Here is a 72,089-nt window from a genome sequence, read left to right as displayed (position 1 = left end):
TGGAGCTGCCCTTCCTGCACAGCACCTCATGGCAGTGTCTGGGTCCATCTTTGGCAGTGATGTCATTGTTCCCATTTCTAGCAGTTAATGAAACACCCACATTGTAGAGGTTAATTGGCTGCTACAACTCTCCCAGCTAAAGAAAGGCAGATGCAGGTTAGCAGTGTGGGTTGCTGGGGACTTCTCTTCCTCTGCCCTTGCCCTCCCCACCCCAATGTCCTCTCCTCTGGGGGAGCCATTTGTTATCCACTCAAAAGTATTGTGATTAGTTTCTAACCTTAAAGCTGGAAACACTCTGGTGGAAAGAGGGAAAACAGAAGAAAAACGCTCAGGGGGAGCTGGCAGAGGATCCTGTCTTCTAGCAGGTTTTTACATGATCTTGAACAAGTCTTTGATCGTGACTGAGAGCTTTGGTTACTGCTGTAATACAAGTGATAACAATATGCATTAACTGGCTTATGCTGTAACCATGTATGCGTTTCTGTGCTGGAAAAAGAGGGACATTAGATGTTTAGTAAGTATCCCTGGAAGCTTTTGTCAAGACATTTTTTCTATAGCCAACCTATTCCTCAAAGCAAAGTGACAAATATATAACTGTATATAAATGTAGTATAATTAAAACAAGCTGTATTTTTTTCACCCTTACAGTATGAAGATATATATCAGGGCCTATGAATAAAACTATTAAGCTCGACTCAGAGTGATTCTGAGTCCTAAAATCCATGTTAAGGTTTGTTTTCACCGCTGTAATATATTAATATTTCTCCTATTCCCTCAGTTCTTCCTGAGAGGTGGTTTTGGTTGGGTTTTTTTTAAACTTAATATTCAGGAAGTCCAGACTCAGCACTTAACCAGAACTTAAAAATCCAAAGTTCAGTCAGCATGGACTTTGCATCCAGCAAAGGCTTCTACTACAATGTCAATATAACTGTTCTTAATTCACCCAACAAAGCAGTCTTTCATTCCATCAGGCATTTTCTTCCTGGATCATTTCACTATAACACATACAGTATCCCATCCCATCTGGTCATCAGAGCTGACAAAATGGCTCTGAGGGCGGTGATCAGAGGACACAGAAAGAGGTGCAAAGTGCTCCATTATGTTTTGATGACACATTTAGTTACAAAATGTACATCATTTACAGGTCACCTTGTTCTGACCATCATTACACACGCTGTTCAATTCCTGATGCAGATGTGCATCAGTGTTACACAGCGAGGTAAGCACCTGTAAATCCCACTTGTTTTTACAAAATGCTAATACCGGGAAAGGATGGATACTTGGGAAAGGATGGATTAAAAAAAAGCTCCATATAAAGGTGTTTAAAATGGGAATCTGAATGAGGATACAAAATCCATCTGATACATAATCATCGTCATCAACAACAACAAAACCTACAGGTCAGGAAATAAAGACATATCAGTAAAAATAAACGCACCTTGCTTCAGTGCTGTATCCAACAGATATCTGAAAGCACCATGTCCTTCATCTTCACACTCATGCTCTGATGCATGGTCTGAACAGTGACTCCTATGCCTTTGTATCCTTAGATCAGCATATCTGACTCTCAAACACACCATTTTTCTGGAATTTACTCTGCCTTAGCCTGGTGAGATTTTGTATTAGACCGTAAATTGGAGTAAGTTGAGGAATATGTATAAACAATTCACCTCAAGTGAGCTTGCAGAACAACTGCAAACAGCTGAGCCCTTCTCCCTGCCTAATCCCTCTGCCAGGAGCAGGCAAGCCCACACCTTGTGTGGCTCAACAGCACTGCCTTGTGCTGTGCAGACAAGCCAGCTCTGTGCAAGGAGCTCCAGGAGGGGCTGGGAAACAGCACGAGGAGTTTGTGCGCCTTTGCTGCATTTGCCATCTCCAACCCCCGTTTCAGCTTCTGGGAGTACCTTCTTGTGCTGTAGCAGCTTTGGGTTTCCACCTTTCTTCTATTGCCCTTACAGCCATATTTATTATGAAATTATTGTCACAATAAATCCACTTTCTGACTTCTGGGACAAGATGTAAGTACCAGATAAGGTGGGAGTGTGCACATCTATTACTCAAGAAATTTCTTTGCAATACAGGAGGCACCATTCCTAGTGGCTGGCATGGAATCAAAAGTAGAGTCAAACCAATAATACTTGAGACAATTCCTATATTTCTTGGAAACTGGTGTCTAGTTGGGAGGAGCTTGTATGGCCAGAGGCAAAGTCAAAGTTATTAACCTCTGTCTGTTACTCAGGAAACATCCTCTCCTGAAGGTGTTATCACAATGTTATATTATATAAGATGGAAAAAAACATATGATTATATAGTGGAATTTATTTTTCGTGAGCATTGCATTGACAATTAGTATATTCATGACACTTTTAGAGAATTAATGCCCAAAACATAGCCAACCCAGAGGCAAAATTATTGCTTCAAGTTTAACTTGTTCCGTAATAATATGCTTCCCATTGAGGAAGCATAATGATGCCACAGACACAGGCCAGAATATACTGAGGAACAGTTTGCAGAAACACTAAAAAGTTTTAGGTTCTTTGGGCAGCAACATCATTAAGTCTGTGTGATCACATCGATGTGTCTCTTCAGCAGCTGCAAGCATGATATGCTCTGCCTTCTTCCCACCATTCACCCATGTAACTGCTCTTGGATGAATGGTGGAGAGTGTGCAACTTGTTAACAGACTGTCCTGATTTGCTGCCCTTGGGGACTTCCTCTGGCTCCTTGCCTTATGCCTTCTCATCCAGATTTAATACACAGGCTCCCTTCAGTAAACAAATACATAAAATTCAGATAAATTGTTAGGCCCTTGATTTAGGTGGTTTTTAATTTTTCCTTCTAGAAATCTAGTTTTGGACAACCAGGTTTGAAAATATCAGCCTTAGCTTTAACCTGCATCTCCAATGGCTCAATTTTTGACACAAAGGTGATTTTTTTCCTCCAGAAAGTACACAGACGTAACGAAGAAATAATTCTGACCCCTTAAAAAGTCTTTCTGTCTCTGAAAATAATTTCGCTCGAAAGTTTCCTGACAAGATAATAATTTCTATGAGTTAATAAAGAATGGAAGACATGTTTCACCACCGCTATATGGACAGAGCCAAGCTACTTAAATTCCCTTAGTTTTCTAGTTTATGTCACAGTGCATACTCTTTGATACATAATACCTTTAATAACTTGCTTGATAAACAAGAGAACAGTGCTTTCGTTTTTATTGGGTACATTGATTTTTTTCCCTCCAGATTACCAACCACAAACCTAATCTGATATTTTTTTTCCTACTATCTGGTGAAAGTTAATTGTTGCAATTATTAATCAATCAGTTTGCTGCCCATGGTGAGAGACTGCAAACAGCAAGTAAGAAGGGAAATACTGAATCCTGTTAGGTCAAACTGAACTTTGAATACCTACAATACCCGGGGCGATGTCTGTGGATCCCGTGGGTCATGCAAGGTATGGTGCTGCATGAAACACAGGTTAAGGCTTTATGCAGAAAATATTTGCTCTGTGAGGCAGGGTGTCAGGCCAGGTGACTGTAACAGCCCTTGGCCTCAAAGGCTGTGACCACAAGTGAATGAAGCAGGGGTATGGTGCCTGTTGCCCTGCACTTGGCACAGCACTGGCAGGCAATGCAGGAGGAACAAGGAATTCAGGCTAATTTTTCACTCCCTGGTTTGTGGAGCTTCCAGTTCCACAGCCACTGTGTATGATTTATTAGATTTAAAGCACCCAGGCTTTCTCCTCCACCAGCTGCAGCTGCTCCTCTCCCTGCACTGACTCACCCGTGCCGGGGATCCCTCGAGTGCCTGAGTCACCCCCTCCGCAGCTCCTTCACATGGGAACAGAGGGGAATCCAGCCCCTTGGAGTTTCCTTGGATTCAGACATGCACTTGGGCAGGACACAGTCCTCAGTATCTGGGAGAGCTTTGGGGAATCTCACCATGCCTTGTAGCCGGGGGTCATGGATGCCATGGAGCAACATCCACTGTGGTAGAAGCAAGTTGTGGTCCCCATGCAATATTGAATGGGAGGAGACCTTGGTGCCTCAGCAAAGGACTGTACTGTTCAGCTTGCTCATGGTATGGCCAGCGGAATTGCCTGTTTGGCATTTGGTTTGAGAGGGCCACCAGACAGTGGCCCCAGCGGGAAAGGACAGATGCTGGGTCCGCGTGCTGGGGAATGAGTGGATGCCAGGGCACCACCTCCTTGGCTAAAACTGGGTGTCTGCTGCTCCCCTCTGATGTGGTTTGTACTTTACCAGAAATGCTGCAGCTGCTGGGCCTAAAGCAGTTGTTTGGGAAAGAAGGAAATTTAACCCAGACCATGAGGATTTGCAATAGCTTCTCTCCATTTTTGCCTATTCTTAAGCATTGTTGAGTACCTCGGATCCATTCTGGAAACCATTGGTGGTTCAGAGGCATGCAGGAATCTCCTGCATTTTGGGTGAATAACCTGTGATCCAGACCAGGGGCATCTACATGCCATTCCAACACACCATACTGATGGCAGTAGGCAAACTACCTCATGCTTATATGTGAAAATTTCATCTGTGTTTTGATGGTGGTCGCTGTGCAGGTGGTTTTCTGATACTTGGTATCAGGCTTCCCAGTTTGGATACAGCTGTAAAGGAGGTCTAGGTGTTTGGAAAGCTAGAATGAAGAGACAATTTGGGATATGTTACGTAAATAGAAACAATTGGAATGGAAAATATCTTGAGTCACTAAATTCAATATCATAGTAATATAATCTGATTTGGGTTAAAATCTAAGGCCTAGAAATATTAAAGCTCCTCTCAGGACCTGGACTGCTGATAGTGAGATGAAGAGCACTCAGCAAAAATGAAACAGAGGAGAAACACTAGGTAAGAATAGCGATGAGCTTTATGAATAGCAATAAACCACATCTAGACCCACAATGATTCAGACATGTTCACTGAATTCACATGCCTCATCTGGGAAATGTTACTCTTTTCTCCAGCTCGAGCCATCTGACGGAAGCACATGTAAACTATACATTTCCTTTGAAGAAAAACGTGGTTCTTGCACAAAGGTCAGAGTATGGTGCTGTGAACTATCATGCAACAGGGAGAGACTCTGCCTGCCCAGACTACTTTTGCCAAGAGATTATAGGTTCATAGTAACAGCCAGTGCCTTTACAGTTTTCCCGGAGCTTAGTGAGGCAAGGCTAGAGCCGCATTAAAAATTAATGGAAAGAGCAGTCGTAACTTGTAGGCAAACACAATGAATGAGCAATAATGGGCTGGCCAAGTCTTTGAGGACATAAATCTTTCCATCTGAGGCAGCCGAAGGACTTTGTAATGTATGATTAGTGCCTGTGTTTTGGTTGGATTGGAATGCAGCCTAGGATGTTGTGGGTTCATGTCCATTTGCTTCAGGTGGTAAAAACCAGAATGAGCAGGATCCTATGCAGCTCAGGAGCTGCTCTATAACCTTGGACAAAACAAAACAACTCCCAGGGCTCCTATGCCAGAGAGGAGAAACAAAGAGAGATACGGATTATGGTTGCAATTTGGGATTAAAGTGGAATGTCACTTTTAAACATATTTTTGATGCAAGATTCCCCAATTCTTGTGCTTTCTCTCTCTCACACACACACAATTGGTTTGTCATGGGCATTGCTGTAATTTCAGCAGCAGCTGAAGCCGTCCCACCAGCCAGCTCAGGTCCAGCCCAGCTGTGATCCACGTGGGAGGTCAGAGGCTCAGGAAAGCAGAACTGGTTTAAATCCAGTTTGCTTGCCATGGCCTGAGGACAACTCTGAACAACAGTAGCAGTCATGTTAATAAGATCATTGCTAAGACCTGAAGTAGTGTATGAGAAAACGGTGAAGGTTGTTCTCCAAGGAGAATTGTACCAGTTCTTCTTCCCTTTCTCCTTTATTGACAAAGTGTTTGGCATATGACTTATCACAATTGCCAAAGAGGAATGATAGAGAGTTTACTTACCCTTCCAAGACACACAGTCGGTTTGTTTCATTTTTATAGTCCTTAAAGATCTGGAAAACTCTCTACATAAACATGGACAGATTGAGGCCATTTACTCATCAGTGTTCCTGGGACTATATTTTTTAATGAAGTAAAATATTGTCTACTCTCAATAGTGACTTCTAATCAGCTGAAAGAAGGCTGTAAATGTTCAGAATGTACATAAACTTATAAAATTAATATTCTGATCAATAATGGCTGGCTGACGCTTGACAGGTCATAGCTGTCTTCAGAGACAAATGTACTAGCATGTATTTTTTCTAGATTATTTATTGCTCTTTCCAGAAATTACCGTAACTAATCAGTGGGAAAATACTCTCTCTGCATACATATGTCACCCATTAAAACCACAGTCAGAAGATCTGGTAGGAAGTCAGTAGGGAGCCAGAGTGATAGCAAGAGTGGTGAAGCCCATTTTTACTAGAAGTTTCTTTCTTACTTACTTTCCCTGATTGCTCCTGGGCATTAGATAATTTGGGGTGCCAAAACCGTATGTGTTCTGGCTCATTTTGAGACTGCAGATGTTTCTTTGCCCAAAGCTTGTCTCAAGTCAACCTGGTAAGATCTGCAGTGCATGGGTTTCATAGCCTGCAGCACAGAAAAAGCTGGTATCACCCTTGACTGCCTATCAGTCACCCTTGATCTTCCTATCTTTAAGGAGAATATGCCTATTTACACCTGGATCAACTGGATTGACCTTCAGCACGAATCCAAACTGAGGCTCAAATTCATATGTCACACAGTTTAGACACAGGACTAGTGGGAATCTTTATTTCTTTGGGGGAAATTGAAATGTTTGAAGACAACATAATCAACTGCTTTACCCCAATCTAAAACAGGAAAATATTTTCCCATCAGCTTCCACCAGAAACACTGCATGTTTTTCACATGCAAGAGGAAAGGTACAATTGTGGAGAGATGGGAATTTTATTTCCTCAAAAGCAAGATGTCATAAGGCAAAAAGCTCTTTATTCAATCATACTGTCGGTGATCTGTCTGCCTCATCTGCCACCCTCAAATCTCAACACCTCTCCCCACAAGTAAGTATCTTTGTCAAGACTTTGTTGTTCAGTTCTTCTGAAAGAAAAAGACATCATACGTGTCCTAAAGTCTGCTAATGCTGAAAATCTGTCCCATCCTACTTTACAGTTGCACAAGCAACAAGAACTGTATATCATTACTGGAGTTTGATATCGACTATACAGCGCTCAGACAATGGTAGAAACCAGCCACATTTTCTTCTGAGCATCAATGGCCTGACCTCTGTCACTGGCCTTTACAATTCAGTTATTTTTAGGGCTGTTTTTTCCTCTTTGGCTAGGAGCTAATACAGTCTCTCCTGTGATCTCTGAATCTCTTCCAGAAAGTGTCCTAACCCCATGTTAGGAAGCACCTACTTTCCCTGGAGCCATGGGCTAAGGTCTCAGCACAGCCGACTCATGTTTTCTGTCCCTGGTTTGACCTCCATGTGGTCTGAGAGGGCTTGGGGCTTGACAGCAAAGGGGGACTCAGACTTACCCCATGGACTGTCCCTGAGCATGTCATTCCCTGTGCCTCTTGCACTGTGCTGCTGGCACACCCTGGTCAGCACAGTGTGGGGCTGTGAGCTTACCTTCCCCTATCCCACCTCTCCATCACTTCGCTCCAGGAGGTGATAAGGGAGCAGAGAGCCCTGGGTACTTCCTGGGCGTGGGGAGATTTGTTGGGCTTGGTCTTTTCATGCCGGTGCTGGAGGGGAGATTCTTGTCTTCTTTGGAGTACAGAGTAGCTGCAGGCACAAACCAACCACTTGTGTGGGGAAGAGTGGGGGATGATCTTTCACACAGGCCTTTCAGATGGGGTGTCCTCTCGCTGTGCAAACACGTTAGAAATCAATTGTGAGTAGGGGTTTTCCCTGTGCCCTAACAGGAACATTTCCCCCACTCCTTCCAGCTTTGCATGCCTGCTGACATTCTGCCTTTTATCCTCCAGGTAGCTGGATCCCAGTGATGCACTCTGAGATGAGAGACTCCCTGAGATACTGAGACTGATGCCAAAACTCACTGCTTTTAGGGAGTCAGTGCAGGTCCAGGCTGCTGTGTGTGACAGCAGAGTGAGCTAACGGTGCTGAAAAGGTGGGGTAGTGAACACTGAGTTCTTGCAGCCTTCCTGGGCAAAAAAATTTTGCAAAAAGAGAAATTTGAAGTCATTATCCTCACTGGCGTCCTCCTGTTTCTTTCTTTATAAGGTACCTGTCAAAAATTATTTCTGATAGGCTGCTGTAACGTGCCAAATTTCTTCATATCTGATGCTTTAAGTTTAACTATATTTATCTTGTTTATGAAAGCTGACAAGTGATACAACCATAATAATGCCAGCAGAAATTGCACAACAATTTTACTTGGGTTCTTTTCAAGTCAGTGGAACTGTTAAACGAGATTAGTGCAGTAGAAGGGTTTATGGCAGCCGTGAGAAACCAGATAGACACATATCGCAGAGAACCAGCGATAGACTAAGAGGATCACATACAGGGACATTGTGCCAAGGAGGGCTTGGCAGCATAACACAAGTGCATCTTTTAGCTCTGTGGAGCTCTGTCTTACTGTATTTCTGATATGGTTCTCCACTCATCCCAACAGCTGTCTCTTCCTTTCCTTCTCCAGCCCTTCACATATCTTTCAGTGCCTTATTCTGATACTGGTCATGCTTGTAGCTTGATGAGGTTTGTTAGGAGTAGTGGGGAACTGGAAACAATGGTGCCTATTATTCTCCTTGCAACCCTTAGCATAGCCCAAGAAAATCTGTGTGTTGGTGGCTACTGCTTTCTTTTGTTAGCTCTGTTTTCTCTGTTTAAAGAAGGTGCCTTAGTAAGACTGTAACTCACCACTGAAGTAGTTATCTTTGTAGAGAAAGAAACCTATGTTTTCCCTTACATATGTTGTGTAGTTATGTATGTTATGTTACAACATGTTTTATATATATATATACATATATATGTGTTGTTATATATGCAAGTCCATGCTGACCCTCATCAGGGACAAAGCCTGGAAGCTCCTGAAACGAAGAGTACCTTATGTGTACTTTGAATCTTAGCAAGAGACTGCTGCCTAAGTTCCCATTCCCTCTGGAACAGACATAACTAGCAGCAGCTCACATAAGGACTCATTGAGATGCTGCTCTGAGGTTCCAGCTGGGATGCAGTCCTTTTCTCCCTGACTGAGTAGAAGCCCAGCTCATGCTCAGCTCATTTCCTAAAACCTACTTCCTACATGCCATGAAAAGCTATTCACATTTCAGCCCCAGTGACAGGCAAAGGGCGAAGCTGGAAGCGCGTCCAGCTACCAGGTGGAGCAGGCAGATAATTTAGCTCCAGCAGAGATACAGACCAATAGACACAATGAAGATGTAGGGAAGGGAGGAGCAGCTGGGCAGGAGACAGGCCTGTGAGCCTTCCAGCTCTCTGGGACATTGTTTGAATTTGTTCCAGCCATTCAAAATGATCTTTCATTTCTTGGCAGAAGCTCATGAAGTTTCTAAGCTAAGCAAAGAGAGCACAAGTCTTCATTGTGCATGGATAGAGACAGACACTGGTCATTTGATTATTGTTGTTGAGAACATAAATGAGTGCAATGTTGCAAATGCCACTGGAGGAAGTGAGAGGCTCCCTCATGAAGAGCCCTTGGATGTTATTTGTATCCAGAAGCATCCTGAGATGAAATCATAATTCTCTGGCTGAGTGACCATCCCCATGCTCTGACGTGTTTCTTTTTAACTGCACTCAGGAGGCTATTGCTGAAAGCAAAGCATTTATTTATCTCCCTACTAATATATTTTCCTTCTGTACAATCAAGTTTTCCTCACGGATACAGATGCTTTGCACTGATGCTTATAGACTTTCCTTTGAAGACCTTAGGAAAGGTCTGTACTGACACCTAATAAGTTGCTTTCCGTGCCCCAAATAGCTAAAATCTGAACAGGAGAAGGATTATTCTCCAGACTTTACAGATGGTGAACAGAGGCACAGATAAACTGCACAACTTCCTTGTGGTTATTCTGGAAATCTGTAACAGAGCCAGGCCTTGAACCGAAATTTCTGGTCTCCCTGTGCCAGACTGCAACCACAGTCTGGCCTTTCTCTCTGAAGGTACATATTTGTAGAGTTTTAAGGTCAGAGGAATGATCACCTTATCTAGTCAGACCTTCTCTGTGTCAAGTCCAAAAAATTCTTCGATCAAAGCATATTTTACAGAAGAGAATACAGTTGTGATTTGAAGACACCAGGACACAGGGAATAATTTTACAACTTCCCTCTGTATTGTTCCAATGGTTAATCATCTTTGCTTCTGACTTATTTTTCATATGAATGAGTCTGGCTTTAATTTGGTCCTGGGAATCCTCTTTTCTGCTAGATTAAAGCAACCTTCTCTATCTGTGTTTTCTTCCTCTCCTTTTCACAGACAATTTTTTCTTGTGTCTAGAAAGCAGTCCGGTTGACAAGTTACTTGCTGCTGAATCCTGGGGACATATTTCTTCCACCTTGTGCCTGTCTTTGGTATTTTCCCTTCTCTTTTACGAAGCAATAATTCAAAAGCTTTAAAAAAACTGAGAAGGGGCGAATGAAGGAATTCAGTAAGCCATACTCTTTACTTCCAAGTGCAGTGAGGAGCAGGTAACCAAAGGAAGAGAACTGACAGCACTGTTGCCAAATTCTGCTCTCATTCATATTTCTAGTGACAATATATTAAGTGGAACTACCAGATGAATACCTGCTACCAGATACTGATTATGTGGGATTCCCATACTAGTTTGACAAGACAGTTTTGCAATGAGGCTTCTCATTCTGGGGCACAGAATATGCTGCGGACTATTTCTGGTAAGTAGAAAGTCCCAGAACTTCAGATCTTGTCCTTTCCCCATTTACTGCAGACCATATACCACTGATATTGTACGACAGTGTTTTCTTGTGAGCATTGGAATGATATGAGCATAGAGTTGGGAAAATGCTTGGGAAGATCCATGAAGGTGATAAGATGTAGGAATTGAATTGTAAGCCATATTGTTGTTTATGAAGCACATGTGTAAGTGACTAGGGCATTAAAAGGATCAATCTTCCCACAGGGATTTTATCTGTGTTGAGGAGATAGTCTGTGGTTTGTGTCTGTAGAGTTTAAGACCTCTTACTCTGTCCAGAAAATAGATATATAGCTCCCTAGAAAATCCTCTGCTTTACCAGTGACTCAGAGCCCTTTATTCTGTGTGTGGGTAATAGACCACTAACATATGTAAAGTGTGAAAGCAGGACATAATGGTGAGAAATGAGTCAGTACTTATTGTTCAAAATAAAGACGTCGTCAAAGCTTCAGAGAAAAGTCCAGAAGCATCAGAAGATGTAGAACCTTAATTAGGCAAAGAGCAAAAAGGTGGAAGAAGCAGAAGCTGATGAGGATCAATGTTTAACCTGTGTCAAGAAGCAAAAGGGCAAGTGACTGACAGCTGCCCACCCAGCAAAGGGAACTGGGGGAAAGCACTGCAACAGCACGTGGTAAATGCTATTAATGTTTAGCCTTCTGGAAAGTTAGACCAAATCTATTACTGCATGTTTTGGCAATAAGTAGCGATTTTATGATTGTAAGCTGTATAGTTCTATTAAGCCCAATGAAAGGTACTCAAATAAAAGTGACAGAAAAATTTGAGGGTTCTTAATAGCCCCAGTGAAGTGAAATAGGGTAAATGCCCCTACTTTCTTCAGCCAGTCCTCAAGAGACATTTTTCATAAGGCTCATGTTTTCCACCTCGTTAAAGGAGCAGAAATACCAGTTATCAGTAGTCTTTGCTAACAGCACATTTCCAGCTTGCACATCCCATCCCATGAGCACAACTTTTCCCAGCCTCCATCGGCTCACTGACCCCAACAATTCAGCTCCAGTTTGTTGAGTGTGTGATTCAGCCCAACATATATCAGCTGGGATCAAACCAAAGGACAGTGTAGCAGCTGTCCGGGTACAAAGTCCACAGAGAGAATAGAACGAAGTGTAGAGGTGAAATTTCCTTGTTTTCACTCATTTCCTTGATTTAGCATCTCAATTGTTCATGGTAGAGTCTGTTATTTTCGCTGTCAACAGCCATTAGAGTTCAAGGTGACACGAGTGGTGAGTCTACAACTTTGTTCCGGGCATGAGAACGAGAAAAGCTTATTTTTGCAGCTACTCAGGACTTCAGTGTGCTTTGTTTTCATCCTGCTGCAGTTTCTGATCTCTTTGCTGTTCGTGGGTTGTGGCAAAGGCCTGTATTCACAGCAGTTTTGAGCCTGGGACAAAGTTCAGACGGCAGGGCAGGTTTCTCAGAAGCTTCATAAACTGTGTTACAGATGCCAGTGCAAAAAGTGAATTCCAGAGAAATCCGTCTGGAAAGCAAAACTTGTTTCCTAAGGGCAGCAGAACAAGTATTGGCTGTAGCTGTGTGGCTTTTCATACCTTTGTGATTTCAAATTGAAAGTATCAGTACTTTATGAAACACAATCTATTAAAATTCTCAAATCAGAGCTTCTCCATTGTATATGACTGCTACAAAACTTGTCACTGCTCAGTCTATGTTCTTCTTAAATGCCAAATTCACTTCTTTCAGGCTTAGGTTAGGTTTTTCTTCTTTCCATGCTGTGTACTTATATAGAAAGGACATTTAGAATTCAGGCTTCCCAAATGGTACATGGCATGTATGTAAAGCAACAAAACATAAAATCCTCCACAGAGCATGTGTTGCTGGAAAACCATTCCACACATTAGGAGACATTATTAATGGGTAGGTTTTTTCCCCTTTTCTTTCCAAGAATGTTTTTAATCTAAATCAAACTTGGGTAAATACCAGATAAAGGAATGACACTTGAAAAATAATAGGAAACTATGGAAGCGTCCATAGGTCCAGAATGATCCCAAAGCCTTAGTATATTGTATTCTCTGCTAATGTTATAACCAACATGATTTTTATTGGCTGAAAATAGGGAAATAATGTTAGGAAAGTCACTATACTGACTTCAGAAAACACAAAACAAAATTTAAAGGATAGAGCAAACAATTCCCCTTCAAAGTGCATTTCTAATCCAATTTCTGCCTCTGTGGTTATCTTGTTGTTAGACAGATGAGACCTATCATCTGCAAAAATTTTATATTCTTCAAGGGAGAAGCAGTTCTCTCCTGATCTGTGATTTTCAGACAGCAGGTGGAAAATATGGCAGATGCTTGCTGTCCTGTATAGGAAAATCAGAGCTGGAACTGAGGAGGTGTTTCCAGTGTGTAGGACAGTACACAGGAGGTAAAGGCACTGGAGACAGGCTTAGATTTGACACAATGCTTTGTATGCTTCAAAACGGACAAAGACATAAGGCCAGGAGCTAGGCTTGTACAAACCCCGAATTCCATTTTGAAAAATTGATGTAAAAAAATACACAAGGAATGAGTAAAGTCATTCAGTGAAAGTTATGAGTAGATTTTGCCTACTTGGTGCAATTGGCTTCTTAAAATTACCTCTGGTTTTAGGTGTCTCACTATTGTGGGTTTATTTTCTTGGTTTGAAATTCATCAGCCAAAAGCAGAGGGGCTCTGTAGGATTTCGGGGTAACAAAAGATTGCAACACGCTCTGGAGCAGCAGCTGTAGCTGCTGTTGGTAACAGGATTTTAAGGTCCAATAATCTACATTTCTGTAACAAGTTGTGATCTTATATGTATTTTAGGGTGTCTTTCAAGAGTTCAGAAGTCTTTTGTAAATGGGTTTCACTGCTTCTTTTGAGGAGAAATAAAAGGAACACTTATTCCCATGACTTCACAAATTACAAATAGATTTAAATGGTAGCACTGGGCCAAGCTCAGGACCTGACATCTAAGATGCAATTGAGACTTTTGTTGATACTGACAGAGGGTCTGTCTGCTGGGATTTCTTTTATGTGACACCAATTCCTTTATCCATAAAAGAATAGCAAGGAAGGAAGGGAATGCTTCACTGTAACTTACACAGGAGAAAATAGAAAAAAGAGTACCATTCCAGTACAGGGGTGAATGAAATGAATGTACTCTTTAAATTTACCTCTTTGTGGAATTCACAGCAGCATCAGCTCCCTCGGATGGGGAGGAAATCTAAACTATCATAATGCCACCTTCTGTCATGGCTTCACTTTCCATTAAGACAGTGCTGCCTTACTGGGTAAAAGGAGATCAGAATTCACCCTCTATTAATCAAAACCATTTTAGAACGTGACCCAATATCTGCACAGGTGATACCAACAGTAATAGCCTGTGCTACTTAGGCGTCTTCTCTTATTAATTGTGGCAGGTTTGCTGGAGAGCACAGAATCATATCACAGAATCCTCTGGGTAACAAAGCCTTGCAGCTCTGTCTGAAGCAGGAGAGATGAGGAGGTTACAGGAGGACACAGTGAAGCCAAAGGAGGTCACTGGATGAGTCATTCGCACTCAGGTATTCGCAGCTACCATTTCCTGGTTCCCATCACCAGACAACACTTGTCTTAGCACATTATTCCCAGGTCTCTAAGATCTTATTTTAAAAGCCAGAGTGCAGACTTTGGATGACTAGCAATCGTGCTCTCTGAGACAAAGATTCACACAACCCAGTGAACTCCTGCAGGACATTCTCCTCCTGCATCACCTTTCCTTGATATCCACATCAGTCTGACACGGCATGATGTTAAATGAGATCAGGATAACAACAGCCATGGGAGGTCAAGAAATTCGTAGGATATATAATCAAATATGTCCCTCCAACAGGTAGATTCTCGCTTTATGAGATTGTGGGAGTTAACTTTCATTTAGGAGAAATAAGTATTCAGTCAACTGAGGCCCTTCTCTTTTACATACAGATAGGCTCCTCTGTTCATCTGCATTCTATAAAGGCTTGTTATTCTTCTGTGTTTATCAGATCTGCGATATCGAGGAGAACAGAAAACGTGTGTGATATCTGCCAGCTGGATTCCATCTGTCTTTTCTCTGCGGAGATGGAGTTTCAAAGGCTACATCCTATCTACTGTCACACCCTCTCCCGACATGAGAAGCTAAGTGTAAAGTTTGGCCAAACTGATGGAAAAACAGTATCTCTTTTGTACATCACAACTATTTCCCTACCTACACAAAAGTGGCATTCTTCTTGTTCTGGCATGCAGGATGTATTGTTGCACTGTAACACAACATTTCTATTAAATAAAAGGAACCTGGCCAAAATTATTTCAAAGAAAGTTGGTGGTGTTTGGTTTTGGTTTTTTTTAATTGGACTCTGTGCATCTATGTGTGTGTTGGTTTGTGTACTGGAGCAAGGTCAAGGGAATTGTTACTGGAAAGTACAAGTGCTGTTTGATTACAGCGGAGGATATGGCCTCATTGCATTTCTGGGAGGGGAAAAAACACCTACCTGAATAAAATCCCAATTTTGTTGTTCTTGAACTGATTGCGGCTTTGCCATTCACTTCACCACAAGCCCTGAGGGACTGAGAAATTTAAGTTTCTCAGGATAACACCCAGGATGGAGCAGCATTATTGCAAATCAGCAAGACTCGGTGATGTTTTCTTGCTGTAATGTCTAGAACTCTCTGTTCTTTGGGTTGGGCAGCTGCAGCATTTCTGGTAAACTGGAAAACCACATCAGAGAGGAGAATGAGAAACCCCAGGTTTAGCCAAGGAGCTGGGAGATGTTGGTCCATCCATTCATTTCCCAGCAAGCAGCACAGAGCAGCCATCCTTTCCCATCATAGCCACTCCACTCCTGAAGCCACAGAGCACTGAGACCTGTGAAAGGCTGGGGCTGGTGCCCAACAGTCCTTCAGGAGCCTCCTTTCTCCCTGGTGCGAGGCAGATCTTTGTGCCTTGCAGAACAGGGAGAGAGCAGGAAGAGCCAACACAGACATCTGGCTTCAGACCTCCCCAGTAACTCATCTTTCACCACCCTGGACGATTTTCCATGTATCTTTGCAAACCTGCCGGTTATCTTATACATTTTAAGTGTGTATTCTTTTATGTACTTCATGGTTGAAGGTACTTGTTTCACAGATCAGAGGCACAGAAAGGGTACTCTGACTTTGGCCAGCACATCCATCTTATTTTAGTGGAAGCATGATTTCTTTGGGTTATTTTCAGGGGCACATACTTTCTTTGATGAATAACCAGGTAATATCAGGTGCTTGCCCAGACATATCATCCAACAGACAGACTAGTGGACCACATACAAGCAAAAAGGCCTTTGATATCTGTACATTAGTTATACATCTGTGGGTATTGCTTACTCTACCCGGTCCATGGTCACAGGATACATCTACCCAGAAAGTGTAATGAATTAAGACTGCCAGCAACTTGCACTGACTTCTCCACTGAACAACCTATGATAATTTGAGTTCCTATTGAAATACTAGGTCTGGTTGCTGGTACGAGTACACACACGCAGATGTATTCTTTATTTTGAAAGTACAGATAAGTGAAAATGAGCTTTGATGGGTACTAGTTGTGAATTCCTACGCATACATGATTTTTGTTTACTCACAGGCACTCTCATAAGAATACATAAGCTTGATTTTCACAGTCTGTCCTCCATAGTTAGGGTGGGACTGAACTTATTTCAGTCATGTACAAATAAACACCCGAGAGAGGTGTTTGGCCTCCCCACAGGGCCAGAAGAGAACTATAGCAGTACCATCACTCCATCCTGTTACCCATCTCTGAGGTATCCACCTCTGTAAACTACTTGGTAAGATGAGATGTCTTTCAGATAATGGGTGCTGAGCTAATTAACTGGCTAAGGTCAAGCTAACACCTGTAAGTGACTGATGGTATAACCGGAGAATTGGTTAAGCTTTCTCAAAGTGCTCCTCTTGTTTCTTCCCTCAAACCTCACTATAGTACAATGATCTGAATCGTAGAACCATAGAATCATAGAAAGGTTTTGGTTGGAAGGGACCTTAGAGACCATCTAGTTCCAGCCCTATGCCATGGGCAGGGATGCCACCCCCTAGACTGAGTTGTTTGGGGCTCCATCAAACCTGGACTTGAATCCACCTTCAGAGGTGCTGGGAACCTAGAAAACTCAGGTAAAGTCCCATGAAAGCATAAGGTGTTGATTCATGTATTTATGGTGGAGGATCAAAAAATGACCTCTTCTGAGAAGGGGTTATGTGCTGGAAGTACATGAGGTCAAGGCAGAGAGTTTGGGAAGGATTCCCACGGGACCTAGTCTCAGAGGCATAAAAATGCAAACAATCCTTGAAATAAAGTATGAGTCAAACAAGGATGAAAATCAAGCTGAGGAGCCCAGATAGCTCATGAGTAGTTTAAGCACATGCCAGGCCCAGAGGCAACTCCTAAGTTGCCAGCACCATTGCCTGCAAATTTTGCAATGGATCCTACATTTCAGGGTAGCTAGAACCCTACCTTGGATTTAGATCCTGTGAGAATTGCTGCAGAAGGAGAATAGGTTACAGCAGCCTGAGGCACAGAAATGGCACCCAGTCTCTATCAGAATTTGTTCTTAAGCAGATAAGTCCTGGCTTGCCAGCCCTAGAGCATGGTACACAATCTTTTGTGATCAGGTAGAGTGCAGGCATTAGCAAGGCAAGCTCCTCTACAACCCCCACATCCTGCCTTAGGGCAGCACTTCTCAGCATGATGAGTTTAGTCTTCCAGCCTGTTCCAGCTCTGGTGCTTCTTCTCTCTGCTCGACAAAGACTCTGCTTCTGGTTGTCATGTATGTGAGCTATTCCAACACACTTGCCCCCAAAAGCTCCTCACCTGACAATGGCTTTGTGATACACAAATACCTCTCCTTTCTGTTTTTGATAACCAGAATGATGTTTCAGTAGCAATGGTTACCAAATAAACCTTTGAACATCAATCAAAAAACCTTCAGCCATTACAGACCTGGACTGAATCTTTCGTGGTGAAATAACTGAAGGCTGCAGATCTCAGCAGGTGGGAATTGCTGAAATTTAACCCACACAGGGCACAAAGTATCTTCAAATTAATCTCAACATTATGGCACTTAAATCTACAAGGGGATTTGGTGTCCATAAATGTTAATATCTTAAATACGGTGTTTGCGGGTTTTTTAGCATACATACCTTCAAAAAATAACCCTAAAAGGCTGACTGTGGCCACACAAGGAATTTGCAGTAGGACCCTGAGTGAAGGCCTGTTCTTACAAGGCTTGTGACAAGATTTAATCATAGGATTAACCAACCTGTCTCGATCCTTTTGTATTTCAGATCAAGACCATTCTCAAACCCTGACACAGCAACTTTCATAATGCAGCCTGGAGCTCAGCTGAATCCTTAGTTTTATCTCTAATATAAATAATAATGATTTAAATTTCTTGTCTAGCCACTTGAAATAATAAAAAGTTGATGGACTAAAGGCCTAGGGAAAGAAAATGTGTTACGTATTCTGTTGTTTTCATCAAACCACTTTTATAAACAGTCATAAAATATACAATAAACAATTGCCTTTACATCCAGAGCCAAATGTTGCATCTTGTAACTCAAACACCCAGGTAATACAAACAGGCTCTTACAAATTCATGATGCTCTCATTTGACATGAAGGACACTTTACCCTCTGTTCATGTGGCATTTTCAAGCCCCTGGGGTAGCATATGTGTTGTCCTCAACACCCTACTTCAATTTTGCATAAATTTGGGTTCAAACATATTGAGAAAAGGTCATATCTGTTTTACACATCCCTGTCACCTGCTTCTGGCTCTTAGACCATGATAAGTGGCAGTTACTGTAATGAGTGCCACTATTCAACACATCCCAGGAGAGGGTGTCCCCACAAAGACACTGTATAATGTTAGTGATAGAACAAGCCCCTCTGCTTAAAAACATGAAGAAACAACATTTTCAGTGATATTTGGCCCTATTTGGAATAAATTCATGCAAAGAACTGATAACAGCCATCTTTCTCTTGCTTTTTGAACATTGCAGGAGTTAACATTTACAGAGGGTTTTTTGTTTTCCATTTCTCGTTTCCTTACTGCTTTCATTTAATGACACAGATCCAGTGTAGATCCATGTGAAGTCACGTCCATAAAGGCACTGAGTACAATGGTCCATTCACATTGGCCATTTCTCTGGTATTCTCATGCTGTAAATTGGTAAGCCCTCTCTAAATGGCCTGCAGACAGAAAGGATGCTGAGCCAGGTCCCAGAGTTAGGTTACACTCTTCGTGTAAAGACAATAAGGGCAAATGCGAAGAAATCAGCCGTGAAGGAAAAATACCTGCGTGTTAAAAGGAAGGTGTGACCAGCATATGCAAGCACCTGGCTGCTTGTCTAACCTTAGGAGATTGGGTCATCCTGCCTTTCCCAACAAGACACAACCCTATCCCTCTGGGAGGGCCCAGGATCCTCGACCCCTTTGCTATTGCATTCCTACTCACAGCCTTTCCTCCCTGGTTCTTGTGAGTGACCCTTCTCTTCAAGAAATATGAAAACAAATCTACCAGAGAGTCTGGCTTAGTAGTGTGGTTGTTATCATCAGTTAATGCCTCTCTAGTAACATTTTCATTACTGGTCCTAACCTGCAAAAGCTGAACTGAACCAGGAGCAACACGTCCACCTGCCTCTTGCTGTGCTGGCACTTGCCTCAGAATCTTTCCAGTCTTAAACCATTAGAGTCCTCTTCTTCTAGACAGCAATAATGGAAAGGAATATTAGCAGGGTTTGGACTGGAGTGTAATTCAGGATAAAGATGCAATGCTGGAGCAGCAAGGCAGGCAGCCAAGTGCTCTTTCATAACTGGGTGGGTACGGCAATATATGTGGGAAGAATGGCATGCCTCAGATGTACTGCAGCACAGAGCACATCCAGCACAATGTTGGCTCAGCTCTCGCTGGCACCATCCTGTTGCTGCTGTTGTTTGAGGCTTTTGGGTTGGAGGCAGCCTGGGCAAATGTCTTGCACTCCCCAGCCCCAAAGACTGGAGGAACTCTGCGTGCAGATATGCTCAGCTTGGTTGGTTGCACGCTGGGGTTGTTGGTTGGTTGCCCTTTGAGGTGAAAGTCCAAGCAGGTGGCCACAATGGCTCCTGGCCACAGTCCTTGCTTCCTTCCTGCCCACAAATATCTTCCATGACAAAAGCTTTCCATGTGCTGCAAGCCAGGATAGGAGAGGAAGAGGGAGAAGGTGTTTGGAGAGACACAGAGATGTTTGTGAGTCCCCTCTCCGTGGCCCCGGTTGTGACTTCACCTCCCATTCAACTGTGAATTGCACACTTAGAAAGTGCCATGTAAGGGTGGTGGAACTTGAACAGCAGCAAGAACAAAATTACTGGGAAAAAACCTGCCTGTATAAGATCAGTGGAAAACTAGAGGGCTGTGGCATTTGTATGAAGAAGTGATTTTATAGACAGCACAGGGCACAATCATCCCTGATAGACTTAGGATTTATATTCATTTTTCCATTAATTTCTTACTCCTGTAAGGAAGAACTTGTACACATTGCACCTTGATCCTTTGAGTAAACCCTCATCAGGAGAAGTGACTTTAGTTTTTGCACATCCACCTCAGAGTGAGCTTTGAAGGCATGATTTCAGAAGGTCCAATTCTCTCTTGCAATTCCATTAAGTTAGATGGATCAAACAGGTGTGAAGTTAATGTAAGGAGGAAAAATGTTCTTAAACAGCCAGAAGGAACCATTATGACTGTTTAGTGTGGCTTTCTTCATGAGCTATAGAATTTTACCTGGCAATTTGTGAGGCCAGGAAACACTTTGGTAATTAAGATCAGACTGTTCCCAAGCCTCTCAGCACTGGGTGCCAAATGAGCGATAGGCACACCTCTTCCATAAACCTTTGCCCCAGCAATAGAGACAATAAAACAAGAATAATGCCATCCTGTGACAGAAAGTACATCCTTTCACCACTGTACAGCCCTGTTTGTGACACAAGTGGAAAGCTGGAAGGCAGCTTTGAATATAACCCTAACATCTAAAGGTTGCTCCAGCTCAAAGAAGCCATAAGCACGCCTCAGGGCTACTCAGAGGGTAGCTGTGAGTGCATGGGGAGTGCATGCATTAGGGAAAATGCTGTTTTCACCCAGCCAAAGCAGCTTTTCTACAGAGACTAAGACTCTGTGGCTTAATCTGGGATTCAATTCATTCATTCTTAACCATCTAGCCAGAAGCAGTTGCCCAGTCTGCCTATAGTCCATGGGGAAAGGCAGGTAGCAGCTTAGACGTTTCTCTTGGGATTGGATGATTTGCCATCTGGAGGTGTCTGTCCTTACTGGCCACAGTAGGACCATATATGACTAGGTTAGGTTGAAGGGCAAATATTTAGGTGAATAAAGGCCAGTGAAATAATTTCCAGCCTAAGGTCGTACCAGTATAACTTCATGCCAGGATCCATCAGGGTGCTGCATGATTTTTGACAAGGTTTCAAGCAAGCTAGAAGGTGACACAAAACTTCATCCCAAAATGGGGCCCTTAATGTCACAGATTTTCCTCACAACCTTGGGAAAGTTACTTTATTGTGATTTTTAGGAAGACATCAAATAGGCTCACAATCAGATAGGCTCAACTTCAGCCACCTTGCAGTACAGTTACCATCAGTGAGCTGAAGAGTACTCACACACTCCTCAAGGGTGCAATGATCCCCCTGCTCTTAACAGGACCTGTCTCTGTCATTTCCAGAGGAGTAATATTGTGTTTTCACTTGAGAAGACAGGTTATGGAAGTCCTTGGTTCAATTCCCAGTTCTGCTTGAAGTGGCTCAGATCTCCCACTGTTGGAGACCTGTAGGCACAGTTGCTTTTCAGACCCACCATGCCTCCCACTGACCTTGTGCTTGTGTCTAACAAGGGACCACAAAATTCATGTGGCTGGAGAGAACCTGTAGCAGAGGGGTTGGGGTATCACTAGAGGAAGAGGATAAAGAACATGTGTCCAAGGGGCCACCTACATATTTTTCATTTAAGTCCTGGGAGCAGGGGTGAGAGGGATCCTCACAGTGTACCAGACAGATCCTCTTGGAGCTAAAACCTCACTATCTTGATTAACAGCAGGGAATGAAAGCTGGATTTCTGGCAGACCCATCTGGAACACCCATCACAAACCCCATAGTTTCATTCCCCAGACTAATGTTGCTGAAGAAGGTCCTGCTGGCTGTTGCTGAGGAGGCCTCCACAAGCTGCATCAGAGGGGTCTGCATCAGAAAACTCAGTTATCTTACAGCTTGGCTCAGCACCTTTATGCGGGATTTTACTGGCTCCTTTCCTACACAAACAGTGTTTTAATGAGTATTTGGCTTTTGTGATATTTATTTAGAAAGAAAGATTTCCTCTGTCCTTAAACTATTTAAACCTGACTTCCCATTCAGACAACTAGTCTGATATAGAGCAGTGCATGGACTTTCATCCAATGCCAAAGAACTGAGCACAAAACAAGGAATCTCTGAGCTGCAGAGCGGGGCAGTGTGGGGACAGGGAAATCTGCTTGGACCCTTGAGCTCACACAGGCTAAGGCAGTTTTACTCTGCAGAGTCTGCCTACAAAACTCCACCATACAGCATCTGTATTTCATCTTTAATGAGGGAGTCCTGGCATTTCAGTTCTGATTTCTTTATGCTTGGTTTCTACAAGTAAAACAATGTCTCTTTGCTCACACTGTTTGAAATACATGAAAAAAATGTTCAGTGGGAAATGGAACTAAACTTGCAGAATTAACCTCACATGTGCTGTAACTCTGTATGCTGTGGGAAGAGCAGTCTGAATCAAACAGCAGCAATAAGTCTTGGGTTATGGCATGAGAAAGACATTGAAGTTGATTCAGATAAAAGATGCTATTGATTATTTCCCTTTTTTATTATTATTCTCACCAAAAATATTGATGTTTTGTGTATGTTTTATGTATGGCAAAAGAAGTTAACCTCCTCCTTTGCAATCCAAGTTGATTTGACACTTGAGGAGGGGTCATCTGGCACTTTTTTCACTTTCATTCTCCCCTGATTATAAATTAAAGATAATGCTTCTTCCCTCTCGCCTCTTTTCCTTGAAAGTCCCATGCACTCCTCTTTTACCAACTCTGACTTTTTTTGCCATTTGGTGGCTTGCTGTGTTGTCAGTAATGTTCCAGTCCACATAAATTTAAACAGGTCTAACAATACTGGAGAGTGCCTGTAGCTGCTTTCGAATGCTTTTTTCCCCTCTCTAAGGGCCCCATTGCTGTGATTACCTTCTGCCTGGTCACTGAGTACAAGCCAAGAGCTCAGCAGTGTGGGAGTGTGACAGTCTTGAGACATTTCCACAGCACCCAGGGGCAGTAAATTAAGGTTGACATGACCCACCAAGCACATGGCAGCTCCATTGTCGGAGCTCGTCTAACAGGAGAGATTGAATTTCAAACTATGTTTGATATTCAATCTCTCCCAAGCACAGGCTGACTTGGCTGGGTAAAAAAGATATTCGAGGATCAGCAGTGAGGGCCTTGGCATGGGAAGGTGTTAAATACTCTCTGCCCTCATTTAAAGCATTACCTTTCAGCCAATTCCACCATATTCCTGATCTTGCTCCCACCCCCCCTCGCTGCAGACTGCATGCTCACTGTCTCTCCCCTCAGGATACCCCCAACACCATCACCCCATCTCTGGTCTCCTGTGTCCCCCCACCTTCTCCAATGTCCCAGTATTGTCTTACTTGCTGCTGAGCCAGGAGAAGCACATGCTGCTCTGCTGGCCACCCCAGACTGACCAGCTGGCCAGAAGATGGATCCTGCTTGAAAGCAGTGAGAGGTCACCTTTGACTTGAGCCCTACATCTAAAATAAATAAGTTGTTCAAACCCTTCACTGATGACTCAGGAAAAGTTCTTTGCAATAGGGAGGCTGTCTTCTTTTAAGCTGGTAAAATGCAGTGCTCGAAACACTACATGCAAATTATTTTGAAACTGAAATGGAAAACTGGACTGAAACAGTCCAGTCAGGAAGCAGACAGATGGAAAATCAGAGAATCAGAGAATCATTTAGGTTGGGAAAGACATCTAAGATCGTCTAGTCAAGCCATAGAATTATAGAATCATTTAGGAAAATGAACATATGTATATATTAATTTTCCATTGCAGTCTCCTTGCAGCCTTCATGAAGGCTACTACCTCTTACATCTCCTCCAAGTCCCGTGAAATCTAGAGCTTGATTAATGGGCTGCCCTAATTACATTTGATTAGTAGTGTCTTGATTAGTAGTTTGCACTGGATATTGCTAGTGATTACTCTGGGGATGTGAGGAACGGGGAGACCTACAATGCATCAGATGGGTAAATGAAGAGTTTCTAGTTTCACTGCAATTGCTATGCCCTGGAAAGCCAGACACCAAATCAACATTTTATAGATATCTGCTTGTGCCTGAAGATATGTCCTTGGATTCCTTCACAGTCTTTGTCACACATCTAGTTGATGCAATTCAGGAAAACTTGTTAGCACAAAATATTCAGAGAGTTTAAATAGCTCAATCTGAAATAGCCCAATTTTGCTCATAGGGTTTTAAAGAAAAAAAAAAGGGCTTTTGAATCAATTTCCATAACTTTTCTAATAGGACACTGCATTTCTCCCAGTTACCTGATATTGTGATTTTTCATTTCTATAATACTAGAGTACTTTTCCCTCCCCTAGAAAGACCATCAATCTTGATATGAAGACAACATGAGATGAAGAAATGGCTGTTTCCCTTACCACCTTTTGTTTCAAATGTTAACTATCTCCACTGTTAAAACTCACATTACATTGTCAGCTTGAAAAGGTTTGGCTTTAGCACTATAATGTTCTTCACAAGCTGAAAGGACACTTCAGGAGCTGGTACTTTCTTCATGTGGAGGTAAGTAGATGTTGTAACAAATTCAACTACTTTGCTTCCTTTGGGCTGTCTCAACATGGAAGTCTATAAGTCCCAAATGTTTTGCCTGTGAAGGCATTTTCTTTAATCCTCAAATCATTGTAATGGTATTTCTGCCAAAGATAGACACTGAAACTGAGTAGAGTTTTTCATTGTTTGAGTTGAATTACCTCCATACTGAACTCACAGTGTTTTCTGGTCCCTACTAACCCCTTGGATAAACCATGACAGCAGAATTCAGTCTGATGAGTTTTCCACAATGGCCTCTGGATAATTCTGAATTAATTTTTGCTCTCTTCTTCCATGTATCTGCTGCATTTGGCTGCATTACAATACATATTATCACAACATTTCTGCTTCTGGTTGACCATGCAGTTCTCATTCCTGGCTACACTACCAACTTCAGAGTTTTCCCCAAATTTTATCATCAATTTTTTTTTCCAGTTTCACCCATAAAAAATTCTGACAAATACTCATATGGTTCCTATTGCTTTGTCTCACTTCCAGAAACATCCCTGTTCAATAATCATTAACAACAGCTTTTGGGGAGCTGTCAGCATGAAATGATTCTTCTACTCTATGAAGTGCACTGACTACTGCATTCCCATAACTTCCAATGATCCCAGTGGAAGCTGGAATCCTCAGCCTGGTCCTCCAGACAATGTCAAAGAAATATATTAACAATTCTGTTGGATATTAAAAACACATTGCCCAACTCTGTGATCTGATTGTAAAGACTGATTGGCTAAGCACGAACAAAAACTAAGAATTTCAGGATTTTTAACATACTTTTCCCAGCAATTTTTGTTTATTTGTCAATACCCATTTCAAATATTTTTTAAATCCCTGAAAAATGTCATAGTGCATGCCATAACAGGGAGACCAGTACAATTCCACCAACTAATCTGTTCTGCATAGTCCTCCCTTTCTGTAAAGATTGCATTAATAATGGGTTACATGAAAGTAACTGTGCCATTGTACTCCTTTAGACTGTCTGGGTTGTTTTTTCACTCCCTGTGTGAGGGTTCTCCTCTGGAAAAACTGACAACATTAGCACCCATGCTGTCAGACTCTTATGAAGTCCCAAAAAAGCCTTACTGAGGAAGTAGTTCCGGGAATGTTCTACTTCAACACAGCTTTTAGGACCCATTTTTCCTCGGGTACCAAAAGCAGCCTCTGGACTGTTACTATTTACCCCAGGCCACTTGGTGCAGCGCTGAGGAAACGAGATTGCAGATGTTCCACAGTTCTTCACAATCTGAGACCCTCTGTCTGCTCAGGGAGCAAACCAGACTCATAGAAGGATAAATTTAGTTGTATACAGGGCTGTGACTAAAATAACTGCACGTATGTATAATGAGAGACAAAGATGTTCATGTGCATGTACACACATAGGTTGATTTCTTTCCTTCAGGTACTTTGTCAACTAATTAATTACCAAATAAAGGCTGGGCTATTTAGTGATTATTTTTTTTTTTCACATTTGCAAGCCCTAATCTAGTCTGAGTCTCCCCAGGGGTCCTGCACAAATACTGGATTAGTCATATTTGCTCAGGCAGCAGGTACTCTTGTAGTGCTCTATGCACAAGGGAACAGAAACATCATGCTGAACTGAAGGGAGCAGTGAGGTTCTCAACAGCATCCACACCAGGAAGCCCAGCAAGAGCATATGATAAGTCGCATTTGCTTCCAGTTGGCAGAAGAAAGTACTTGCCATATCTTCAGCTGACAAAAATCTGTGCAGATTCTTTGACTTCTAATCAATTGACTTCAAACGAATTACATTGATCCGGGTGATGTGATCTCTTACAAAGAGAAGTAAAAATGATCACACATCTGTATGCCACACCATTTCGAAACTTTGCCAGCAACTGCATAATAGTGAAGCACTCCAGAGTGCCACTGAGAAGAGAACAGTGGCAGCAGTGAGCTAGTAGACCACCCACCAGTGAAATACAGGCCACTGAGACCCATTTTTTGCCTCTAGGTTTTCACTACATCGTAGAATAGTTGGGGTTGGAAGGAACATTTGTAGATCATCTTAGTTCAACCTCTCTACAAGGAGCCTGGACATCTCCAGCTAAATCAGGTTGCTGAGCCCCTACCAGCCTGACCTTGAATGTTTCCATGGGTGGGACATCTACCACCTCTCTGGGGAACCTGTTCCCATGTTTCACCACCCTGATTGTAAAAAACTTCTTCCTTATGTGTAATCTAATTGACCCTCTTTTAGTTCAAAACCATTACCCCTTGCATGTAACTGTTTCTCAGTGGCCATTTGGTCACTTTCTCCACTTTCAAGCAGGGCTTTGTCTATAGTGCAAGATGCAACTCTGAGCAAAGATGGGCCAACTAAGATTATATAATTACTCACTTTCCAACTACACTCCAGCCCAGAGATAGCCTAAACCTCCTATGACGGCTGAAGATCAGACAGATGAAGGCTGCTTTTAGTTTCACAGATTAACAGGTTCACAGTAAGACCCTTTGTAAAATCAGTGCTGATTTCAAACAAACAACAACAAACAATAATACTACCATTACCTGTACCAGTAATAACAATCGGAAAATGTCTGATAGTAAATGTATGAGGAAGCTTTTGGCTATGTGACTTGATTAATTTGTCTTTTCTGAACAGTATCAAAGATACTATGGGAAAGTTGGACTAAAAAGATTGAAAACCAAGCACATGATAAGGAGGGCATGTAGCTGATCAGCAGAGACTAGCTTTACTTCTCCTCTGTAAGTTAATAAATGAGAAATAAATCCCATGTAACTCAGAAAGAGAAGAAAAAAGAAAGCAAGAAGAGTAAAAAAAAGAGAAACTCTTGAGCTAAGAAACCTGGGTCAAGAAATCCAACACGGCAAGAACAAAAAGTGCTTGGATCTGTGTTTTTGTTCAAGGCAAAGGTGATGTGCCAGGTCTAGACTGGGACTAAATTCAGATACAAGTTATAAGCAGTGCCAATATTCAGGAATGCTGGAATTGGTGTTCTGCTGACATTTCATTCACAGCAGTGTGTATCAAAGTGAGTGCACTGATGGAAACTGGTAAACCCGATGCAGTTTTTTAAGTCACAGAAATGCACAGCAAAGTAAGTACCCACACAGCAAAGTAAGTACCCCCACAGCATGCTGATGAAAATTAGTAGAGCTAATGCAGTTCATATGATGAGTCTGACTAAAAGAAACATTACTGGCACAACAGGGTGTCAGCTGGGGCTTTTAATTCCTAACTGGACTCATTCAGATGGGCAGCTTCGTCTGTCTGGGCTCACTACAGGTGTTTTTCCACTTCTGGCTGCTGTATTTCCCCAAGAGGACAAGGGCCAGACCTCCACCAGCCTCCCTGGGCGCAAGGTCAGTTCTGGGGGCACGTGGCCATGCAGGGGAAAACTTTCATACAGCCAAGCAGCATCCTGGCCTCCAGCTCTTGAAAAAGTTTCCACTGTCTGCCAAGGCCTTCAAACTGCCCAAACACTTCGGAAATTACAGCATCTCATTTTGCTGCCAATTGGGAAATTTGTTTCACTGCCCTGACTGTCAGAAAACAGAACACACCTTCAGTGGGGGAAGAATAGTTTGTCTCATTATTATCGAAGTGCAGTGACAGAGCCAGGCACTGAGCAAAGCTTTGTGGTGTTTCACTTAGGACTCCCCATGAGGGCCCTATATCCAAAGGCAGCACAGACACACTTCTACATTTTTGTCTAGGTTGAACACCTACACTTGTACCAACTATAGAGCTTGTGTCTCCCACAGCTCACATTTCTCTTGGATTAGTATTCTCCCATCAGTGCTATTAATGCAGTTGCATTGGGAGATCCAGTTGCTTTGTGGCCTGGAAGGCCCTTAAACATCCCCAAATTAAAGCCCTCTATGCAATAAAATAGTTGGTCCCTAAGGATTTTCTTGGAAATGTGCTGTGAATGAGCAAACAGAAAATAAATTAATGGTATGTTGATCCTCTTGGCTCTAAGATCACCTTTTGTTTGGTTTACTAAGACCTAATATGCACTAATGGGAAGTTAAACCAGCTTTAAAAAGTCTTTGTCACATGATGTCTCTTAATATACGCAGTTAATATGTCCAAGGCACGTGTCTCTGCAAACTCTGGAGGCCCCAGCAAATGTCCTAGAAAGGGGATGAACCATTTTAGAGATGCTTAAGACACAGTTTCCTCCCCCTCCAGGCTAGAAAAACCTGGGGTTAGGATTCCATTCCAAGGGAGTATACTAACTTAAAACCATAGGTGCCACATGCTGGTCCCCTGGGCAGAACAGGAGACCAGCATAGGTATTTTAAACAAATTAATCAAACCTCCCCTCCCAGGACAGGCAGTGGCTGTATGGAGAGAAGCATAATATGTGTAGTTTAATAAGTGAGGTAAGAAGACAAGAAGAACCAGCTTTCTAGCCTGGATTTATCTGGCCTTGGTTTGGGTGTAGGAAATACATAGATGTCATCCTGGCTGTGCTCATAAAAAGCAGTAGTCTGAGCAAAGCAAAGCTTTCTTCTCCCTCCAGATATTAGTTCAGCTCACCGAGATCTGAGTCATAGATTTGTCCCTACCTCCATTTATTATGAAAAGAGCTGATGGCAAATTCATTCCTAATTCACACATGTTAGCAAGGTGTCTGTGTTTATATGGGCATATATGTGAGGTGAAGCTATATTTGGATTTTAGCCATGAAGCAGCTAGGGACAGACCCTCTTATGTGGTCAGCCACACTCATCTAGTATGTAACTGTTGTTCTTGTTCTGAATAAACATCCAGCAATGATGAAAGTCCTCATCACACCAAGGTGCTGTTTTCAAAGGGAATTGCAAAATTTTTTTCCTAACAGAGTCTCTAAACATACAGCCTTAACCTTCCTCTCGCTGAAATCAATTACAGAACTTACAGGTTACTTTCTTTAAGGCTACTGGAGGCCCATAAATTGCTATGCATGGCAGAGAGCTCCTTGAACACTGGCTCAGTTCAGTGATTTCTCTTCCTTGGTTCACCCCCACCTCAAGGCCTGCTAAGCTCAGAGTTTTTAACAAGCTGACACCTCTGAATGAACATGCCTGCTTACCTTGCCAGGCTGCTATTCCCTATCTTTTGGTCTTGTGAAGTTAATTTAAGAAATGTAAAGAAAACAGCGGAGAGGGTCAAGTCCCTGAGGGCAACAATAGGTATTAATGACCCTGCCCAGCTCCCCCTGAGACCCCCAAACACACCCTTTGCCCATAGCCTGGGACCCCATTTCGGCTCAACCCAGGGCCAGCAGCACCAGCTTCACTTGGTGATAGTCCTGTGTCCAGCCTCCTCTCCATTTCCTCCTGACTGGACCCTTGAGTGGACCTTGGACTTTGTCCCCCACGGCCACTTCTCCCCATATGGAGAAGGTGCCTATTTGATTACAGGTGGGGGCAGGCATTGATCATTCAAGATGTTGACTGTTTTCTGGGTTTGTATGAGATTGCCTAAAACATGAAACAAATTTTTCAATTACACTTTTCATTGGTTTTGTTCTTTGGCCACTGCATTACTGAAGACAGAGCAGCAAGAAGTCTCTATTCAGAAACCACCTTGAAGATAGATAATTCAGTGGCTTGAGGGAAGATAGGCAGGGGCTGGGCTCCATCATTTCCTGAAAGTTAGGAAAGACCTTGTGACTGATTCAATTAATGGGATTTGAATCAGCTGAATGGTTTTCATTCTGTTTGTTCATCTACATGTGTAGGAAGTATAATTTTTGGGTCGTACAGGTGCATAAGGTATAGAGTATAACATTCTCTGGGAATGGTGATCCAGTTGCTCAGTCTGGTCCTGACCTGCACTCCCATATGGCTACATTATTTGCAGGGACAGGAGACAACATCCAAGTCAAAGCAGGAATTTGATTCCAGAAGGTGATGGAGACAAAGGGCTAAAATAAAATCCCTATCTTAAACCCCATGTCTCTGTTCTACGAATAATGCAAGGAATGATGTCCATGAACTCCTAACTGCATTGCTTAGCCTCAAGAGATACCAACACCTCCCATTATACCATGACCACAAAGAAATAATTTCTGCAATTTCTCAGCATGAGCAGTAAAGTATCTATCTACCCTATAACACCTGTGGTGATTAAATGTGCCTTATAAATGTCAAAACACTTTCCAGTGTAAATCTTCAAAGGTCTGCAAGAAACTGTGTTTAACACTGGCTCCTCTCACTTTTTACCTTCTGCACTAAGAAAGGGAAGTGGCAGTAGATGTTACTGAAATTCAGGCATTTATTTCCACTAATGGTGGGTCGCAGAACTGAATTATGAGACCATATTGTGACATACCAAATGCTATTTTCCAATCAGTTCATGCACATCTCTCTGTTACCAATGAATAGTCTGGTAAAAATGTCCTTTGGCCTCTGTCTGCCTGGAAAATCCATCTTACTTTTAAAGTCAATTGGAAGTTGTATCTGGAAATCCTAGGATAAATTACTCCTAGGGTAGTGTTTTCCGGCATAGAAATAAGCTGGCTGGGAAAATATTTTAATCTCCATAGGGTCATTCACTCCTATGTACAAAATATAACTCATTCTTTTATGGGAACAATTGCCTCTAGAAATGTGAATCATTTATGGGTGGTGCCTACAGCTTCAGTCTTGAAAGCAGTTAGAAACGTGAGAAGGTCTTGGGCTGAAATGGGGCTTGTGTATAACTAAAATGAAGCACCTCAAGTGATGGTCACTGTGCCAGGCACACATTTGTCAGAGGACAGAAACTCAGACCTGCCAATACCACTTCATCCCAAGTGCCCCATAGCAGTTTGTATCCTCACAGAAGAGGTGTGATCTGTTCACCCACTGAGCACCAAGCAACTTGTGGCGACCTTCACGTGGATTAATCTGCTATGCTCCATAAAATTCCTTCACTTTCATATTATTTCATGCCATACTGCCCATCTAGTCGAAAAAAACCCCCAACCTGAATTGTGGGCACCTTTAAAAGTTTTCAAAGGGTGAATAATTTGGGATTATTTGAAACCTATTTCAGAGCAGGCTGCAAGCAACTCTTCCCACTCCAACAAGGCTTTCCCACACCAAAGACAAACATTTGGGACTGTTGGTTCATATGTGCTGTGGACCTTTCGTGCTGAGATTGGACATGCTGTGGAAATGCACAGGGAGTGGGAGTAAACACCACAGGCTGAGTGGTACCTAAAGTGAGCTACAAACCAGTTCACTCTCCATGGAATGTAGACATAACACAGAATGAGAGGGAAAATCCACACTGAGGAATGCTTCAACTTCCTTTAGCCGCAGTCTTGAACAGTGAGTGCTAAAGGGAAGTGACACAAGCAGCTCGAAGAAGGTCTGGAAGTAAGTGGTTTTCAGCTGCAGCCAATATAGAGTGAATTAGTTTGTACTTTGCTGCTCTGTGCACGTGCAGAAATCACCATGGAGCCAACACAATAGACCAAAATTATGCATTAATTATGCACCTGAGGATCCCGAGTAGGTGTCATTGAGATCAGGGAGCCACTTCCACCATCTTCTCAAGAAATTCCCCTTGGATAAGACAAAAACAAGTTCAATCTCCAGCAGTCTCAGTATTTACAATACATCCAGCACCAAAAGACAAGCACCTTAAACCCACAATTCCATGTTTCAGCAGGTTCATTTTGTAGATGTGCCTATACCAAGACCATATTCTTCCAGGAAGCTGCCCCACTGCCTCAGTCAGAGCATTTGGTGAGCCTGTGCAAAAACCTGCTTTCTAGAATCAGAAACTATAAGGGAGCAAGTTCCACTTTATCACTGTCTGCCTAAATATATAAATAATCCAAAATCTGAAGTGTGTTTTGGACAGCACCCTCGGGCTATCATTTTACACCCAGCTGTTATTCTCAGAGGATTCTCAGTAAATCCAGAAATAGACCCAGCCAGGAGTCGGGAACAGGCTCAGAGGAGAATGTCACCATATGGCAGCCCCTGACTGTTGCATAAATGTATTGATTAGATGAACCAGCTTCAGGATGTCTCTATTAAGGACAGTAACCTCAAGAAGGGAGATAAAATTATCAGAAAGGTGAAAGAGTATCTAAACTGGCCGTTCTTTTCCATTTAACTCCATTCTTCTTGTCCAAAGTATGACAACAATCACTTGAGAAAATTGGTTAATTCAGTTTAAATCTGAAGCCTAAAGACAATTCCTAAATAAAACTTGAACAGAATAATAATATTTTATTGCTATGACAACAGAATAGCACATTAGCAACCCAAATGACAATATTCTTCCTTCCCTTACACTGACATTGGCAAGGAAAGAAATTATGTTGGAGTTTTAACATATGTTTTCAAAAGGGAAAGGTGGTGGCACGTTAAAACCCGCCATGAAAATAAAAATCCTCCAAGAGAGTTTTCCTTAGCTGTTTAAGCAGTTAGTGAGTGCATTTTGAACTATGTGCTTTGAAACTGATAGGAACGTGTTGTAAAACAAGTTCTCCCATTCACTTGTTGTGTGACCCAGAGAAAAGTACTTTACCACAGAGTCATAGAATCACCGAATCACAGAATGGCTTGGGTTGGAAAGGACTGGGATGATAAAGAAGCCAGAAGGAAAGATACTTCGATTTTAAAAATAGGTCAAATATCAGGCATTAGGTTGCACGTTCCGTCACCCTCCACTAACAGAACAGCCTTTCTCAAAGGCAAAAAATGCCCTTTTTCTTGCTGCTGTTCCTACCACATTTGTATGAGCCCTGAGGACATTGTGCAAATCTGTATTAGTGCCCCGGCAGTCTGAGAATTTCTAGAGGCAAAGGTAAGGCACTCAGCAAGTCTACAGCCATGTAACAAAATCCATGCCTGGCACAAGCCAAACTCTACAGCAAATCCTTAGCATGGTACCCAGGAATTTACTCGCGTAACTTCACAACAGCAAAGGGATACACTTGTCTTCATTTTCAGTGTGCCTGGATGGTTTATCATGGTGTTTCAGACCCTGAGGTTGGATTGGGTCTGGGTTGTGTTTGGGGATTACCTTGTGCTAGACTTTCACCTCTGTGAATGCAGAATGAGTGTCCCAGCATGGCACCAGGGAGGTCTGTGTCGTGGCCCACACCACACTCCAGATGAGAGGATAAACTCAGATTTTCAATTGCTTGGGACTGTAGTTGCTGTCTTTCCCTTCTGGAAAACCTGGAGCTGCTCACTATGACACCAAGCCAATTCATAGCTGGGTGACCACTGAAGAAGTATGAAACAGCAAACAAACTCATCCTGAAAAGTTTTCTGTACTGCATTTTGGGTTTAAAATGTCCGCAGAAAAAGTTCTGTTAGTTTAGAGAGTTGTTGGCCGAAATGGATACATTTTCCAGGGAAGTCAGCCAGTTTTTAAAGGAGGCCAAATCTGTTTCCACATGGAAATTGGCTCATTTTTGAAGTTTAGATGAGTTTTGCATAAAAATATATTAAATTCCTTCCCCCACCCACAACCATATACACTTTCTTGCATTTTGATGGGAGAACTGCTATTCCACCATCACAGGGAAATGCAATTTGAAAAAGTGCAATATTATGTAATTAAAATGCCAGTCATGTCAGTATGGATGAGGCAGGGAAAAGAAAGGAAAAAAACCTGGAAAACAAAAATTATCCAATTCAGTCAGCTCTTGGAAATGTTTTTTCAATCTATCTAAGCTCTTCCAGAAGCTGCACAGGGGTACAGATACCTCCAACTTTCTTGTTCTTTCAAAAAGTAATCAAAGCCTCAGCAATAGAAAACAATTTTACAAAAAAAAATCCACAACATATAACATAACAATTAACGGCTGCCTGGTATATTGCCATTAATTAACTAAAGGCCAATTATACAGCTTGTTCAGCTGTAACAGCCCTTATTCTGAGACTATTTAGACAGCAAGTTTGTTCCAAGAAGCACACCCTCCGCAAATGAGGAATATCGTGGAAAAAAAGGTTTTTTAATACATACTGTACCAAAAAACTGAAATGTGGCGAAAAACACATAGCATTTACCAATGCCTCTCTCTGAAGCGTCTGCCATTTGGAATATTGTCATTTAAATACTTTGCCTGTTCAGTCTATTTTGAATGGCTTCATTATAGAACTGGAGGGAAATTCTCCAGAGAAACTGGAAAAATATGTTTTGGAAAGTGTTTCAGATTCAGAATTCTCAGAATGCCCCATTTTAAACTTTTCAATGAAAGAAAAAAAATCGGTGCATATTGACACACACATACGTGTCCGACAATATGTGTCTATAACATACATAGTAAACTAATAGTAGCTTGACTCAAAAATAAAGGACTTAGAAATTATCAAAGTAGAAGATTTCAGGTGGTCTGTATGAAATGCTAAAGGAGGAATTCAAGTCAAAAAATATCAACATTTTGGCAATTTACATGGGATGAGAACCCAAGTATTGCCCTCCTGTAATCTTACACATCCTGGATCGATTGCATTTTCAGCAAAGGAGATCCTAGTGCTGTTCATCATTGATCAACAGATGTGAAGCCTTATTGCAGGTAAGCTTGACACTATACAGAGAACTGTAGTCGTGGCACTCATGACCATGCTGGGTATGAGGAAGAAAGCTGTGGCACAAGTAGGAATCCCAGTGCATCCAACTCATCTCTTTTTGAGAAAGGTCGTTGCTTCATTCAGGTATTAGCTAAATATAGGAAATGTTCAGGAAGCTGGGAACTTTGATCTTGAAATACTTGTAGGCTTGGCACTATGAAAGGATGAGGGAAACGTTTAAAAAAGATCAAGGGAAACAGATGTTTGGCTTCTTCCATCCACTGCCACTAAATCAGTCACTGGTCCAAACTAGTATTTTAGCACAGGTGATTTTCCACAAAGCTAATTCATTCAGGGCATTCCTCTTCCAATAAAAGTCCATCTGCTTGCCTAGCTTTAGACACTAGCATAAATTTTAGCTTGTCCAAATGGATCTTTCAAGGAGGTCTCTGCACCAAGGCTGAGAGAACCACATGCTGCTTAGTGAGAAATCGCAGAGATGTTCACAGCTTGAGCTGTCTGAGTCACCAGCTGATGAGAAACTTGACTTTTTGCTTGAATTTTCCTGCTCTTTTTAAAGGAAACTTTAAAAAACAAATAAACCCCACAGGCAAGAAAGCAAACTTTCTCATTTCGTAGGCACCTCCTCCCAGCCATGGTTAAACACACCACAAAATCCATTTTCTCATGGATTTTTTTCATTTATTTCCTGCTTGCCTCCTTTTGTTTTTCCACAGGCATTAGTGTCGTTTTCTCCTGCTGCACACAGGCTGTGAGCATTTGGTTCATTCTCTCTGACTTTTACACGGCAAAGGGCTACCAGCTTCTACATGCCCCAGCAGCTGCATCCAATCTCCCTTTGCAAATGAGAAGCCACACTGAGATGACTTTTGCTAAAGGAAGGTGATAGCAATAATTTTGGTTCCTGAAGCTGCAGACTAAGGGCACAGCTGGAAGTCAAGTCAACCAGGTTCCCCCCTTGCAAACTCTGCCCTAATTTAAAGACAGAGGTCACTGAAACGCCTGGTGGTCAGCCCAGGCTGAGTCTCCAGTTCACAGCTTTCAGCAGCTTCTCATCTCTCCCAGCTCATATTGCTCATGGAGCAGTAGACCCAGATGCTTATGGACCAGTCAATAAACACAGATAATAGCTTAAAAAGCTTAACTCCACGCAACTGTCCAGACAATTATCTACTTATGTATTTACATCATTCTTATTATGTCTCATCAGCTCCCGTGCATTAATGGACTTTGTCCTCTGCAAGTGCCTACCACAATAGAACAAAAAACCCCATTTGTTCCTGTTTCTCTTATAAGTAAGTGCCAGGTTCTTCTGATCATCAAAATAGCTTTTTATCTTAAAAATGCTACAAAAACCGTACTGTCAACAAAAGCAAGTTTGTACTGGAAGCTTTACAAGTTCAACAAAAGTAACACTGCTGCTTAACAAAACTGTGATTGCAAAAGAACTCAAAACATTTATACTGCCATGAGTGTAATTTAAGGATATTTAGCCTTTGCTCAACCTTTAGAGACAAAATGCTGTTTCATGCTGCCTATAATATCAACCTTTAGGTTGCAAAATCTAGTAAAGTACTAGCAGTAAAACATTATAAACGCTAAAGTTACATTACAAAACTGCAGTTTTACAAATAGATAAATGGTTTCATAGAAACAGCATCTTGTGACTTTCGTGAGTCATTTATCATTAAAAAATTAATTGTAAGACATAACTAGTTTAACTATGACACCAGCATATAGGGTAACTTTGTTTACACCGTGTAGTGTAGTTCCCTGTAAAGTTTTAGGAACAACAGGGAACATGTCAGTATCTTACAGCAAATAAATCAATTATAAAACTTACTGGTCTTTCATCTCATAATTTTGGGTGAATCCAGAGTTTGTGTAGCAAAATATAGCAATTCTTGTAGTTTGGGGACCACTAAAGACTTCTGCACAGTCTTCTGCAAACTACGTTCATCAAAACTTAGTCAGGATGAAAAACGTGGGGAAAGCAGACTTCTCTCCAGTTCTGAGAGAATTCTGGGCAAATACTTGGTGGAAACTCGAGTGTCCTCAGAGACAAGAAAATGCACTTGGTTCAGGGTACCACAGCTTTTCACATCCCCAATGAAAGAAAAGATCACACAGACCAATAAAATACCTATTTTCTTAAATTACTAAATAAAAATCAACATTGTGATACTGTGGTGGTGAAGATGCCACCCCCTCTTTCTTTAAGTGACCTGAAAACGTTCATTAGTGACAGATACATAACTTGAATCCACACATCTTTTCAGCTTTAGGTTTCCTTTGGGAAACTGCTATTTGTTCACCAGCAAAATCAACCCACATTTTTATCTCTACCCTTAATACACCTTTGACCCACAAAAGGTGATACGTGCTGCTCTGTTCATGGCCTCATGGACTGAAATTGGAGGGGAAAGTTGTTTTGGGCTAAAGGAGTATATGGCTGATGTATTGCTTCCATTTATTATTTGATCTCATTCTATTGTGTGTTTCCTTATGGCACACTCAATAGGTCTGTAATCATGGGGAACAAGATAGAAAGGGTAGGGCAAGGATTGTATTTCCTGCCTTGGCTGGTGCATAATTTTTATTAGAGCTTATTTTGAAACACAACTTTTAGATAAGAATCCATCATGCAGGATTAGAGATACAGCGTTCTGGGGTGAAAACTACAGTTATTTCTTGGGGTTTATGTAAACAAAGTGAAGAGTTAATACACCATCCTCTTTTTATAGCTGAAGTGTTTGAGCTTTTGTTTAAAAAAAAAAAAAGGGAAATGATACAGCACTGTTTAAAAAAAATTGTTTTTCCAGCTCCTTTGGTACAACAATTGTTTGATATAAACTTTCATGACACTGTGAGCTTCCTCTCTGCTAATAGCCCAAATGTTCTTTTTCCAGCAGGAGGAAAGAGCCTGTGTCCAGGGATAGGTCACACCAGCTGCTCCAGAACGAGGAGCCCTCCGTGGTGCCAAGGTAGGGCTCGGCAAGGACATCGAGCCGTGCGGAGTTTGGCACTTACAGAGGATGGAGGGAGGGATGTGTGCATGTGGGGAAGGGGAAGGGAGTGTCTTTTTCAAAGGAAAAGCCATGTATTGTGTGTCTTGTAAGGCAAAAGAGAACATGAAGTAGAAAATTATCTGCAGCTGTTTGCTTCTAAAGGAGAACGGGCAACGTTGCGCTGGCCCAAAGGCTCAAGCGAAGAGTTGGCAAGAGGCTCAGGCACCAACATCCCTGCTCCACTCCCAAGAAACATTGTTCCCCTTGCAGGGATGGTCATCCTGAGGTGTGGATATCCCACCTCTGGCCCTGGGGCTGGGCAAGGCAGAGGGCAACATACTCTGGCAGCAGGTTCCCAGAGATCAGAGGGACAGAGCCACGCTTTGATCAATGTGTCTCTGATGACTTTTGGGAATTAAGTCTGAGGAAGTGAAAGAAAACTCGCAGTACACCCACATGACACATGAAATAATAAAAAACCCTTGAGAGGTTGCAGGTTAGGACAGGTGTAGTCAGAAGTTTTCAGTAAAATCTTCAACTGCTTCTTGAGGCAACTTGTTGAAATGGACACCTTGCCAGGCTGTTACTCATAAAAAAAAGTTGAAAGATCCCCAAAAAAAGGTCTTTCCTAGAAAAGCAGGTTGCATAAACTCAGGTCATCCATCATCTTCATAGTTTGAACTGCCTGATGGGAATAGTCTATGACTGATTCCCAGCTTTACACACATAACTCTATATGTGAGCAGGAAAACTGAATAGTGGACCCAGTCCCAAATAGACTCTGGGATTCTTCAAGCCCCTTGGTGCAGGAGTGCAAGTGCAGATGAAAATGTTCATCCCTTGTGATGGGCCTCCACAAGCAGCTCTTCCACTGTCTGCTGTCAAGGGGTCACTGGCTAGGGCCTGCAAGGTCCCTTTCCCCACCTCAGGTGCCTCCTGTTAGTCTTGCAGCAAGACCAAGGTCCACAGTCCTGAGCTCCCTAGGGGTTCAATCCCTCCAGCTGGGGTCTACAGAGACCCTCTTTGGCTTGGCCAGCACCCTCTGCCTCCCCAAGGAGCAGGAGCAGGCACACGAGCAGTTATCATGCTCAGCAAATGCCCTGCACCACCCTGACTTCCCTTCAGTTAACCACTCCCTGGATTTCTCACTGTAGGCACTATCCAAAACCACAGACATTTGATATCTGTACCTTGTCTCAGATCCTTTTGCTCCAGTCTCCCTCAGTGGGCCTGTCCAAGCAGTTGGGATGGTGTAGATATTGCAGCAGTAAAATGGAAGAAAGTGGTAAAGCTCTTCTGTGCCAGATGTGCAGCGGTTAATTTGGGATGGCAAGAAGCCCACAGTGGCCAGTTCCTGTGTCCTGTCCAAAAGGTGATGACAGTCTCTGATTGAAAACATGATCCTGTGCACCTCACAGACAATTTTAGTCACAGGCCTAGCTGTCTAAATCTGCTTTCATGAAAGATAAAATCTTCTTTTGTATTTTTTTCCATTGCTCAATTAACTATTGTTTCGCTCAGCATGTTTTAATCATAAGTAAGTTCATTAATAGATGTGCTCTTTGGAGTCATGGGGGACTCTGTGATATAATGGCATTAATCTTTCTGAATAACATCATTAATATCCTTTGCCCCTTAAAGGCACCCACTATGTCCCCCAGGCAATTATAAAATTTTGTTCCATGGTACTGAATGAGCTCATCCAGCTAAAATGACTACAATGCCTGTCTGCATAATATCGCTGTTCGTTGCATCCTATTTATTTATACTACTCGTCAGACAGTATTAGAACTTCTTTGTGAGCCCGTTGGCTCTTTTGCTGCAAAGCCACCAGCTCAGCTCGCTGGTCTCCACCTGGGTCTCAGGAGAGCTGATCTATGGAAGGGTCACGAAAGAAGAAAGAAATTCCTAAACTGGGAGCCTTTTGACAGTTCTCTTCAAAATAACCTAGGAGTTGTTTTACCACTGAAGCTGGAAGGGAGGGACTCCCACTGAATTCAGCAGGCTTGGGGATGTTGCTAAGCCTGCTGTTGGCATTCCTACCAGCCTTACTAAAGCAAAATTCCCACTTTCTGGGTGAAGAGGCACTTTTCTCCCCAGAGCTGGGAAAAGTGAAATTGCACCACCTCCACACAGTGAGAGGCTGGCCCATGTCTATTAAAGATTTCCAGCACAGTTAACATCCTTTAACATATTACTTTTTCCATCCAGACACTCACATCTTCCCATCCTGGAGTTAAGATTCAAAGTCATAAAGCATTTGGGTTTACATCTTATTCATCCTACTTTCTCATCAGTAGAACACAGACACTGTCTTTCCCTCCTTTATAAAGCAAGCTGGGAACTATAGATAAAAATTCCTTCACAGAGGTGAGATATCTGAATTTTTTTAAGAGAGTACTGGATAGCTCTTGTGTTCTCTGAGCAGAGCAGCAAAGTTTGTGGGTTTGCTGTGTTTATTCTGTCCATATTTGGATGGGAAGAGGCATAGGCAGTAGATGAAAGTAGTTCATATAATAAAACTGGGTTTGGATGAAGCTCAGCAGTGTATTGCTGTTTCGTTTTAGCACTCCTGAAATAGTAAGACCTTGTCAAATTCAGTCCCAGAGGAGAAAACCAGGCAGATTTCAGCTTCAACATGTGCCACATAGTTGCACTTTGCCATATTTGCTCACATTATGGCATATATGTGTGGAGGAAGAAGGGAAGAATTTCCCCATTTCTAAGTTGTAAAATGTCTTTCAACACCTCTCTTCTTCAGTGCAGTAGCAATATGTCATTACTGGTCACAGAAAGAGGCTATTACAGGACTACAGCCACTCTATCTGCAAACAGAGCCATCCAAAATGTGGATCCAGCTCAAATTTAAGCAGGAGGAGTGAATGTTTTATTCTTAAATTCCAACTTGTATATAAAAAAAACCCAACCAAACCCAAAGCAACCCAACTCTTCTTGCTACCTCTTTCATTTCCAGCTACACATAAATTCCTGAATATATGAGCATAGCCTTTTTCTACAGGGCTTTTGACCAGGGGTTTTGTGCTTGCTTCAACAGTCAAGATGCACTTGGAGTTTGCATGTTATATGAAGAGCAGGAAAACACAAGAATTTCACTGACAAGGAACTTTGCTGAACCTTGAGCACAAAGAGGAGTGGTCAGATGTTACTCGAAGGACAGTGTTCAAGGCCAGGTTGGATGGGACTTTGAGCAACCTGGTCTAGTGGAAGGTGCCCCTGCCCAAAGCAGGGGAGGGATGGAATTAGATGATCTTTAAGGTCCCTTCCAACACAAACCACTCTATGATTCTATGATTCTGTTTGCAGCTCTGTTGTCAGACCTATCTGATGGGGAGGTACCGGAGAGGACAGGGAAGCTGCCCTCAAAAATGGCAATGTTTGAAGTTACACAAAGCCTGAGATCAGGGAGGAGGCATTGACCAGAAACATCCTTTTGCCCATTTCTGGCTCATTCCAGTAAGAGCAGAAGACACAACCTTCCTAGCTCACGTGGGTGCTGCTTCTCCTGGAGGCCAGAATCCGGATTTTAGCAGCAAGGGGGCTCCTGGGACCAGAGTGTCCCCACAACCCCTACAGTGTGAGAACATCTTCAGGTGTTTCTTCTGCCCAGTATAACTATGTGGGACCAAGGGATGCAGCCATCTCACTGAGACCAGCCCAGCATTTGAAATCAGGGTGTCCTACTAACAAAAAAGGAGCACACAGTGACCTGGGTGTTCTTCCCTGCTGTGCCACAACATCCTTTCTGACATCAGGAAAAACTCAGTGCCATAAGTGCTCCTTCTATGAAGTGGGAATAGCATTTCCTTTCTCCCACAGATGGGCTGTCTGGGCTAGTCAGCCCTTTGGACAGGGATTCCATCTGGCTGCAGCTTTGCAGATAAGAGAGCACAGTGGGAGCCCTGATCCCAGCCAGAGCCTCCAGGCACAGCACTACGTGGATGATGGGCACTGGTGAGCAGGCAGGGCAGGCAGCAGCCCTGCCCCTTCTCCAGCCCACATCATGCTCATCAGGGCTCTCAAACATCTCTGTGAGTGATATTTACAGAGCAGCTGGAGCTGTGGATGCTGCTGACCCAACAAAAGGAGGGTGAGACAGGTTTTAGTCGTGTCTCCTTGCTTCCATATGGGCCTGCAAGTTTAGGAATATTGGAGAAATAATTCATCAGCTGCATTTGAGGCACAGGCAAGGGCTGACTCCGCTGACTGCAGACCTGTTGCAGTGGAAGCTGCCTCTGGGCTCTCAAACATCATATCTGGTTTAAACCTACTTCCAGTGCCTCTGTCCAAATGTTCCTGCCAAAGTTCATATCTCTCTGAATATCCCACTCCTCTGCCTGTTCCTGCCTCCCGCTCCCTCTCCCTCCATCTTCCTTCCCACAGCCGTGGGAACAGACTTCATCACTTGAGAAAAATGCCCTGCTCATACCCCCCGCTGTTGCTTGAAGCAGACAAAAAAAATTAAAGTCTTTTGAGCAGAGAATCCTTGTCAGGACAAGAAATAATACTGACCTCAGTGAGGATGGCATGTACCGCCAGAGAGGTGGTTCAGGCTGTGTGTGCTGCAACCAGCTGTCTGCCTGACTACAATACAGTGTGGAGTATATGGAATATAATTTCCCTCTCCTTTTACATTTAATACAATGCCTTTGGACCACACATTATTAAAAAATAAACCATGAAGTCTAGGCACTTGGCTTTCACTAATGGCTTGTTACTCCTCTAACACTGTCTCTTCAGTGCAGAGTGACAGAGTGATTTGTGTCTCTCCCAAAGACTCCCTTAGCCTTCTTCCCTACCCTATCTGAAATTTCCTACTTTTAAAAAATAACACCTCTGTATAACAGTGGGAGGACAGGACTCACGTGGGTGGTCTCTTATAATGAAGATAGAGTATCTGGGAACAATATTTTAATGTGTTTTTCTTCTAATTGAGTTTTTCCAGCCTTTGGGATAATTATTTCTACCAATTAGCCCCGTGGTATTGTTAGCTGGAGGCAACCGGTCCTTCTTCAGGCCTCTGACAGAGGTTTACAGTACGCACAATGGTGCATAGTCCAGTTTATGAGAAAAAAATTGCCCCTCTGCTCCCAAAAGTATGGGAAGCGACTCCATTGTGAGACAAACGTTTCCCATGGAAATTGTCCTGAGAAGCTTCAGAAGGGTCCACATTTCAGATAAAAGCTAGTGGGTGGAGATTTTTAAACTACAGCTCAGGAAAGAGGGGATTATGCCTGAGAGGGAGAGTGGCACAGGAGAGGGAAGGCAGCGGTCAGACTCCACGAGGCATGGGACAGCTTTGTCCCTTGTTCCCTGCAGTGTCCCAGAGGAGATGCTAAGCCCCACCACTGTGACGAAACCTATCCATAACAATGAAAGAACAGGACAAGAATTAACAACAGTAAATTAACTCAGAGTAAATTTCAAGCCCTTCTTTGCAAACGTAAGAGTTACACACTTGTTTTTCCTGATAAATGAGAGCTGAAAAATGATGCAATCGCATAAGTGGCAGAGTGGTGGCCTTGGGCACAAGCCTAGAGTGGCTTTGCTTTACCTCAGCCCCGAGCAGGGCACTTTTTAGCAGCCAGCAGAAGGAAACTGTTAATGCTGAGGAGAAAGGGCTGGCAAGAACTCAGTGCAAAGACGCTGCAGCAAAAATATATAATTGTTATAAAGGTAAAGACTAGTGAGGGGTAATGCATGAGCTGGTAGAAAATAGGCTCAACATTTAGAGAATTTTAAGGCAGGTCTTACAGGACCAAAAATATCTGCTTGGGCAAAATTCAGTTAGTGAAAGCAGAGGAATTTTTCAAGTCAAAGATGAATGAGGCCTTTACATAGCCCAAAATGCAAATGACCTGGTGATGATGGCCATATAAATATGAATTCTTACCTACATTAAAAAAACTTCTCTCCAAGTTTTTAAAGAAAGTAGTGGAAAAATGCTCCCCTGTAAATTTCTCAGTGAAATAATTTTCATTAGGAAATGCTCATTCCTGGAAAAGTAAGTCATTTATGGAAGCAGAAGAGCATCAGAAGAAACGTCTCCAAATTCAGGACGGAGCTCCTGGGCTGCTCCATTGTGGCAAAACCACAATTTACCCTGGGACATCTATGTTTTAGGTACACTTTTTCACTGCCACTCCATATGAACCTTAAAACCATACTATATGTGTACAAAGCACAGCTGCTGCCTCTCCAGCGTGGTCTCAGCATGGAATGGAGACATGATAGCGCTCAGAGGCCAACCATGGGCATCACAAGAGCTTCCTGATGGGTACCAAGGCTTTGCCAATTTAGGATCTGCCTCCAAGCATGTAACTACAATCAAATAAAACTTGCGGCAACTTCTGTTACTAGTGTAGGAAAAGTATGAGAGCAACCTGAGCAAAGCTTGTTGTGAGGTCAAACCACAGGGGAGATTTTTGTGTATGGGGAGTAAATAATACTTCTGCAGCAGGAAAGTAAGCACAGTATAGTGGAATGGCATTTTAAAGAGAAATCCTGTAAAGATAACTCTTTTTATGAGCTCTTATATGTGTGTTTGTTACTATCTTCCTCACTTTCCTTCCCTGCCCAATAAATTCTTCCTGTACCAGGATAGTCTCTGAATTACTGTTGGTAATTTCAGCGCTTTAGCAAAGAAGCAGAGAATTTATTACTAAGATAAAAGTCCTGAACAACCATGTCAGCATGTGCTAGATGTCTTGGCAGTGAGTCCTTCACACAACGAACATCTCCATACAAAGCCATGAAGACTGAAACTTCAATGGAGTCACTCACATGATGACCAGGGAGGTATGGTACAGACATTTGGACTGATTTCCCCATGGATTACACAGGCACTAAGGAAAATATTAGAAATACAAGTCATTCACTCCCATTGCCATGATACTTCTGTATTTATTAAACATTTTGTAATATGTATAAATAAATATATTTAAGGAATGTACCTCTCTTTGACATTGTTTTTCCTTGGAAGCAATGGAACCAGTTTTTCCAAGGACTGAAAGTCCTATGAGTGGAAACCAAATAGTCCATCTGCCTAGGCATGGCTGTCTGTCCCAATGGCTGTCTGTCTGAGCTGTTCTGCCAAATCTGCAGTGATAGAGACTTTACAATACCTTTTGTTAATCTTCAATTCATCTGAAATGTGAGAAAATAAGGGTGAGTATCTTAAAGACAGAATTAGATATAAAGTAGGTTTTCTAACATGAAAAAATATTTTTTGATCTTTCTTTCATATTGTCAGATATTCTATACATTTTAAGTTAGCAGTGTCTAGTGTTTGGATCTCAGTTTTAACTATCTCAGACCAGTTTGTACTGGCTTTTACAAAAGATGAACAAAGTCTATTATAGCTCCAGGTAGGAAAGGGTTTTTTACTGAGATCATAATAAATTTCCTGGTGTCTGTTCTAGCAGAGTTTTAGTAGCCTTAAAAGATTAAAAGTAAAAAAATCCAAACTACAAAATCTTGAAGCAATTCCTTAAAAAGAGAGGTCTGTCTCAGATTGTAAGAAAGTCCCAGTGTGGTTTTCCACAAGCTCCTACAGAGGGGCTTAAAATAGTGGATCGGTTAGTAGTCAACAGGGACACCCTGGATCAGACCTAATGCACATCCATGCAAGACATTTTTTAACATGTAAGCCAGAATCAGATGCTTTAGAGAAAATTTGTGCAGCTGTGGGATAATCTGCCTGCCAGGACAATTTCATCCTAAATCTTTATACTGAAACACTTAAACCCTGAAGAATGAGGTCTGATAATATTTCCAAGCCTGTAGTTTTGTTAGCTTTAGAGTTATAGTTCTCTCTGCACTTGCTATCAATATAAAATGTCCAATTCCTACTTGAACCTTGCTAAATCCTTAGCTTCAAAGAGGCTCGATTTCAACACTCTACCTAGACTTTGTCAGTAAAGGTAAGTCGAAAGAAAAAACTTTGCAAGTGCCTTAGATATCAGAACCAGTTCCAAGAGAATATAACATTGAGGAAGATAAAGAAGGAGCATAACTTCAAAAGGTCAGAGAGCAAATGTCTGAAACAACTGAAGAAAAGCCATCCCTCACCCCAGAGGTTTAAGATAACTGGCAGAAGAAGAAAATAATTTTGAAGGATACCTGCTTCCACCATGAAAAAGAAGGTTTTCACTGGTAAATATGCTAACCTGAAGCTGTTTAATATCAGTTTTGCAACAGATGTTGGCTACATTTGCACATAGGAAATGGTTGAGGTGGATGCAAAGGTACTTGGAAATACTTTATAAAGCTCTGTAGCTTTCCTGCAGGCAGTGGAACTCTGCCAGTTGCACAAGATGAAGATCTGGCCTACTCATTAAAGGTTTCAGATCTTCAACAAAAGAGGTAGGCATGTGTTCGGAGTTGAGCTCCCTGACCTAAAAGCCCAAGGAGAAAAAGTAGCAGAATGGAGCAGCACATCTGAAAATCCCCTGGATAACTATAGGCCATGGCTCGGAGATGCACTGACAGTCATACAGAGTTCTTTCAGAGAAGAAATTTGGTCATATTTCTAGAGGGTATAATGGAACAGAGATCTTAATTCTGCAAAGAAGGCAAAGAAGGGCACTGCTAATGAGATATGGGAGCCCTGCTTCTGCTCAAGTTGTGAAATCAGTCCTGAATGTCTGGGTAAAGCAGAAGCTAGTCTAAGGCAGTTAAAATCAGGACATTATAATTTTAGATTAAAATACATACAATTATTCATTTCTCATTCTACACAGACATGGGAAAAATGTGGAATAATATCAAAAGAGACCACCTCAAGTCAGGGCAATGCCCCACCTAGTCCTATCAGTGCCTTAGGGAAAGTAAACATGACATGTGTAGGTCAAGTATTTCCATGATGCACCCTCCCAAAGTGAAGTCATCCAGGGATTTACCAAGCTGGAAGAACATTGCATTTAATATCTGTTCTTGGACTCTTCCTCCTTGAAAATGCTTTTTTGAACTCATTTATAATTTTGGCCTCTGCATCATCCCCAGCAATGATTTCCACAATTCCACTGGGTGAAAAATTAGTGCTTTGGTATAATTTATTTTTAAACCTGATAGTTTGACTGCATGCCCTTGACTTTTTTGGGTTGTATTCACCTTCTCCACACTGCTCAGGATTTTACGTGTCTTCATTGTACTGCCTTCAGCCACCTCACTCCTAAGCTGATGGGTCACAGCCTACACATGAAAGTTGCTCCATTCTTTTCTATCCTTTTTGTCTTTCTCTGTACCAGTTCTCCCATACCTTTCTAAATATAAGGATGACTAGGATTACACTTTATATCCAAAACAGAAAAGGACCCATTATTGTGTATATGTTCTCTCTTTTCCCCAGAAAAGTGCATTTTAAAAGAATATAATACAAGATTTGCCAAGATCTCTGTAAAGCCTCATTGATTTTATTGTTTCTTCTCATGCACTCTCCATATTAAACCAGTTTTGCAGGACTATTTCCTTAGATCCTATAGTCTTGGCACTTTTTCCAATAAACCTCAAAACTAAGCCCTCTCTTACTTTAGCAGACACTTTGCTTTTGCACTTGAGTTGTATGATTGTTAATCCAATGCATCCTACCTCAATGATGCCAAGCACTTTAAAACTGAAATACACCAAAACTTACTTGTTAAGAAAGTTATTAAGAAAGTTATTATTAAGAAAGTTATATGAGCCACCCCAAAAATAGTTGGCCTACCGTTTTCCACCTGATGTGATTTATTGTTGCGGTGACTATTTGGCGTGTCTCTGGATAATCCCTTGCTCTAGTGAAAGATATTGCACAGAGGCACAGATTTCACAACATTTCTTCACTCACCACAGCTGAAGATCACGTTGACTGATTTAGTTCATTCATAGCCCACCCTGTTTCTCCTTGTGTTGTTTCTTGTGGTTTGGGGGTGTGAAGTTTCACACTCTGTGTGTGACCCATGGCCTTGCTGCCTTGGGCTGATCCACCTGCCCTTCCTCTCTGCCTGCACCCTGCTGGGACTCATGTGGGTTGTTCTGGGCAGACAACTATTTTGTTTTTCGGGAGGCACTGAGAAAGGACCCAGCCACTTCCCCAGGAGGTGTTCTGAAAGTGTGGACACAACAATGTCCTTTGCCCAAGACCTTATAGCTGGTGTAGAGTGGTGAAGATGATTCACACAACAGAAGGTTTGAAGTGCCAACTGTTCACATGGCAGAAAGAAAGGACTACAATTGTCCTGGTTCCTTTTATGTACCCAGTCCCAGGGGCCGTAGGGTGAATCCTGGGAGAAATTTAGAAGGGTCTCACTATTCAGAATAGTAATTAAGAATTAATGACTGGATATTTACCACCAAGCAGAGTTGCCATGTCCAACACACTTGGCAAAAGGCAACCTCCAATTCATACAGGATCAGACCTGTTTAATCCATTAATCCTCATAACATGTTGAAGCAGCTGGGTTTTATCATCCTTATTTTGCAAAAGGGAAGAGCTCAGGCATCAAAGTTGGGTGGCTTGTCTTTCACCAGGGAGGTTTTCTCCTTTAGTTCCTCTTAATGGTGCCGAAAATCCCACCTTGTCTAGAATAAAGGACCTAATTGGAAGTCAACTGAAAAAAGGGCTGCCTTTGGATAATCCAGGTTCAGGAAAGGGTGATTTAAACTACAGGCTGCCCTGGAATGACTCTTGCTGCACCTCTCACATGACAGTTGGTTCTCACGCTCACACCCTTGTTTCATGTCTTTCAGGCAGAATCAACTCTCCCCAAATAATTCCTGGATTAAAAGTGCAGGCTCATGCTCATCCAGTGCTAAACATCTCCTGCTTCTGATGCAGGAGGAATGAAGCTCAATAAACTGCATAACATGCCCAGCTCAATAAACTGAGTAACAACTCAGCATTACCCAAAAATAGGCCAGGTGTGAAGAGAACCAGCATTCCCTGAAGCTAAACTGCAAGGAACACCTTTCTCTGTAACATCCAGTGCTGCAGGGGCTCTTTTTTAGAAAAGAAAACTTTTGTTTTCGTAAAATGATAGATCAAGATCAATAACAGCATTAAACATGGATCATGGTAACAAGAAACTAGTGGAAATTTATGGCCACTCAATTCACTTTACTCTGCCAAAGCAATAAACCACCACTGGGGTTATAAATTGTTGAGCTGAGTCTGCAGTTTTAAAATGTTATCCAAAATCAATTGGCCCCCCCCCCATTAGACCATTGGTTGTCAACAACTTAGTTAGATAATAAGCCAGTGGTTCACATCTGCTTGGGAGCAGAGTCAGGCTTGAGCTGTTTCCCTGGCTACTTGAGCTGAATTCACGTCTGTTATCATTAACGTGAATGTGGGTAGGAAAGCAAAAAGCTATGCTGGAAACGAAATCAAGTTCTCCTCCCACTGCCTGAAGCACATAAATCTTCTAAGTTAATGGTGCCACAGAATAGGTCTGATTGACTGCAGCAGGGGTCAGGGATGCACAAGGAATGTGGGGTCAAGCCCCGCGTACCACTGACCTCTCTGAGGAGGTGTGTGCCATTGCAGCCTCCCCCAAATCTGCTGCTCAGTGCCCATCTGAAGTCATTAGTATCTACCTACACACAGTGCTGACGGCCCCTGCAGACCCTGCGCTTTGCTCTGTTGCTATGTCAGCAGCAGTGGGAGGAGCTGTGCTGTTCAGAACGCCCAGAAGTATGAGAAACTCAGCTGGGGTCAGTGGTCACAGGTCATCAGTGGGGAGATGGCTCCTATCTGAGGTCATGTTCACCTTTTCTCTCCACGGACAGAGATAATGACACCAAATGTAAGGGCAAAGATGAGACTTGTGAAATATGGCCCAGCAGAAGAGGAAGAGAGTATCTGGGGTACACCAGGGGGACAGGGGGTCACTACCAAGGGTGGCTCACACCAGAGTGTGCCTGGTGTCCCGGAACCCTCCCTGATGTGCCAATGTGCTACACTGTTTTGGCACAGCTTGGCACTACACTTGGCAGTGTAGTGGTGGTGGTATATTGCCCACTGCTATAGATGGACACTGAAATAGCCTGATGTCAACCAACTTCATCTTGTTTCTTCCAGTGGGACCATCAGGAGTCAGGATCTTAGCACAGGTCAAACTTTAAAAATTGAAACTAATAACAAGTACAACCAGCGAGACTGACAGAACTTATTTTCTTCTCACATCAGTTTTATGCAGTTGGCTCTCCAGGGACATCAGTGACATATTTCCTGGGTCTGCAACAACATCTGCAACTACATTAAGCATTTTGCACACAGTATCTCTCACATTTGACAGCACTGTTGCTCCAGACAGACACCATGGACCTGCTTCCTTTGTGATTTGCATTCCTGTAGCTGAGCACGAGGTGGTAGATGATCAGGTTGCTGTTTTCAGATACACAAAAAGCCCAGCTATGTTATTCACACAGCAGTGGTACACCTAGACAGCAAATAATTAGGCTGGGAAGAGAAACATTGGAATCAAGGAAATTAATTTAAATCCATTCTCAACTACAGTCTTCCCAAGTTTATTTTGGCTCCTGGGAACTTTTCCATTGGTATCCAAACAGATAACTCTGCCATGTTGGAGTCACCTTTTTTGGTAAACATGTTCAAAAGCATCATGATGGCAGCTACTGTGCAAAGAAACTTTGGAAGAGCTGAATTTGATAACTAGAACACAGTGTCACATGAGTATTTTTATCTGGTTTTTGGCACCATTCTCTACCTTTTCAAGACAGGACAAAGTCCGTCAGTGCCACAGCATAGCTACCTTACCCACAGATGGTAAAGCAGGGACCAGCAGATCTCCCAACAGCTTTTTTCCTTGCTCTCACCACCATGTTACATGTGTAAAACTCAAGTGGCATAAGAGCATCATATTAACATTGTCCAAAGCCCAGCTCCACCCTCACACTGCTTTTTCCTCTGAAGCAAATCCTGTTCTCCTGTGTGCAGTTATTTATATTTCTTCTTGCTGATCTTTCTGGCAGGCTGTTCTACTTAACACCCCCCAAGCAGAGAATTCCCAGCAGAACCTCTCTGCAGCAACACTGCTTTTAACCTATCATTATAATGACCATAATTTAGTACCATTGTATTTCTACCCCCCTCCAATGTTAAACATTAACCTTGGGCCCACTATTGACTGATGGAAGGCATCTGCTGCAATCATATGGGAAATAGTGGGCATTATTTGGCACTTCAGGAGATGAAGGCATACAGAGGTCCATGCTGTGTTGTTTAGTGGAAGAGTGGAAAGTGTCTCTGCAGAGCCAGTTTTAAAATCAGCCTTTAAATTGTGATTTCATAACTTGTGCTTCCAAAGTTTGGCTCAGAAAAGCACTAAATCTTTTCCACAGCCCTAGGATTCAGAAAGCACAGAAGTTTCCTTGATGATCAACCTTGTTAGCTCCAAGGACCTATTCTTTCAGAGTCCTCACTGTGTGATAACAAGAAAGAAAAAATGAGTTCTTGGAAGTAAAGACCCTCCCTCTGTTCAGGTTTGAATAAAGAAAGGGTCACTGCCCCTGAAGGCTTGCATCTCTCTTTTCCTTTCCCTAGACCACATAAATAGAAGAGCAACACCAGCCCATAGGCTGAATACATCAGGTTCTGATCATACACCAAAGCTTTTGCAACACGTGAAACTCATACATGCTGTCACGTGCACAGGGTGTCATGTACACGTTAATCCTATGGGATTGAATGTGCAGATTCTTGTCTTTCTGTGATGTGTATCTCCCCTTGCATAATCCCTGAACAATACTCAGCCTTTGGAATGAAAATCCGAGAATGTTTTGAACTTTTTTTAACCTGCAAATAGAAGGCTGGTGGTGGGATTGACAGGTACTGATGGAAGAGGTACTAGGAAGTAGGAATACTGAAAAACACCTCCTTTTCCTTTGTCATCAAAGGCCTTGACAGGCCTCCCTCTCCCTTCTTTCATCTCACCCAAACTTACCAGCAAAATCCTTGCACCAAGTCACCCACGACTTCCAAATTTCTTTTAGTTTTTCAGTGTTTCAAAACACTTATCATGCACGAAGGCAAAGTAAATCTAACTGATGAACCCTAACCCTCTCCTCCCCCATACAGCTCACAGGAGCAGATTGGAAACATCCCACAACAAGGTCCTTCATATGAATGCTTCCAGCAATTTGCATGAGGGGACTCCCGTCCCTATCAATTGCACTTGGGGGCATCTAGATATCCTGTGATGGTCCTGTTTGCAGACCCAAACTGTTTACCATCAAAACAGGCAAAATCTCATTGTTCCCCCATACAATATGGGTTGCTAATTATTCCATTTTTCTGACAAAGAGCAATATGGTTGTTGTGTTTACACAAGGTCAAGTGGCAGAGCCACTGGATAAGCTCAGGTGCCCTCGATTCCTGCCTAGATCTACTTCAGCCAAACATTTCTCAGTACTGGTATGGACTCAAAAGCCATACTATATCCAGACCTGCACACACTGAGATGTACAGCTGCATTACCTACCTCTCTGAGCCACTAACCCTCTCACAGACAAACACAAGATTGGTGAGACAACATTTGCTGCTCCACAAATCCCACTGCTTGCATCCACTGACACCCCCAGCTCCTTCTCTCCAGGGCTGTTCTCAGTCCATTCTCTGCCTCATTTGTATTTTTGTTTGTAACTGCCCTAATCCAGGTGCAGGACCTTGCACTTGACCTTGCTGAACTTCATGAAGTTTGCATGAGCTCAGGTCTTAAGCCTGTCCAGGTCCCTCTGGATGGCATCCCATCCCTCCAGCATGTCAACCCCACCACATAGCTGGGTGTCATTGGTAAAACTTGCTGAGGGTGCATCAATCCCCCTGTTCATGTCACCAACAGAGATGTTAAACAGCACTAGTCCCAATACCAACCCCTGAGGAACACCACTTCTCCCAGTCTTCCTTTTGTACCCTCTAGTGAATATATTCAGTTTAATCACAGTGTATACTGCCTGTTATTTTCCTTTGCTGCCTTGTGTCTTGCCAGCTTTTTATCACAGTGAAGGTCTTTTTTTTTTTCTGGAGAAAACTGAAGGAAAAAGACATTAAATATATTGGCCTTCTCTAGGTCATCTGTGCTGCTCCTGTTCCTCATTAGGTAATGGGCTTATGCCTGCTGCTGTCTTTCTTTTACTTTACTATATTTATAGCACCTTTCTCCTTGTTTCCTAACACTTCTCAGTGGTTGTAATTCATTTAGCACGGCAACCTTTCTGCCCTACATGCTTATTTTATTCCTTGATCTCATCCTCAGTAATGTGACCTCATTCTCCTTTTTAAAATTATTCTTCTGGGACTCTCCTATTCTTACCCTACCCTCTGGCTATCCGCAGTGAGTAGAGGTGGATCTTTTAACCCGAGCAGTGTCCCCTGGCTCAGTTGCTTTCTGCCCATGAGGGCAGCTCCTCACCTCTGGCTGCACTGAGAAAACCTGTCAAGATGTGGGACCTCACTCAAATGGCAAGGCTTTATTCACAACACAGCATTTAAGTTATTCCCAATCCTTCCATTATTACTTGGCACTGGTGAGGCTACACCCCAAATCCTGCGTTCAGTTTGGGCCCCTCACTACAAGAAGGACATTGAGGTGCTGGAGCATGTGCAGAGAAGGGCAACAGAGATGGGGAAGGGTCTGAAACACAAGTTTTGTGAGGAGTGGCTGAGGGAGCTGAGGGTGTTTAGCCTGGAGAAAAGGAGACTCATCAGGAACTTATCACTCTCTACAACTACCTGAAAAGAGCTTATAGTGAGGTGGGGGGTCAGTCTCTTCTCCCAGGTAACAAGTGACAGAACTAAAGCAAATGGCCTCAAGTTGCACCAGGAGAAGTTTAGACTGAATATTAGAAAAAATTTCTTCACAGAAAGGGTAGTAAGGCATTGGAATAGGTTGCCCAAGGAGGGTGAAATCACCATCCCTGGAAGTGTTCAAACGGTGTGTGGATGTAGCACTTAGGGACATGGTTTAGTGGTGAACACAGCTGGGTTAACAGTTGGACTTGATGATCTTGAAGTCTTTTCCAACCTTAATGTTTCTATGAATCTATGTGAGGGATATGCCAGATGAAATCAGCAACATCTGCATCCCATGTTGCTGACATGCTGTGACAGCAAAGGATGGGAAGTGGTGGGCCTCAATCCCATGTCCATTTCCATCAGCAAAGGACAAGGGAACACCCAGGGAGAGAAGAACAAGGTGTTACAGAAAGGTCTCTGCCCCCTATCAAGTGAAAGCCACAGTAATTTTCCCTCCAGTTTTCAAGTCTGCTGGGTACCTTAGCGTCAGCTAAAGACTTACTTGGTTTTCTTCTGCAGGAGGGATGAGCATTTGCCTGTGCAGATCCGCTGTGGCAGAGTTAAAAGGATGCAGGTCTGCCTTGCTCTGTTCCTCCTTCGTGCTCACACAGGAACCAACACTTCCCAAAGCCACCTCTGTAAAATCTGCAGTGAGTTAATACGACGCTGGCAAAAGTAAAGCCGTAATAAAAAATGTTTAACACTTCAAAGTATGTATCTCCTCTGGCAAAATCATCTGACACAGAAAGCAAAAGCAACCACTGCCCCACAGTAAGGATAACTCAAACAGAAGTACTGGGGGCTTTGTATTTGTTCAGTTTGCCTTGCAAGTCCTGGTGTGTCCTGTAGAAGGGGGATGTTGGAGCAAGAGAGGTTCACCCATGTTTGACTTCCTAAAGACATAAAGGAATTGCAGCCTTACCTGTTCCCTCCGTGACCTCAGCAATGCAACCTCCTCACAGAAATCCCAGCCATGCCCAGCAGCAGCTGAAATACCTAAGGCCCCTTTCACGCAACCTTGGCAGGGGTGGCCCTTGGAAATACTGGTAAGGGAGCAATTAAAAAAAATATAAAAAAGCAGATAAAGAGCTGATCACAGCCCCAGTCCAGGCAAGACACCAAAGAAAGCTGATTGCAACCCTCCAGGTAGGACACCAAAGGCTTTCCCTGTCCAGTTTTTTAGAGTGATTCTGCTAAAACTTGACTTGGTCTCACCAAGTAGTTTTCCTTCTCAGTACAAGATGTTAAATAATTTGCAAATGCTTGCAATTGCATTGATACATGCTGGCCGTGCTGGCCAAGTGTGGTTTTTGGGAAGTGTCTTAATCCCAGCATGTCCCTCCTCAAAACTTTTCCTCTCTGAGATTGCAAACACTTGGCACTCAGAAGCTGAGGGAAGGGAAAGCTGTTGTGATTTCTGAACCAGGGTGTTTTATTTCAGGGCACCTGGAGGCAAACAGCTCCAGAGAGCGTTGTCTCTGTCAATAGAGACCACAGCTAATGCAGGGCTGAGAACAGAAATCAAAAACACTCCTAGATCCCTCTTCCACCATGCCTAGATGAAAACCTGATTTTAAAATATTTTAAAGATACATTTTTATAACTCACTTATCACATATGTATCTGACTCCTGTAGCGTGTTGAAACATCAGTTTTAATATCACAGAAACACTCTCCTGCTGACATGCCCCTAGATAATCTCAAACCTCTCTTTATACAGAAAAGATTGGGGTTTTATGCCTTAATTCCTTAAATTCAGGCAAACTCCGAGGAGTTTCCCAAAGTCAACCTAGAGCCTGTGCAGGAGATCAGCAGGACTGGTTATTTTTCATCCCACAGCTGATCCAGGCCCCGGCTGGTGCCTGTCTCACCCAGTGAGACCTTGGTTGAACCAGCCTGGCCCCACCAGCCGCCGTATCAGGTTGTGTGAATGCAATCTAAATTCAGCAAGCAGCCCTAATTAATGCTCCTTATGTTTATTTGACTCACCGAAGATACACATCAACCTAAGTAGTAAATCCCATCGTTGCATAGGAACTACAGGGATCAGTTCCTTTCCAAAAGCGTCCTGGATGGAGACCAAGATATCTAATACTGTGGGGAAAACACATATTGAGTGTCAAATTAAAGCAGCAGCAGCTCTGCAACAAATGGCAGCTTCCTCCTGGAAGAGTCAAAGATGGCTCTGACTGCTGATGGTTTTAAATGTGCTTTCAGAGTATTAATAGAGGCAATTTAAAATAGTTCCTCTCACTCTGGTTCCTGCTTTAACTCATACCCAACTGCTAAACATACTGTGGCTGCTCCTGCTAATACACTCTCTGACAAATCACAGCCATACATAGGTTTCCTTTCAGTATTTCCAATTTACTCTTTAATGGGAGACAAATGTGTCTTATTTGCTGAATGCTTAATGTGTCTGAAAGAATTTCCAGGCATGCAATGGGATGGTGCTTATTAGAGCTGCTCACAAGTTGCTTTATTTACTTAAATCTGTGCCCATTGGATATTCACTGGCACCTGGATGTTGCACTGGCCGATGCAATGGTAACATGTAAATCAGTATATTATGTAAAAAAAATAGGAACTTCAGTGGGAATGTTCCCATTTATGTTTGACAAGAGTCAGGAACCAACATATCGAACTGACAAGATGTACATGTAAACAGTTGCTTTACTCCTGTAGTTGTAGGATAGTAATTGCTGTCTGGCTTCCCATTGTACAAATACACTGAGTAGGTGAGTAGGTGATCCTGGCAACTTCAGGTCTGTTGAATTTCATGCTCCCGGGGTTTACTGTTGATTACTCAGAGGGAGTCTTTGTTTTGGTGGCCATGCAAAGGAAATATGCCTCTTTGTGGATTTGTACATGCATTTTGGGATTGGATTTTTTTATTATTTTCTTTTTAGTCTGACAACACCACCAAGAAATGTTTCCAAGTGCAGACTTCTTGACATAAATATTTATACTGTCACCTGCCTTTCCACCTGCTCCCAGCCAGTGGGTCAGAGGTGGGAAGCATGGATTAAAGTCTGGGGACAAGGCGAAATGCAGCAGTGAAAGAAGTTGAGAGGGGAGCCTGAGGCAAGGGTACTTGGGGCGTGAGAACGGCTGGAGGAGTTAAGGGAGGGCAAGGGATGGAGTCATAGGCAGGGGCGGGGGATTTGTGAAAATATTACATAAAACATATAATTTTGGCCGGGATGGCAGAGTCTTTCACTGGCAAATCTGGTGTCCATCCATCACTCTTCCTTCACAAAGGAAGGGCGGTTTGTGGGTGCTGGGTTTTGTGCGAGCTGTGGGTACATGGCTGCAGACACTGCAAAGCCCCTTTGGCAACAAAGAGCCAGATGCGGTGAGTTTGATCAGAGTCAGATGGGGTTTGGGGGAATAAAACACCCCAAAATAGGTGGTCATTGGAATAGAAACAAAAAGAGAAATTGTACATTGACCCTGAACTCATGTGACCGAAAAAGGAATAAATCCCTCATTTTTCCAGCATAAAAAAACCTATGCAGTTTTCCAGAGACTAAAAGGCCTTAGATCTTACTGCTTTGTCTTTCTTACTGCTAGTAGGGCATTCAACCTTAAGAAAACCATTAATAACATGCTTTCTCAGACTATATGAGGCTTTTTACTATTCAATAACCGGCAGAAAAAATGATTTAATATTATTCTGTTGGTTTCACAAACTGAGAGGACTTTGGGGTTTTCCTCTCTTTGAAAAGTTTTACTTTTCAGCTCTCAACTATACCAAAATTAGGCACATTTACTGCAGAAAAGCCTTGTTAGTGTTCAGCATGTATTTGAAATATACAGGCATGCCAGATGAAAACCAGCAGTGTGAAATTAGTGCACCAAGAGAAAAAGGCAAGGATCAGACCAGGCCCTCTGGGGCTGGCTGCTGGCAAGCCTGCAGCGTGTGTGTGCTCTCCCCTCTACTCCCAGTGCCCTTGATTTCTCAGGCTGTTTTGAAAGACAAAAAGAAAGTTAGTAATCATACACCGACAGATGGTTCCTTGGTTAGTTACTCTTTATTTAGATGGAAGCAACTGCGATTTATCAGCTTTTTCTTTCTTTTTTTTTCATAGCTACATCATGGTGAACTTTCAACTCCTAATCTATTTCTAAGAAGTATTGTGTGGCAAGTGTCTATTAATAACGAACCTTGGGCTTACTGGAAATTTCTTTTTTTATATTCATATTCCAGTCTTTGAGATATTTTCACCCAATTTTATTTCACTTTTCAATGACAGAGCACTCTAGAAAGTTTTCCAGTGAACGTCATATTAAATATATTGCTTATATGCCTATAATTAGAACTTAGATGTCTTGTTCTTACTTTTGGACTTCCTTTCTTTACCTTAATTGTGAACTGATAGCTAATGAGCTGCTTGCTTTTTATTTTGATCCTGAACAATTTTGATTGATTATTATAGGGAAATATGTTTGTAGCACCTTCCTACGCATATCAGAGTTAAGCTGTATCTGTGAATAGTCCTTTTGAATGATGTTTTACAGAACTCTATATGCATTTAAAGTTAAGAATGTTTCTAAATAACTTTGCTAGATGGAAATCTGAAATAAAGGAATGTGGAAGAATTGGCTTAAAGTTGAAGAGTGGCTCTCTACAATAAATAGAGAAAACCTGTGTTACAGCCCAGATCATGGCCAGGGTTTCATTTTCCTTTTGACCCTTTTGGGTTGATGTAGGATTTCGTGGCACATCTTAGATCCAAGTGAACAGTAATTTCTCCAAGATTCACTGATTAAAATAAAACCCAGTTTTAAAAAACCCAAACAACGAGATGCTCTTTGGGGGCTTTTGTTTCATGTTTCCCACCAGACATCATTACAGGGCTGCAACAGAATTACTGAGTGCAAACAAACTTGCAAATGAAGTAGTGTCCACGTTTTCTTTTACAGACATAGGGGAAACATACACTGAAACATTTTTTCCAGCAGCACAAACTCAAAATATCAGAACTACTCACTTTTCCAGGTGTTGAAGTGGGCTGAAGAAAAAAAGATCACTACCTTGAAATTTTAAAAATACATTAAAATAGATTTGAAGAACAGAAGAGGACCATCTCTGTACTTAGTTACCATAAATCACTTAATGCAGCTGTGCTTATTCATTTTTTATGGAATTAGTCTGGATTTTGCAAGGAAAAATCTCAGGGAAGTCAAATAGTCAATATCTTTAGTTCTAAAAGAATCTGATCCAAGACTGCTCTAAATAATTTTATATTTGGACCTGATCTACCTCAAAACCAGTCCACAGTTGTAGGAATCAGAGACAAATTCAATGCCAGTTTCAGGTCACTCAGTAGTATGCAGGTATAACTTTTTTTGAAAATTCTTCACTTTTTCACATACCATTAACACAATCAAACATCTGCCTCAGGGTTTGTTCTGTAACAGGCAAAATGAGAGGAAGAGTCCCTTTTTCACAGGGGTTTTATGGATACACCCCACTGTCGGCCTTCTAGACAAGAAATACATTGATTTCCCATGAGGAATGGCATGCTGTCAGAAGATGGGATCACTGACATGAACAACTCACTTCCTTGCAAGCTGTGGTCTTCCTCATCTCCCTTTGGCAAAAAGCTCCCTTCTTATTGACAAACCTCAGTAGGCAACTGGGCATTTCTTCTGTTGTTTTATCCTCAGTTCACCTCTCTGGACTTGAGCTTGCCCAAGTGCTGCTGAAAGGCATTAGGATGATGCCATGTTTTTGCAGGAGAAAGAAGGTACCACGAGAAGATGCAAAGGGAGGTCTCTAGGCAAACCTATCCAAGGGCCTGGACCAACTGTTTCAAGGATTTATTTTGGGTACGTTCTCCTTGCAGGAGAGCTCCTTCTCCAACTCCTCATCAGGAGAAATGGTCACATCCCCAGAACACAACTCAGCCAAATTGCCCTGCAGGCACCTCCCTCCCCCTGACTCCATGGATCCTCCAGCTGCCCTCCTTCTCCTCCTCTTCCCCTCTTTGGCACTGATCTGCAACCCCCACGGGTCACACAGTGGGCAATGAGATTAAGACTGGGATTTGTAAAGATGATGCCTTTTTAGACAGCTTAATAGGCCAGATGCTCAGCTGAGGATCAGGCCATCTGTCCATTCAAGCCCTACCTGTACCAAACAGGTTATTTCTAGCAGAACTGTTAAGATAGAGAGGGAAACAACTAGGGACTGCAAATCCAAAACCCAGGTACACAGGGACATGGGAGGACCTTCTGACACAAAGAATATGGAAGAGAAAATGAGATATGATGTCCATGGCTGACATAGGCACTAGTAAGAGGGAGGCAATCCCAACTGCATGCATGGCAAAGGACTTCTTTGCTCTTTCAGCAGATATTAAGTCAGCAAAATCAATAATTATGCTCACTTTAAAACCCTTTGCACCATCAGAATAGAGTGAAGTGAGCCCCCCCCAAGAAATGGGAGGTAGGCCCAGTCCCCAAAGCCAGCTGCTGCTTTAGTGCAGTGATCTGTCTCCATACTCCCTGATAAGCAGTCTATGCCCTGTGACTTATAATAAAAGGGAATGATGGTCCCTGAACAAACCCAGAAAAGAGGTATTGATTTGCAAATAGTTTAAAAGAATATTCAAGGGTCATGAGCTGACCCTTTTTCAGCTCTGACATTTTATATCAGGGGGGATCCCATTGAGATGGGAATTCATATCCTAGACATTGTTTTGTCCTGTTTCATAAATAAGTTGAATAGCTTAATTGATTGACACCCACTGCACTTTCCCAGCTTCCTCAGGCTCAAAAGTACACTGCTGTTTTCTGCCATAAATAATATGAACTTTCAATCAGCCGCCAGGCACAAAAAGGAACTGAAAATTCTCCATACAATAGCTGCAATCTGGCATACGAGGCACTGCAGGGATATTTGATATCACCAGGTATTCATTTTCTTCTTGTGACAGCAATAGCATCTTCTTACCCAAATAACCTAAACCCTAAAGAAGAAATACCCAGGGGCCCCTGAAAGGAGGAAGACCAGTTTGTCCTGGCGTTTATGTGTGTCCAGGGGTTAAGAAACAGGGTTTGCAATATTGTGAACACAACATGGCAAAGGACATGCTGGACTACCAACTCCAGTCCCTTGGAAATGCTGATGCAGCATCCCTCCATCCCTCCTAGTTTCTGATCCAAGTCCATCTCAACCTAAATAACATTATTTGCCCCCAATCTCCCCGTTTGTCCCCAGATCTGACTCTTCTGATCATTACAAACCTCATCCTAATTTTCAATCCATGCTTATTTGTGTTTAATTGAGACCAATCCATTTTCATTGCAGGTTTATTCTTTTACTTAAATAGCTCTTTCCCTCCCTGGATATTTAGTTCCCAGTGGATTTTGTGTTCATTTCTCCTCCTCAGTCTTGGTTTCACTAAGAGAAATAAATAAGCTACGCACTTTGAATCTCTTACTTTATTGAAGACAATTTAATGGCTTTGTCAGTAACTCTGGTGACTTCTGGTGATCTCTTGAGTAAGATATATCCCACACTTTTAAAAAACAATGCAAAAAGGAGTGTGAAAGTGTTGAGGATTTCCTCTCAAGGAAGAAAGGCGTGGATGTAAATGCTTACCTTCAGTTGCCCAAGGTGGAAAGCATTAGCTTTTGACCTCCATATGCTTTAATTTCCTCATCTATAAAACAGAAAGGACAACACAAACCTCAAAGGGGAGTCATTTTCATAAAGTGCTCCAAGATCTTCAAGTAAAAAGTTCAGTTCTAAATGTGAAACTCTTTTGTCTGTTGTTCTTTGCTTGTTACTTCTTAAGCACTGCAAACCCTGGAGAGATGGCACTAAGCCAGACTAAAGCCAAGGCAGGCTTCTCCATTGATTACAGTGGGAAACCTTTATGCAAAAAGTTTCATAAAAGGTGACAGGCATCTGTTGCTAAGACAGAGCAATAAACACCAGGAGAGAAAGAATACTGACTGAAAGTATTGTAAGGCGGAGTGCAAAGATCAGTAGTTTTTCTTTAGAAGTAGCAGCAAACAGTTAAATCTATTTTTCTTGCTCTGCTTCAGAAGAAATCTCTCCAAGGATGATCACCATACACAGCCTCATCTGTAATTAATAAATGTTTGGAAGGACACTTTCCCAGTCAACATATGAAATTATAGATGATCCCTTAATTCCCCAGACATTTGCAAGCCTTGTCTTGTCAGAATTGAATTTACTACAGCTGATTACCCTGAGAATGCACTGACCTTCTTAGCTCCTGCTGTGGTCTTTATTTTTTCCATGGCAGATAATATGGGGACCAGAAACTGGGGACTTGGTAGTAGGGATTATGTGATACTAATGAGACAAAGCTTATTGTTGATGTTAACTGTTATTACCACTAAAAAAAGTGCACAGCTCCAGACAGATGGACTTCACTTTGTTATACCAGGAGGGAGCGAATGCATTTTGACAGTAGCAGCATCTATTTAAAATCTGGATCACATCTGGTGCCTCTCTGAAGCAGACCATATCTGATCAATCAGAATTATGGCTCTTCAGTCTCCAGACGAGTTAGAAGAAATTCATTATCTGTTTTGAAGCCTGCTTCTCTTTCATCTATTAAAAAATGAATTGTCATTGGATCCATTTAGTTACTGAAAGAAAAAAAGAAAAAAAAAGGACAGTAATTAAACTAACTAACAGGCTCCACATCTGAAGATATGATTAATTCTTTGAAACACCGTGCATGTAGGTACTTGGCTCATGCTAGGCTTCAGTCAACAGTTTCTTAGCTGATGAAATAGATAGCCTAGGACTTATCTCCATTTCTGGTTAATTCATAAACTCTTGGAAATACCCACATGAATTTCTCCAAACTCTGTCAAAGGTCAATATTTATCTTTCAGTCACATTTAGCCCCTGGGAATGGGGCTTGAGAGATACCACCTTGAGGACAGCAGTGTCTCCATGGGGCCTCCTGGTCCCAAGGATGTCACCCCTCTGCCATGTGTCCCCTTCTGGACCAGCAGTTTTGGATGCTGAAAATTGACACTGAAAGGCTGTGAATTCTTCCTTGTGAGGTCTGCTGAGCCCAAAAAGATGGTGAAAGACTGAGCTTATAAATCACTAAAAGCAGAATGCAAAGGGATGTCTCCTGTTCTGGATTGCTTGAATTTCTTAATATGTTTTTTCTGATTACACAGAGTTTCTTCTTGCCTTTGCTGATGAGCACAATTGTCACACCAACTGGAACTGAGCCTCTGAAGGTCTTGTCATGGCTTCCCTCTTTACCATGTGTTTTCTTTAAAGTCTATAAAAGCACAGTTCAGAAAATAGCCTTTTGAAAGCAATGAACTTGTATTTCACTCATTCATAACTTTTAAAAGAAAACTGAAATTAAAAGATAAAGCACTTTACAGGTGTTATAACTAAAGTTGGTGAGAGAACAAAATTATATTTTGAGGGTGGGGAAACGCAGGTTTTAGGTTCAAAAGTATAACCTAGAAAGAACAATTTAAAATGCTCATCAACATTTGTGAAATAGTTCTCAAAATTAATTGTCAAATTGTTATTTTTGATTCACGCTAATGAAACCCAGAGAAAATATCTACTTTTGTGAGTGAGGTGGAGGCAGTGACCATAACCTTTCAGAGGAGCATCAGGTGTGCAAATTTATTCTGTGGCACTGATGTCTCAGGAGCAAATGATGTTGACTGCTTGTTGATCATGTCCAGATGGGTAAAGTACAAAATGAGGTTATAATGGCTGCCTGCCCCAGTGTTAAACCACCCTCAAAATTAGGTGGGGCGGCTCCAAAGACGTTTATCTACCATAGGTACAGGACTGTCATGGGAAAATTGACTCTGGATGATATATATCAAAATCTCCTGCTAGCAGTACTGACTCCTCTGGAATTTCTACAAATCATGGATGACAACTTTCTAACCAAGAAGTAAAAGTTAACAGTGACTAAGGTGGAAGTGATTATGTTTGATCCCTGAGTCAGTTAAAAACACATGGTATTTCAAGACAGCCAGTTTCACAAAGTTGAAGCAAGTACCAGCTAGTTGTAAGGAAGGACTGAAGACTAAATGTGATGCCTGTAATGAGTAGTTTAAAATTATCTAGCTAGATGTAAAAAGAAACAAATAACAATGACAAAACCAAAGTAAAATTGTAAGTAAGGAAGCATGGTTCAAAAAATCTAGGATAGAAAACGAGGCAAAATAGGCAATAATAATGGATGGATGTTTAGAAGACAGATGTAAACACTGAAAATACATCCTGGAGCTATACAAAATTAATAAGAAAGCAAAGGGATGCAAGAAAATACATAAGGGGAAAGAAAAAGATAGTAAGGAGCAGATGTTTGAGTCCCTTGGGACCAAGAGTAACCTTACCAATACTACAAGCCCGTGAAGAGTAAGAGCAGCAGAGTAGTCAGTAATAATGCAGAAAATCAGAAGTCTTTAACAAATACATCTGTTCCATGTCCAGGAGTAAACCAGACGGGTTCATATCATAAGGAAAGAATGAAGATTTTCCACTCCAGCCATAATTGAAAGGGAAGTAAAACAGTCACTACTCAAGTAACTTTTTAACAACCAGATACGTGGCACCAGGGTTACTAAAAGCGCAGGTTAGGAAGTTCCCCTGCATGCTGCTTTTAGTAACTTGGGCTCAGAAGTGGCAGAAACTTGGGAGAAAGCAAATACTGTTGCAATGTTTGGACATGGTAAAGGAAATGATCAAATAAGTATAAATCTCTCAGCCTGACACTTACTAAGGGTAGTAATAACAGAGAATTTTATACAAGATTTAACTACTAAAGAATTCAAGGAGGTACTGTAAATAATATTTTGCAAGAATTTATTAAAAACAGAGCTTCTAAAAGTTGCTAATACAATCACTGCCAAAGACAGAGACAGATAGGACCTGTTGGTTTCACTTGTTCTCATACCCAGAAAAGATGAAAAATATTCCCCTTATTTCCCAAGTAAGAAATATTTGGGGGTTAAAGAAATCTGACACATAATTCAGATTTATGTTCTTTGAAAAAACATTTGTTATCAAACTTAAAAGGATGAGGAGGTCCTAGTTAGGGCTGGTACAATTTGATCTGATTTTTAATTTAAAATTACCAGCCCAAATCTGTAATTTTTTTAATTAGTTGTGGTGATGAAGTAATAGCTTTTTGTTAATATTGTATTTTAACCATGGTATAAGGCTTTAAAGTAATGCAATCCAGAACAGCTTCAGACAACCATAACTGACACAAAATACTCTTCTCCCCTCTATTTTCACATAGGGTTCAGTAATTAACCTGCAATAAAGGGAAATAAAGATTTTGTGAAAGAATTGGAAGAGAGACAGTCAACTTCATCTAATTTCTATCCAAGTCAGGAACAGGCATGAAACAGGGTCTCCATAAATAACTGAAACGATTTTTTTTCTTTATATCTGTCATTTTTTTGCTGAAATAAGGCACATCAGTTCCTTGAGGTGAAAAGATGAATTCCCTTTCGGTCCTGAACTTTCTGAAATAATCACCACTCCCAGATGGAGAGTGCAATGGCAGGTTACCGAGTTCAGGGAATGACTGGGGTTCATGTTGCCAATTGCTTTTTGCAGTTATTTCTGCATTTTCCAACAGCCCTTTTGCCATATGGAGACGAAACTCACTTTCAATCTCTGAACCATCACACCTGCTTTAAAAATGTCTATAACTTCAGGGATGGGATTGAAATCCCAGATCAGGACACAGGAGCATAGAAAAGTGTCCCAATTCCCACTGCGGTCAGTGGGAACAGAATCAATGCAGCCTGTGAGATCTGGAGAGCTGTTTGCCTGAAGAAGACACCCACTTTGATCAGCAGGTTAAATTCCACACAAGTCCCTTTAATATCCCCCTTTTCAGAGAAATGGATCCAATGCTTTGCAACAGGGAAACAGAGCTCTCTTTTCCAAGAAAACATTTCAATCTGTGTTTCTCTGTAATAAAATTTCTCTCCAGCACCATACAGAAGGCATTGATCATTGTTCTAAAGCAAATGTTCTCTCAAAGACCCCATTCCTCTTCAGCTTTACGGAAACTTCTCTGCTTCACAGCTCTGTCATCCCAAAGCCTGATGTCTGACAAGTGCAGCCACCCCCAGATTTTTGCAAGCGCAAAAATAAGCAAGAATAAGTAAAACCAAAGGTCTGTTTGCGTTGATATCTCTCTGCCTTTAGTTTTCTTTGAGGATTTATTCTTCCTTATTTCTAGCTGCGCTTGTCGGCTCTTTCGAAGGAAGGAAAAAGACAGTGTTCTCCCAAATGCTGTGTGTGCCCTCCCAGCTCCAGCTGGGAAATAACACTGCATTCGAGCCCGGCTTGCAGGGATTGCTCATCCCTTGTACTGAGACTGTCCTCCCCAGACAGGCAAACTAGAGCCACCTCTGTCTTGCAGCAGAGAGCTTAGGAAATGGCAAGCAATTTTGCTCGGGTCACCCTGAGCCATAACCTTGGGTGTGAACTCCCCCACCTGCAGGAACAGGGTGGGAGGTGCACGGTCTGAGAACGCCTGAGGTGAGAAGGTACATTTGCATCACATCTCTGATCACCAAGATATGCTGCCAAGGGACTGTTTATAGGTGCTCACTTATCGCATTATAATTTGCAATGTTCCAAAACACAATATAAAAAAAAAAGACCCCAAACTGAGACAATACCCTGCAGCACCACCTCTGATGATGAAAACACATTTTCCACACCTGCCGACTTCACACCCAAACCAACGTCTGTTTAATAAACAGGAGCAGGAGAAAAAAATACTAACTCTGGAGTTTCAGCAACAGTTAGAGAAAACCTGTTAGTATGTCAACAATCAGGTATTTCTGCTTGATGACTGTCACGCACATCCACATGAGATGTTTCTGAGTTGTTCCTATTTGGGACAAGGGCATGACACAGGTGTATCTAATTTTAAAAAGCAATCAGATAGCCCAACATGGATTGCATTTAAAGGAGTCTCATGGTGGAACTCAGACACAAGATTATCTTGTTCATACATGTGGTATAAACACATTTTCATCCCTCTTCAAGTTCGGATTTTAAAGCTAATTACATTAAGTTAGACGAGATAAGGAGATTTTTAAGTGGGCTTTTTGCTTTGCAAGCAATGCCAATTGCCAGTCATTAACACCTCACAATCTTCTGATCTTCATCCCTGACCTTTCTCTTCAAAGTCTTACATTTCAGATTCTTTAGGTATTCTACAGAGCCCTACCTAATCTTTCCATTTTAACATCATTCACTCACCTTCAACACATGCCAGGAGTTACATTGCTGGTTGCCTTACTTAGCAATACAGCCTTGCAAGATCCCAAGACACTCGTCATCACAATGTTTAATAATGTAAATACTTCCTGGAAGAAAAAAAAAAGAAAGTACTTTCGTTTGTTTGCTTGTTTCACTGAAATATTTAATTTTAATTTTTTACTGGAAAAAAAAAGAATTATTAATTTTAACAGCTTTTATGGCTCTAATAAGAAGGAAACAGACCCTAAGCATGTTAAAGAAAGACACTGGGCCAGACACTGGACCAGGGGTGCATCAAAGCATTACAGTCCTAGTTCCTAAAACCAATTAAAAATTTGGGATTGTGGCAGAGGTCAAGGTTACTCCAGCTATTACTCCAGAATTCAACAATCTGAGAACTTTAATAAACCTGGCCCAAACCCTTCAACTGTTAAATCAGCCTACAAAAGAGGAGTCCCTTCCCCTGGGTCCTCACTGGAGCACTGTCTGCCACCAGCTGAGAACGTGTCCCTCTCACCGCCGGGAGATGCTCCCCCTTCCAGAGCCAGCCAAGTCCATTTGCGTCACAGGCACTGCCTGCCCTTTCCTGTGCCCATGCCCATTTGGCAAACCCCCCCAGCCCTTCCTCCAGCCCATGCTCCTATCACACACAGATTGCAGACTGAGCACCGTTTTGGCGCTGCAAACGCACAACACCTGCTTTGAAGGTTAACAGATAGTGACAACTATAATCACAGTTTCTGCTGGAGTTTTAGCCTGCCAGACAGCCAATTATGCTATTATTTTCAATAGTTTTTTTTCTCTCTAGTCACATACCCCAGCACTTTTGCAAGGCAGCCTCACAGGCAGCTGCTACATGCTCCATTTCGGAAAGATGGTCACCTTCCCTTTGTCTCCTTCCTGGTGGCCAGCAGCTCTCAATGCCGTTCCCCACCATGACAAGGCACTGCACTGTGATGTTGCTCCTCGAAGATCACGGCATGAGGATGTTCCAGCAGCTTTTCCCACCTTTATGTTCATTAGGGCCGCACGAGGCAAAGTTACGTCTCACATTTCACCGATATGGGCTCTGAGGTCCATGGCCAAGAGGAGTCACGAGCTGCCCCAGTAGTGGTTGCACGCTGCAGGACTGTGATTGGAGCTGGGGTCACTGCCAGGGCAGGAGGGGGAGGCTCATGTATCCTTGTCTAAATGTTCCCACGACCAGAAATTTCCTTGTAATCTCAGTGCTTTCGTTTGTCAGTGAGTGTGCTTTGACAGAGGTCTTCTCCCTAGAAGTCTAGTCTCTTGTGCAGGGAGGAAGACAGGAAAAAGGGACTTCAAAATGGGAGTGTAGCAACATCCCCAGCTACCCTCAAACCCTACAATACACAGTTTGCTGGTATTCAGTCCTACTGCTTCAGGGAGGACACAGTTCCTGGCCATTGCAGTGTGCACAAAAACACTGTCCTGAACCTTCCCATTTTCAGCATTAGGCTTCCAAAAACTTCAGACCAGAAGCTCTTCTGAATTTTTCAGTGCACTATTTTGGTTTCATCTTAGCACAGAAAGGAGAGACGAAGCTTTCTCCTTCTGTTCCTGGAAGAAAGTCTAAAGATACCTGCAGCACTAAAGGCATTCAAGGTCCATTTCAAGGTCCATTTCTAGGTCCATTTCTATTACAAACTCTGCTGACCTGAGCTGAGCAGCACGGAGGACACAGAGTGAGGGTTCTTTCTTCAGGGTGTTCAACACATTCTGCAATTGAATCCCAGGGGCGGAAAACAAACATTGAGTCTGGTGGATGTAATATGGAAGGACAGGGAGTTAAAAACAGGTTGTTGCTTCACAAAACAGGGGCACACAACTTTTTGAAAATACTTTTATTTTTCCAATTAAGCTGAAAAAAAGGCAGCTGTAAATACTCATTTGAGGGGTCATTAACTCTGTCACCTGAAATAAAGCAAACATAGCAGCATGAAAAAGAGCCATGATCAGCTGACAGAGTCTGCAGCACTCCTCTCCAGTGAAATCCATTGCTTATTTCCGCTGGAGCCAACATGTGGTTTGTGTAGGACTACACAAAATAGATAACCCTGTCCCCATCCCAGCAATGAGGACAACAGCCAAGTTCAGCAGGTTTGCAGCACCAGAAGGTGATGACAGGGATAGCACTGGCATTTTCGTTGTGAAAGTCAGAGGCTCGGGATGTAACTAGAAAAAAAATACATTACTGGTGTTTATGACGTGCCAGCGGAAGAAAACTAAAAGGACTATTTCCTTTGGGTGGGAAGGATGGATAGGTAATAAGGTTTTTCTCTTTGCTGGCTTCCCAGCTACCTAGCAGGACCTGTAGATGAGCATGGCATTCTCTTAGTTTTGGGGAAGGTAATATTTCCCCTGTAACTCACTGGCAAAATACTGGTTTGGGGGAATCAACAGTTTCCCTACAGACAGGAAGCTGAAGGCAGCACAGTTTCCAGTGAACCTCCCTTACTTGCTCTGAGTTAAGCAAGTTCACAGACCTGCACAAAGTATGTGGTCATGGGGGACCTGGAGTTTCCAGACACCAAAATCTCGTGCCAGCTTTCCCTGACCTAAGGTTGCACTAGAGCTGCTTGGAGGCATCACAACCAGAAGACAAGCAGAGGGTCTTGACATGGGCAGTGGTGCTAAGATAAACAGCTGTCAACAACAAGCCCAGATCCTACCTGTCCTGTGCAGTGAGAGGGCTGGGAGACAGCAAGGAGAAGAGGAATGTGGGATCAGTCCCTGTGCATTGCAGAGCGGCCTCATGGTACCTGGAACTATTGGCTTCAAGAGATGGCAGATGAGCCTAACCAGATGCATCTCCTATCTGGACCATGGGGTGGGAGAGGAGTCATGGCACAAACCCACAAATGCAGGAGATGGTTGCCTGGCAGGGAGGTTCACAGCAGTTCATGGTCCCCCTGCTTCTGGTGAGGAACTTAGACCCCTCCACATGCTAAAATATTGGCACGCAAAGGCTATTGAGGATGCTAAGAAACCAGAATGGCTCAGAAAAACAGATCACAGGAGGGAAGAGGTTATTTAAAGGGTGTTTGCCCAGGCAATGCTGTGTTTGGAGGCCGACAACCCTACTGGGGGGAGCAGTACGAGGTGAGGAGTTTAGTGCCAAGTTCTCATCAGCCTTTTCCAACCACAACACTGCTGCTAAATTTAACCAAAATCTGTTCCCGTCCATTCTGCAAGCCATGCTCTTCCCTGTCATACACAAGGCGACCTGAACCTGATACACCCTCCAGGCACTTATTTATTTATTTTCAGCCCGTTCACCTGGTGACCACCCATCCCTCCAGAACATCCCATGACCTCCAGGGCAGCTGGGGTGCCAAGGGCACCCAACCACCACTGCATGGGAAAGAACAGAAAAATGCAATAAAGTTTCTGATGATTGCACTCACCGTCTCCGGAAGTGTTAAGGACCTGTGTGTTGTCCAGGTCTCGTGGGCAACCATGGGGGTACCTTCTCCGCTAGAAGTAAGGGTTACATTCGAATCAAAGCTGTTCCCAAAGAGAGACTGTCTTTACAAATTAATGCTGTTTCTTCTGAGTGCAGTTCACCTTGCTTTTCCTTTCTCTGAGAGAGGAGAGAGAGGAAATGTCTGCTCAGCTGTGTCCTCAGCTGCATGACAGATCAGTGAAGAGCAGTGAAACACCCCATCAACTGAGCCTGTGCTATTAAATTCAAACCAGTGATGCCACACAAGTTTTCCCCATATCATATAATCAAATAAAACTGAAATCTCCATTCCTTTTCAATCCTGCACTAATGCCATTGGAATGGCGTGTAGGATAACACCAGGAAAGTTACTGCTGCAAAGTAAGCACCTGGCGTTTAGTTTGCATACTGCATGGGTTGGGAGTTATCAGCCATTTAATGTATTTCTTTTGTCATGTATCAGAATCAGAGCTTTTGAGAAAAAATATGTTTTAATACTGCCTGTTTAACTCTTAGTTAAAACACTGTATGGTGTATTGCTAATAGGATACCAGAAAAACCCAAAACAGAAAGAAGACCATTACCAAAAACATAAGGCATGTCCTCAGCAGAAGGAAGAGACAAAACACATCTATATTCCACATTGGAATCCAAAATTTTGCCATTTGGCAAAGACAAAATATTGTCCTGATCACAGCACTTCTGAATGAAACCCAAGACAGGTGGGTGGGAAAACGCCAGGCCCTTTTATCTTTTCTTCAAAAATTTCTGCAAGGAAATAATAATTTACAAAACCTATCTCATTGGGAAAAAATATAAGAAAAGGAAAAAGAAATGAAAAGAAAAAAAAAGGGGAGGGAAGGAGAGGGAGGGGAGGGGAGGGGAGAGGAGAGGATGAGGGAGAGGAAAGTCCCAACAACAACCAATTCTATCTACATATGACCCTGCCAAAGCAGTTTTTGCACTTACAAACTTAGAAAGACCTGGGCTATCACTTGGGTTTCCCAGTGTTCAATCAATTAAATACATAACAACATTAAAGAATTTGTTGGCAAACTGACCATTTGCCGTGGTCAGTCATGACCTGACATGGGACCTGTGGCCAAATCACCAGGACTTTCTTGTGTCTGGTCCTGTGATGCTGGGATTTG

At 42.4% G+C, this 72,089-nt stretch overlaps 1 long non-coding RNA gene across 2 annotated transcripts; it reads right to left on the bottom strand.

The window, feature by feature from the left end:
* Window positions 1–58,120: 58,120 nt before the first annotated feature.
* On the bottom strand, window positions 58,121–68,550 carry LOC113975662. Of its 2 annotated transcripts, XR_003536875.1 has the most exons (5): window positions 68,292–68,550; window positions 67,476–67,582; window positions 62,648–62,830; window positions 60,036–60,041; window positions 58,121–58,132 (listed from the first exon to the last, which is right to left on the bottom strand). It is a non-coding gene; the product is annotated as an uncharacterized LOC113975662 (long non-coding RNA). The 2 variants fall into 2 exon arrangements; XR_003536874.1 differs by lacking the exons at window positions 58,121–58,132; window positions 60,036–60,041 and having other exon boundaries at window positions 62,547–62,830.
* Window positions 68,551–72,089: the final 3,539 nt, after the last annotated feature.

Source organism: Neopelma chrysocephalum, unplaced genomic scaffold, assembly GCF_003984885.1.
Source record: "Neopelma chrysocephalum unplaced genomic scaffold, ASM398488v2 Primary Assembly neopelma1_142, whole genome shotgun sequence".
In the NCBI taxonomy this organism is placed as follows: Eukaryota; Metazoa; Chordata; class Aves; order Passeriformes; family Pipridae; genus Neopelma; species Neopelma chrysocephalum.
Note: the sequence above shows the minus strand (reverse complement) of the source record. Positions and strands in the feature narration are given on the sequence as shown.